The 71016-nt window shown below is 40.0% G+C and overlaps 6 protein-coding genes and 1 long non-coding RNA gene across 8 annotated transcripts; 3 read left to right on the forward strand and 4 right to left on the reverse strand.

Annotated features, from left to right (window-relative positions):
• Positions 1–14425: 14425 nt before the first annotated feature.
• efcab14 (EF-hand calcium binding domain 14) lies at positions 14426–21636 on the forward strand. The gene is made up of 9 exons (XM_084058721.1): positions 14426–15132; positions 16639–16787; positions 16919–17064; positions 17269–17367; positions 17650–17760; positions 19323–19487; positions 19607–19709; positions 19794–19925; positions 20057–21636. Exons 1-9 carry the CDS (start codon positions 14957–14959, stop codon positions 20074–20076), a joined length of 1101 nt encoding a protein of 366 aa, XP_083914847.1. The 5' UTR covers positions 14426–14956; the 3' UTR covers positions 20077–21636.
• znf830 (zinc finger protein 830) lies at positions 20759–24393 on the reverse strand. Of its 2 annotated transcripts, XR_014600879.1 has the most exons (4): positions 24259–24393; positions 23074–23223; positions 21777–22788; positions 20759–21739 (listed from the first exon to the last, which is right to left on the reverse strand). XR_014600879.1 is itself a non-coding variant. In XM_084058723.1 (3 exons), exons 1-3 carry the CDS (start codon positions 24274–24276, stop codon positions 21907–21909), a joined length of 1050 nt encoding a protein of 349 aa, XP_083914849.1. In that variant the 5' UTR covers positions 24277–24393; the 3' UTR covers positions 20759–21906. The 2 variants fall into 2 exon arrangements, 1 of the variants encoding a protein (XP_083914849.1); XM_084058723.1 differs by having other exon boundaries at positions 20759–22788.
• A 939-nt stretch (positions 24394–25332) lies between these two features.
• LOC311046424 (ankyrin repeat domain-containing protein 13C-like) lies at positions 25333–34974 on the forward strand. Its single transcript, XM_084058716.1, has 13 exons — positions 25333–26141; positions 26755–26796; positions 28005–28109; positions 30999–31084; positions 31663–31708; positions 31916–31982; positions 32147–32291; positions 32406–32537; positions 32713–32874; positions 33162–33241; positions 33341–33439; positions 33820–33920; positions 34038–34974. The coding sequence occupies exons 1-13, from the start codon at positions 25769–25771 to the stop codon at positions 34166–34168; spliced, it is 1569 nt and encodes a 522-aa protein (XP_083914842.1). The 5' UTR covers positions 25333–25768; the 3' UTR covers positions 34169–34974.
• Positions 34298–36178, reverse strand: LOC311046435. Its single transcript, XR_014600880.1, has 2 exons — positions 34969–36178; positions 34298–34934 (listed from the first exon to the last, which is right to left on the reverse strand). It is a non-coding gene; the product is annotated as an uncharacterized lncRNA (long non-coding RNA).
• A 1-nt stretch (position 36179) lies between these two features.
• On the reverse strand, positions 36180–45886 carry LOC311046425 (uncharacterized protein). The gene is made up of 12 exons (XM_084058717.1): positions 45591–45886; positions 43695–43828; positions 41177–41292; positions 40766–40852; positions 40606–40643; positions 39684–39817; positions 39160–39235; positions 37922–38038; positions 37469–37531; positions 37246–37332; positions 36969–37146; positions 36180–36838 (listed from the first exon to the last, which is right to left on the reverse strand). Exons 1-12 carry the CDS (start codon positions 45710–45712, stop codon positions 36641–36643), a joined length of 1350 nt encoding a protein of 449 aa, XP_083914843.1. The 5' UTR covers positions 45713–45886; the 3' UTR covers positions 36180–36640.
• Positions 45887–53464: 7578 nt separating this feature from the next.
• Positions 53465–58488, forward strand: LOC311045051 (retinoid isomerohydrolase-like; the record flags this gene model as incomplete). Its single annotated transcript, XM_084056863.1, has 14 exons — positions 53465–53475; positions 54098–54180; positions 54418–54568; positions 54711–54818; positions 55134–55275; positions 55593–55740; positions 56125–56206; positions 56427–56559; positions 56670–56809; positions 56947–57076; positions 57257–57371; positions 57752–57846; positions 57940–58051; positions 58343–58488. 14 exons carry the CDS (start codon positions 53465–53467, stop codon positions 58486–58488), a joined length of 1596 nt encoding a protein of 531 aa, XP_083912989.1.
• Positions 58489–59867: 1379 nt separating this feature from the next.
• Positions 59868–64309, reverse strand: LOC311046434 (RING finger protein 11-like). Its single transcript, XM_084058729.1, has 3 exons — positions 63597–64309; positions 62873–63042; positions 59868–61902 (listed from the first exon to the last, which is right to left on the reverse strand). Exons 1-3 carry the CDS (start codon positions 63708–63710, stop codon positions 61731–61733), a joined length of 456 nt encoding a protein of 151 aa, XP_083914855.1. The 5' UTR covers positions 63711–64309; the 3' UTR covers positions 59868–61730.
• Positions 64310–71016: the final 6707 nt, after the last annotated feature.

Raw genomic sequence — 71016 nt, forward strand, 5'->3', positions numbered from 1 at the left:
ACTCCGCCTTGCAAAAATTGCTACACATGACATGAGTCATGTGATGAAAATGTATTCAATTGTACAAAAAGTTGTGGGAGGGGCCTATTTACAAACAATGCCAAAACGGTGTTCAATCTACCCCAAACTTGAATCAGCCTAATAAGCAAAGGATTCTACCCCATATTGCAAAGTCACAGGGGGCACAGTCCAGTATTGATATCGGGGAGATTACAGCATCAAGTTGCTATAAGCACTGTTTTGTAGTTTCCCACGTTGAACATTAATAACGAATAACTATGCTAAAAGAATGCTCAAAAGATGATGGAATTTGGTCTCTGTTATGGTGATGAACCATACGGACTCCAACATAAGGAGTGGAGCAGCGATCATGAACCTCTGTCTTGTTTAAATATCAACATTATTTTTACGTATCTTACGTGCATGTGCTGTAACTCTGCTTATAAGTTTGAGGAATAGAAAGATTATAAGTCACTCAAAGCTCAAAAACAGTTAGTGGGCAGCCTACCCATATGGATATCTACAGCGGCCAGCGGTGGGAAAACAGTCGTTTGTTAATAGAATATATTGCTGTGAAATGCCACAGAAATGCTACAGAAATGCCATAGAAATGCCACAGTTTAACCTTCATCAGGTGAAGGTAACCCTCACCTGATGAAGGCCAAACTGTGGCCAAAACGTAAAATATTTGTTGGAGCAAAGCCGTGTGCGGATTCTTTTCATTCGTTCATTTTTTAAAAGATTTCTCTTGGGGCTTTTATGCCTTTATTTGACAGGACAGTAGGCTGACAGGAAATGGGGTGAGAGAAGGGGAGTGACATGCAGCAAAGACCATCGGGATCGGGAGTCGAACCCGCAACACTTTGCCAGGCTACATTGAGCCTAGGTGCCTATACTGCTACTCCAGCGGTCCAAGTCAATTATTTTCATTTTAAGCCTTTATTTAATGTTACACTATCGTTTACATTGCTACCACTGAATATAAACATAGTGTCATCACGCTGTTTGACTATTTGGTAGCGTATATTTTCTGTGAAATCCCAGAAGGATACTTTTACTTTAATGTTACACGTATCGTATCATTACTATACATACATTAGAATGTTGTGTTGCCAGTTCTGGTCCTTATTATTACTACAGTGACCTCAGTTAGGCTACTTCAGTTATAAAAGTAGAAGGATTGCACTAAGCAAAACAAGGAAACCTTCTGAATGTTTTTCTTATTTGAAACCATATCACAAACAAAGCACCATTAGCAAAGTACTATTCTTTCAGAACCGGGCTTGTCAAATGTGCATGGGACTGTATAGACAGGTGGTTACACCATCTAGCAGCACATTCCCAATGCGATGGGAGGCCAGAAGTGACGTGATTTACATGCCGTGATGATAATTGCACCAACACAATTGAGAGGCCTCTAAACTACTCTGAGCCGCAAATGCCAAAAGTTGCACGGCATGTCATAGAAATGTTATTTCCCCCCAGCTTCCTTAGGTCCCGATGGCTGCGACCCACAACTTAATGTCAGGGCAACCACACTTTGCAATTTCTTGAAATTGTTCAGTTATTACTTATTACATTTTCAATTTAGACAGGCATGGGAGCCACTGTCATTTACATTCCTCGCCTAATTTGAGTTCCCAGTCTGGCCCTGTACAAACATAATTGACAGAAGGCATAAACGATCCTAATCCTTTATCATAGATTTCCCCTACTGCCCTGTGCCTCTCCATAAACGCACACAACGGCAACACAATGTCATCACATGCATCACACATACAACAATGGAGAAAGGTAGGGTTGTGCATCCTGGCAGAGATTTGCGCTCCACTGAGAGCACCTTTCTAGTTATGTTTTATCATTGGCCGTGACATAAACAGGCAGGTATTTCGTTCTTTTGATTTCTGGAACCAATTATCTAATTAAGCATAATGTTGTCTTGTTGAAGAGTGCATTATACCAACATGTGCTATTTTGTGATTTTTCTGACAATGTTTTCTTACTGTTTGGATTTCCTGTGCTGGGGCTTAGCCCACACAGCAGGCTCCATCTCTGCAGCTTTATTTCCATATTGTCCTGGACAGCAGGATATGTTTTCTAGCCTCCTGCCTTTTAAAGTACAAAGTAACAAAAGTCTTTGTTACATTTTTGGGAATGCCCCTATCAACATACATTTTATACCATAAACTCTGAATGGCCATTATCTGAAACATATGGCTACATCATAGAGGGATGTAGACAGATTTTCAAATTATGTACTGGTTAAATGGCCAACACACTTGTCTTGACAAGAGGTCTGACACTGGTGTCAATCAATTGGATTCTATAGTGCCATCCCACTCCTGCACTTTGTAAGTCACTCTGGATAAGAATTACTAACTGTAAATAGCAATCCTCTCAATTGTGCTCCTGCTCAAGATTGCAGAGGCCAAACTTTACACCTGGGCTTGGACAATTTTTAAATAGTGTTGTGTACATCACTGTTGAGCCTGCCACCACAACATAACTACAGAACTGACAGCTGTATTTCTAAATGCCCATGCAGGCACTCTGGATGTTTTTCCACACACAGAATGGTAGGAAAGACGACACTGGGTCTGAAATGACAAATGTGTTGTGGCGTGATGAGCATGACATAGAACACAGTGCTGGCACAGTGCAGTGGGAATTATACAGCAGCAAGACGTTTAAGGATGCAAGCAGGGCAGGGACTAGGTCCCATACTGCCAGTGTGCCTGAAATACAAGATTAGTGTCAAAAAGAATTTCCTTCACAATTATATATTGTGTTTTTTACTACCATTGTTAAAATCCCAAGTGTCTTATTAAGCTGCAAACTGGGGAGACCTATGCAAATGATTGACAGACAGAATTCTTGACAAAAATTAGTGGATTGTCAAAATTATGGATAAGCAACTATCTGATGATGCTGGTTGGTAGAAGTTAGAAATGTATTGAGTTTAAACCAAAGAAAGATTAATGCTTTCACATCTGTGGCATCTGCCATCATTGAAATATATAGCTATACTACTACGCATTCATTTACTTAATATTACAACTAATGCTAACGCAGTGACTACACAATTCTACTCTAGAAATCTACAGTTAGACTTGTCTCTTGTCTCCAGCTAGATGTGGACCTCGTACAAATGCAGATGAAGAAAAAAGCCTGGAAATGAATGCTGCAAAAGTAGGCCAACGTTATTACCCTCATAGAGCGTTTTCATTTGGACTGAATGAAGATTTCTTAAGATCTTGGAGATGGAAGTCCTTGTATTAAAAAAATTGCAGCACAATATCTGATGAAAAAATGACAACTGTGACATAAAGGGAGCAAGAGAAGAATGCAAGAAATGTGAACCACCATGTCTTCTTCTACTTTCTCACCCAGGAGAGGCAAGCCTTTATCTATAGCTAAAAGGAGGTCATTGCTGGGAGCTACACTTGCTGCTTTTGTTCATAAATATATACCTGTGAGATCATAAGACAATGAGCAAAAAAGTAAACTGAATCAAAAGCATGCCATTCCTTCCATGTTCAAAAAAGTAACTGAATCAAACGCATGGCATTCCTTCCATTTTAGTGTGATCTACCTCGCCTTGCTTACTATAACTTGATTCATCTTTATGCGTACAGAAAAAGACGACTCCATTGTATGAGCTACCTGCAGAGCCTTGCTGCACATTAATCAAACCTTTTATCCTCATTTTGGGTAGCCCCTGTCACTGCCACCACTACTTATTGGTCTTGGGGAGGGCGTAGTGGTTCTCAAACATTTTCATGTCAAGGAACACATTTGAAAATATTTTGTGCCATTTAGCCCAAGAGAAGATTTGTTGTGTTGTGAGCTTGAAGATCGTCTATCTATTTTCAAGTAGGTGCAAAACAAAAATAGATCATTTTGCTGGGGACCCCCCTAGAACCCCCTCAAGGACCCCTAGGGATCCCAGGACCCAACTTTGAGGAGCAGGGGTGTAGAAAACAACATGTCTCCTCCGATACATATGGAGTCACCAGCTGCTTCTTCTCACCTGATCGTGAGGAGTTTCACCGGTGGCGGTGGGTAGCCTACCCACACACTATCAGCTCCCTAGTGAACAGGCACCCCAACAAACCTGTGGATAACACCCTCCCCAACTGGCTTACCACCTGCGAACACAGCCAATTATGTTTGTTGAAGCGCCTGGCCAAGGCAGAACAATCCAACCCCCGGAACTTTACTCCTGTGACACCTGGATGCCCCCCCCCTCACCTCTGAGAAGTTTCTCATATATATACCAACTATTCTAGTACTAATAGCTTGAATAATCAAAACTGCTCATTTCTAACCCATAGTACCCAAATGTCTCTTTATTGCTGATATTTAAGGTCAGACAAAATTGCATATGTGTATGCGAGTGTGTGTGTGTGTGTGTGTGTGTGTGTGTGTGTGTGTGTGTGTGTGTGTGTGTGTGTGTGTGTGTGTATATATATATATATATATATATATATATATATATATATATATATGTATGTATATAGATATATATATAGATATATATATATATATATGTGTATATATATATATATATATACACATATATATATATATATATATATACACACACACACACACACACACACACACACACACACACACACACACACACACACACACACACACACACACACACACACACACACACACACACACACACACACACACACACACACATATACACACATTTATTTATGCATTTATTGATTTATTCCTAGCTAATGTTAATGGAAAGTCATTGGGAGATTTGTAGCATTTACCAATTCCAACAAGAGCGTCAGACAAAACCAGTAGGATGTTGCCTGGGAGGAGATTTTCTATTTCTGCTGGTATTATGGACCAATTAGATACGCTGCAGGCACACTCTTCCCGCTTGGAAACGGCCCAAGAAGTGTAATGTAATCTGAAACATGCATTGGATGGCATAAATATTCCTTCTTCCTAGATAATCCCTCTCACTAAAATCTTTATATACCAGGGCTCAATCCTGTGTACACCCATGTGTTTTATTTGTAGTGCCGTGACAGTCTATTGAACATTTTAATCCTGGCATCCTTATTCTGGCCATGCATGTAATAATAGGCGAACATTTAAACAAATTGCTGATCTACACACTCACTCACAATGATGCATTGCATTGTGAACTTGAAGATAGGCTATATGTTTTATTTATTTTTAACTTTTTATTTTATTTTAAAAAAAGCTTTCAGGTGTTTTACTCAAATAGACTGCATTTGTGGAAGAAGGTTGTTACCTCTGTATTGTTTTTATCATTTGCATTAAAATCTAAGGTTACGTTTCAATTCAAAAGAGACACAACAACATGGTTCATATTTTTCAAACTCGTAAAGACTGCAACTTCCATTTCAAAGTGTATTTCATACTTCAACTCTACATTGAACTGGTGCGGGGAGGGGGCAGAAAAATAATGAACCTAACAGAGATCATGGTTCAGTCCCGTGGGGTTGTTTATGGGTAAAAGTAAAGTGAAGTCCTGATGAAAACCACAAAATATGACTTAAGAAGCCGCTCAATGGCGAAGGTTTATTTATTTATTTTACAAAATGTTCTGCTATTCTGCTAATAAACAACTGCCACACAAACATAATGGACTTTCTGTCATTTGATTTTAGTTTTCTCACTTGTTATTTATTTATTGAAAATAACTTTGATTGAAAACACAGTGCAATCTGTCAACGTAATTCATTAATTTGCCCTTCAATGATTTACCAAATGAAAATATGGTTGGAAAGCATATGAATTGAAATGGCTTCGCTATAACAGCATCCTTATCGATCAGGTCTGTACTCCATAAATATATAATTATAATATAAATAAAGGTAATTCCACTACATTCATCTACTGCAGGCTTTTAAAAGCAAGTTGATAAGCCTTCTATTAAGCTTCCTAATTGTTTCAATTATTAGTTGTTAGTTTGTTGTTAGTTATTAGTTTAACTTCCACGTTGTAATATTTTTTTTTCAGCAAGATGAATCTCAATATTTCAAAACAACACTACACTACAAGAAAAACCTCTTTTGAACGATAGAGATCAATCATTCACAAGGTTCAACTATATGATGTCCTCTTTAATAATCAAAAGTACTTACATTTTTTGATTGATTGAATACTTTATTAACGGTGGCACAGATTGATATGCCTTTTCAAACATACGTAACTATTCAATAAAATACAAGTTGTTTGTATATTTCTTCAGAATTCCAGGAGTCCATCTGCTGCAAAGTTGTCTTATGATGTTTTATGTGGTAATGTGAAAGTCAATAAAATGGCCTGGGTGTCTTTTTTCTTTTTGTAACTACTATTATGTCAAAAAAATGTCATAAACATTTAAGAGGCATCCACTGAAATTCAGCATAAAGTAGAGGTAGATTTTCAAGGTCACACTGAGTTAGTTTCATTCAGCATCAAAACCAACTGTCTCAGAAAGCAAAGTTTGCCACTACAAATACACACAAAGAGAACTCAGACAGCACATTTCTGCTTAGCAACAAACGGTGCTATCAAACAAACTGTCCATGACCTTAAACGTGGCTGGTTTTAACTTGTGCACTATTATCACAACTATCATCACTCTGCTGCCAACCTTATCATCACTGTCACTACCATCACACACATTACCCTCAACAGCCGAACTACTCCTGAAACTCTCATCTGTTGTCTTTTAGGCTGTCAATCACTTCAATTACAAGCAACCCTGATGCTAATCCTTTGCATTATACCTTGCTATCCACAGGGCACACCCCAGCAGGGCTCACGTGTCCTAGTTGGAGGCTGTAATCCCCCTAAAATGTGTCTTTCCTCTCGATCTCATTACGGCAAGCGGTATTTCTGTACTACATCTAGACTGGCAGCTGCTGCAAACTCGCACTTCATTTTGTGGGGAGTCGCTGAACCTCAAAGTCCAGAGAAACACAAATAATGCAGGCCAAAAATATAACATCTCTCTCTATATGCACTGTTTTTTTGTAGTTTAAGCTGTAGCATTAAAGATCCGAAGGTCTGAGAATGCTTTGAAGGTTTTACTCATAACCAAATGTGCTGGGTTTCTTCTCATGCACCTCATCAAGGTTCCTCCCTATGTGTGCCTGGCCTGTTGAGCTATGCATAGGAGAGGAGCTAGTACAAAGAGAATCCCAGATCAACCCCAGCACGACAGCGGATGAATACAGTCAATCACAAGAGGCCTAAACAGCACTCCCTGTACTTCAGCATTAGAAAGAATAAAATGTCAAGGAGTTTGCCATAGGAGAATCAAACTTGTACTTAGCAGCTTGCTGCAAATGTCCCCTTACTTTTACCCCTTGCTTTATCCTTACCTTTACCCTTTACTTTACCCTTAATTTTTAACAGTTATTTCTCCAAAAATGTATATAGTTTCTGTTAACAAAGGAATTATGAATCCTCGAGATTCATAATATTGGGAAACACTCATGAAGTATACATTACAGTGATTTTATTTTCTTCATGAAAATGGATCGCTTCCACAGACATTGTGTTAGATCGTCATCGTCATGGCTGTGGTTTACAATAAAGTAGACCCTGGAAAGGCAGAGAGGAATTCAGCTATTTAGTGACTGAATGTCAGAATACTCAAAATGGGTGAGTTAAGTGACTTTGAGTGTGCTATGATCCTCAATGCCAGGCATGATGGTTTCACTATCTTTAAACCAGCCATCCTTTGGCCTATTCATACACAAGACTGTTGCTGACTGGACCCCAAAACATGCAATCAGCAGCAGTCCAGTAGGCAAAACTGCTCATTGATGACAACAATTTAACCAAAATGTCCAGATGTAAGCTAATAGCCAGGCCACAAACAAGCAAATAACAGGAGAGCACAGCAGTCAAGTGGTGCTTAAAGATTTTGGGCACTAGCTTCAAAGCCTTCAATTTCTGTATAATTTTTGTTCTCCCAACACTGTCGTGCCCTGCTCTGCTGATTTGACAGGAATTCTGAAGCCATTATCATCTATATTGGTGGATATAAATACATTCCTCCCACACAGACGGGAAAGGAATATAGATTGTTCAGATCCTTTTCTTAATTACTATTGAGAAAGTTGTCATTAGTGTAGCTGAAATGTTACTATCCAGCAAAAAAAAGAGCTTGTGAAAGTCAGTCAATGTCGTCCCTAACATGCACAGTAAGGTGTATTGTTGCTGGATAATTAAACACAGTGTGCTGAGTGTTAAATAAACTTGAATAAATAATAATAAAAATAATTATGTCATACACACCCACTTTTATCTCCCTCTCAAATACACATTGGGGACAGTATATTTGTAATTTGATCTCTTTGAATATCTGGAGTTCAAGAATAATAATAGTGATAAAGCTAAGACTCTTTAATTTCTGCAATGAAAAAGTCTAAACATTCAATTACATGCAACTGATTTCGGAAGAGCAGGTCACCTTTCATCAGTTATCATTAATAAAATATATTTTAAAAATGTTAAAGTCAAATTAAAACTCTAACTCATATGTCTTCTTCTTTTGAGGCTGCATCACAGTAAAACTGCTGAAAACGGGTAAATTAACTGCAACAGGCAGTCATAAATTATGCAATTATTAGAGTGCTTTAATTCTTTTTTGCCTTTATCCACACTACAAATGAAACAAAACTGAAGCTAATACTAGCTTTATCAGGTTCATTAATGGGATAAAGTTGGACCAATTTTATACAAATGGACAAAGCAAACCACTGGCTTAATACTACAGTGGGGGGATAGAGAAAAACTTGGATATACTTAATTCCTGGCTGCAAAAGCAGTCCCTTCCAGTCCAGTCTTTTTGAATTCAAATGAATGGATATTCCTTTGTGTAAAGTGTTTGAAGTTTCCTCACACTCAGCTGTATTACACAGTCTGGGCGATTAAAGTTTAGTTTAAATAAAAGATTTTCTAACAACACATAATTTGTATGTTTAGGCTTACATGTGGCTTGGGATATTGATTCTTCCAGATTTGAAGAAGCAAAAGTTTTATCTTGAAAGGAGTAAAGTGCAAAAGCTAGGCATTTTACAGTGCTTAATTTCCAACAAAATTAAATCAAAGAGAACTCGCAGCAATTTTTTTCCCTCCCTTGCCCCTTTCATTTGCTTAATATATTAATCTATTCTCTTTTATCTGTTTGAGATTATATCAGATCTTTGCTGTATCAGTGCAATCGCAGTCTCTGCCGCTAGTGTCACCATGCTGTCATTTCAAGCACCTCTTTTAGGACCAGTGTGTCACCATGCTGTCATTTCAAGCACCTCTTTTAGGACTGACTGGAGGATTTGCAAAATTGTGTTGATTTAAAATGTACTGAAATAAGATCTATCTATAAGATGTAACTATTTGATTTTTTTCATTAAGAACTACATACATAAAGCATAATCACTGATGTATGTTTTCATTATTTATGTTAGGATGATCTGAAGTACATTCAGTTCCTTCTCCCGTCCTGACATGTCATCGGAAAGGTGTACCTACTCTATATAGGACAGAAGGCTCAGGTTCTTTGCATTCCTAAGTCTGACAAATATTAGATAGCCTATTTGGGCTTATTTGGCCATTTATCATTTGTGGCCTACATGTCTTTGTTGCCAATATCCAAAATGGACCAAACATAATATTATAAATGATCACCCTATTGACCTATGATCAACTATCGACACTGCTGCAATATGATCAAACCTGGTCGATGACTCTGAGCTATACAGTATGTCCTTCATTCAAATGTTGGCACTACATTCATGGTGGTGTCACATCATTCTCTGATGTGAGAACATTGCCCCCTACTGATTTCTTATTGCAGTGATTCTCAAGCTATTTCATGTCAAGGACCCCCTATGTATTTGACCACTGACCCCCATCTGAAAATATTTTGTGCCAGGGACCCACCTACAAGATGAAAAATTCCAAAATCTTCAAAGTTTTGGAAATATGTTTTGAAAACAGCTTATGTACAGTATATAGGGTGAAAATGGCTACAGTACACTGATTTTATGCTATATTAACTGATTTTGCTGGGGATCCCCCGGATCCCCCTCAAGGATCCCGGACCCCACTTTGAGAACCTCTCTCTTATTGCATACTTTGGAAGGTTGGAAGTGAGGATTCATTTATATTTTGTTGTATGACCGTGTCGCTTGCTGAAAATAACAGATTGCCAAAAGAAAAATGTGACACACGCGTCCATTTAACGTCAATACTTAAGTAGACATGGGGGAAAATACAATTTGCACAACTTTACATGTTTTTACTATGGTATTATATCAGAAAGCAGTTGACATACCATCATCCCTATCCATCATGTTCATAAGACTAAATATATCCTTGCTCGACATACGCGAGGCCCATCCAAAGCAGTGAAGCACATTTCTCATTATTATCTATGTCTAGCTGAGCCATTCAACAGACTGGTTAGCAGATTTACAATGAACGGCAATGTCCCTCATGAGAAATATTTGGTATTCCAGCAACAGCCCTCCAACCGATGTTAATCTGTATTCAAACAGTCTGTCATGTCAGATGAAAGCATCCAATTAGAAGTCAATTCTACTCGCTATTTCCCATCATGCCAGCAACATTTATATTCTCTCTCAGCTCGCAAAGATAGCTCTGTGCCAGATAGTTGCAGGGAATTCACTCCCGGTGAGTATATGAGCACCCCTGCTGTGAACAAAGTATGAAAACAAGTGTTTTATTGTAATCAGAGTCCGGTCTGGTAAACGTCTCGTTCCTTCCTTGTGGCTGTAATGTGAGAAGACACAAAGTAAACTGCCATCCTTTTCTGTCTTAACCCTGGTTGAAAAACGGAGAGCGCAGAGAGCCGATGAGACATTAGAGATGCTTTGAATTGAAGCCTCATGCTGTGAGGTTACCACAGGCCCTCAGCATGACGCTTGTCCCCTCACCAGGTGTTCTTAGTAGAGATGAGCTGCTGATTGAATTTCACTCTACCGCCCACATGATAATACTGGATTTACAGTATGTGCTGCTCTCACATAATATCCCCCGCCCTGTTGATTGCTCAGGCTAGCTTTGAGAATATCGGCTTAGTGATTATATGGGTGGCATTATGCCATTTTCATGACAACCACAGCCTTAGTCCATTTTGGAATAAAATAAAGCATCTGCAGTAGGCATAATTTCAAATGCACTTGCCAACAATTGAATGACCTCATTCATAGATGTTTAGGTGGTTCCCCATCCATTTGTTATTATGCTCCAGTTTGAAGAATGAATGAATGAATTTCATTCATCATCATTAGCAAAAGGGTGGAAGTCAAAGACAGTGTGAGTCTATTTTAACAGAGAAAGAAAATAGATATATCACTTACCGTTTCTTTTCAGCCTTGCGCTTGTGCAGCGTCAGCCCATTATTGGATTAGTCGTATTTTGGGGATACTCCCATGCCAGGAGAGGCATAATTCTTCTATCTGGAAAACAGAATTACATTTATATTTTAGATGGCCTATAATATGGCTCATAAATCATAATTTGCTTCTGTGAAAATGTTACAGCATATAATTTCCACCAAGTTTCATTAAATAAATTCTGCCATCCATTCTCATGCCATTTTGCTAGCAGACATACCTTAACCATGACCTTAATTAGACCCAAAATGTATTCATCCCTTTCATTGCAGTCTACTGACCATTCCCACCAGATTTCATGATATCCCACCATCCAAGTCATCACTGTAGGGGAAGCTACTTGAAAACATAGCTTTGCAAGCTACCAATTACTTCACAATTTAATTGTTATTTAATTTGGTTAAATAAAGCCACCTGGAAAACGTAGTCTGAACTTCTACTATCTATAAAATTGACAATGTTACATGTGTAATGTCATATTAAACTTAAAATTACTAAATTGGCAAGCAAAGTCTGTGTTACTACTACTACTACTACTACTATTATCATTATTATTGTTGTTGTTGTTGTTGTTATTATTATTATTATTTTATGTGTTCTTAGATTTGTATTTATTTACCTTTGAAGGAGAGAGTGTATAAACTCTCAGCTTGCACAGCTCACAAGTAAAAACGTAGGTTTTGACAGTGGAGCTAGTCAGTGTCATGCATGGTCATGATGATTCTTTCTCAGTCTGAGAGATTCGGGAGATTCCATGATGACGCTGTCTGTCGCTATGTGAGCACTGAGCAACGCCCACCCCCTTTTTCACATGCAGTACTTGGTAAAGGTTAAGTGTGTGGTGGTGGTTGCCTAATGAATGCATTGCTTGGAGGCATGCCTTCACAGCAGTCAGGATTAAATAAATGCAGGGCTGGTCAAAGGGGGTTCAATAGTAAAGAAAGCAATGGTAAATATCTGTCTGTCTGTCTGTCTGTCTGTCTGTCTGTCCTTTGCATATCTCAAACTGTTCATCTGCTCAACTTCAAATTTGGCAAGTGTATTGCTGTGGACCATAGAGTGTAAAACTAAAATGATGGATATGGTGACAGTGACTTCACTCATTGGTTTGTTGAGCCCTGTTATGAAGCAAGCCTGGACTTTTGCATTTTGTCCATGCACATATTGAATTTAGCAGAGAAGATCGCCCAACACCGAACCAGCTGGAAGAAATTCATGAATGACCTATGCTCCCCAAAGAGCAAAAGGGTTTAAGTAAGTAATATTGAATTTGACTGTTGCCATTATGAATTTTTACAGACAGAAGTGACCATATTGGAGCCTACCGACCGAGAAGGTGGAGCTGGTGATTACATAATAAATAAAGAGAATCACTTACACCATCCTTAAGGCTCCAAATTCTTTGTAGTTTCAGTAGTTTACAACATGAAATTACAAGTAACCTATTTTTAGTACTTTATTAATGCAAATATTAAAGAAGTTGAACTGCAGCAAGCTACTGGAAAATGTGGCTAAACTACTAGTTTAATTGCAGTTCACATCTGGGTACACCGACTGGGTTGGTACAATATAAGCCTAGTGTGTGTGTGTGTGTGTGTGTGTGTGTGTGTGTGTGTGTGTGTGTGTGTGTGTGTGTGTGTGTGTGTGTGTCTGTGTTGTGTAATGTGTCTAATGTGGAAGTGGGCTCACAGATCAACAAAGTGTCAACAGGGAATATAATAGACATGTCACTACAAATCTATCAATAATAGGCTACACTGACTCATCTGTAGATCAGCAATAGTCAGCAGTGCAAATACATAATCCTAATTAGGCACATTTAGAATAAATAATGAATAAAAACGATAATTCCGTCTGCATGGTACTTAAGTCAATACAACAATTAACTAGGCTGTCACAAATTAGGCTTAACACGATAACTAATTACATATTTCCATGTAATTTTGTCACATCTTACAGTAGTCACACATCAGGGGTGGTGATTGACAGCTCCTTATTATTGTACTTTGATCTGATTTTCATGGAGGTAAGAAATATGCTCATTAACTCTGAGTTCTGCAGACTTGCAGAGCTGTCAGGAGATCATAGAGAGAGAGCTCCGTGCATGACTTATTATTAACACCTTAGAAGTATACCTGGCAGGCTTTTTTTGTACACCATATATTTACAGTAACACCACCTCTATGCCAATAACAAATCTGTTTGAGAATTAAATAAATATAGATGAATCAATTCATATAGAAAAAAAACATGTGAATCAATAGATAACCAGAACTGTGGGTCCCTAGGAACCTTGGCCAGTGTGGCGCCATCTTTTAACAAGTTAAAATCATGTATATAGGCAGTGGTGGGAAACTACACACAAATATTCCAGTAAAGTAAAAAATACCTCAAAATTGTACATAAATACAGTAGCCTACTTGAGTTAATGTACTTCTCTGAGAACCACTGCCAGGAGGGTTGGATAAGGATTCTTCTCATCGTAGTGTTCCTTTTGGGCCAAGAACAGATGTATTGGCTCAAAGCGCAGTCAGTTAAATATTGTGTTTCGTTGCGTCCAATCAGTGATGGCGTCTCAGGTCCCAACAGGGAAACGTGGGGTCGTAACTAATGTTGCCATGTCTGCTTATTATAAGCGACTTTGGGCTTATTTTTCAGGTAAATTGCTTGTAAAATATTTGTAATGTAGTTGCATATTTGGGCTTGTTTAATGTTGTTTAAACCAGTGTTTCTCAAACAAGGATCCCCAAATTAATATGTATTTGCATGCAGACCCCCATCTGAAAAGATTTTAGGCCAGGGACAATATTATTCCACATTTTTCAACGTTTTTGTATTCTTGTTTCTTAAAATATTTAAGAAAACATACAATGGCTTTTCAAATAGCCAATTTATGTTTAAAGGCGAAGGGCTCGCTTCTTTTCTGCTTCTTTTCATAGACCCGGTTGCTTGTTACTCTCGCGAAACCTGGCAACGCTGGTCGTAAATCCACAAGACGTAAGGTTACAGGACGTTCTGTCAAAACAACCAGGCACGTACAGTAGCTTCTCTCAAGTCTCCGCTAGACGATATACATTTATTCTTAGATGCGGCCCTTCATTTATTTATTTATTTATTTGACAAAGTGTCCATCGTCGTCACCTCTTCGGCACGTTGACTTTCCATTGAGTGGCAGTTATATAACGTATAACGCGCTTAGTTAGCCGCGTTAGCACAGTGCTGCTGCTGGGCCCTGGTTGTCAGATGAGGTAGCTAATGCTAACGTTTAATATTATCATCTTGGCTCGAATGTCACACAATACGACCTGTCGACTGTAGTTCAGACTGGTTATAGGTCTGAAAAAGCCTTGTAACACGCCACTGGTTGGGGTTGGGAAGTGATAAGACAGACACACGCGTTAGATGAGTTGCTCTGCAGCACGACGAGGTTAGATCTGCAACAACACTGTCTATCAGTATCAACCAAACTGGACAGGACGTTGGATCTGGTCGGGTTTAAGACGGGTTCAGCGGGATCGCTGACCCCTCAGAAGAAGATGAAGAAGAGGAAGGAGCTGAACGCCCTGATCGGACTCGGGGACAGCAAGAGGAAGAAGACCAAGAAGGGGTCCGGCCACCGGCTTCTTCGAACCGAACCTCCGGACTCCGAGTCCGAGTCCAGCTCTGATGATGATGAGTTCAGCAACATGGGCACCGTGGCAGCCTTTGGGAAGTGAGTGATTGACCACAGAGAATAATCAGTGAGTCAAGGGTTTCCTATGGCAGTGGTTGGTTCTCAAACTTTTTCATGTCAAGACAATTAATATTGTCAAATTAATTTGTGGCCGGGGCCCGGGCTGCTGACCCCTTCTTACAATGTTTCTGATTTTTGTCCTTAAAATCTTTTTTTTTTTTTTATCTAGAAAATAGCAGATCTACAAGCTTCACACGTATCGTAATATTGTAATAATAATAATAACAAAAAAAAGTGCTCCTCGGAGCACAACTCTCCGCTGTTGGGAATGTTCTATCTGTATAAGTGTCCTATCCGTCCTGTCTGTATAAGTGTCCTATCCCTCCTGTCTGTATAAGTGTCCTATCCGTCCTGTCTATGTAAGTGTCCTATCCGTCCTGTCTGTGTAAGTGTCCTATCCGTCCTGTCTGTGTAAGTGTCCTATCCAATTGTTACAGTATCCGCCATTTCTCAACCATTTCGTGACTGTTCCTGTCTTACCTCACTCTTACCAGACTTGTGTTGGGAATGTTGGGAATGTTCTAATTCTTACGTTCTAACTGTCCTATCCATCCTGTCTGTATAAGTGTCCGATCCGTCCTGTCTGTATAAGTGTCCTATCCGTCTGTATAAGTGTCCTATCCGTCTTGTCTGTATAAGTGTCCTATCCGTCCTGTCTATGTAAGTGTCCTATCCCTCCTGTCTGTGTAAGTGTCCTATCCCTCCTGTCTGTATAAGTGTCCTATCCGTCCTGTCTGTATACTGTAAGTGTCCTATCCGTCCTGTCTGTGTAAGTGTCATATCCCTCCTGTCTATGTAAGTGTCCTATCCGTCCTGTCTGTGTAAGTGTTCTATCCGTCCTGTCTGTATAAGTGTCCTATCCGTCCTGTCTGTATAAGTGTCCTATCCGTCCTGTCTGTATAAGTGTCCTATCCGTCCTGTCTGTGTACTGTAAGTGTCCTATCCGTCTGTGTAAGTGTCATATCCCTCCTGTCTATATAAGTGTCCTATCTGTCCTATCTGCCAATTATGTATCAGCCATGCAGCCATTTCGTGATGATGTTCCTGTCTTACCTCACTTTGACAGTGGCAAGACACTGTCAAAGTGACGCCATGTATTTATACAGTATTTCACCGTATTGTCACGTGTCACGTGAGGCTTGACCAATCGGTGTGTCATATTTAGAAAGTGAAAACAATACTCTCCTGCGGAGAGTAATAATAATAATAGCTTGAATGTATATAGCGCCTTTCATGAACCCAACTAAGGATGCTTATGTTGTAGATCTTCAAATAGCCAATATAAGGGTTAAAGTGGATGCATTGATTTTGATGCTGTTATTAACTAATTTTGCTGGGGGTCCTTAGGGGGCTCCAGGGGATCCCTGGACCCCACTTTGAGAACCACCGGCCTATGGCACCCAAGAAGTCTCCTGAAAATATATCCATCAATGTTGCATGAGTCTGTGAAATATTAATGTCTTCTGTGTTTGGCATTCTTTTCAGGAGAAGTTACACAAAGTGTTGCAGTGTGTGCTACCCCTTGTTCCTGTTCATCATACTAGCTGCCTGTGTCATGGCCTGTGCTGGTCTCATATGGATGCAGATTGCACTGAAAGAAGATCTAGACTCTATGAAAGAAAAAATGCGCACGAGTAAGGCAAAGTTCACACAGATTGCCTATCTGAAATGACTGTCATAAACAACAGACTGATTTGGAATTTATTATGTCCGGCTCGGTTATCCACTTTCCTGTTGTTAACATCTCAATGTTGTATCCTAACAGTGGAATCCAGCCAAAAAGCATCGGCACACGAAATACCAAAACTAAGTGAGGACCTGAAAACAAAGCAAAGAAAGCTTGAGGATATTGAAAACGGGGACAAGGGTTTGAGCAAACTGTGGTCTAACCTGACGGAGATGAACAGAAAGGTAAGTTGTCATTGCAGCCTTGAATTGACAGACACTAGCTTCTATGGCATTTTTCATAAATGGAGAATATGGCAGGTTCGTGTATTTCTGCATAGCATCAGCTAACGCATACATTTAAAGAGCAATTCTATAATTGGAGACCAGTGTGGGTTGTTGTTGTGCTGCAGGTGTTGTGAAATATAATTGTTTGTTTTACTCTTCTAGATCAGTTTACTAGAATCAGCAGTCAACCATCTAAAGGCCAACATCAAATCTGCCTCAGACTTGATCAACCTTCCAACTACAGTTGAAGAACTCCAAAAGGTAAAGCCAAAGGAAAAAAAGTCATGGAAAAAAAAAGTGTCCTAAACTTTTTGCTTTATTTTCCCCTTCCAATGACATGGAAGAGACTATAAAAGCTGTGCATAATTATAATATACTGTTGATGATAATTGTTTTGCTAAGAAGAAACAACATTTGAGAATTGAAAACTATCCTGATTGAAAGAATCCTATAATAATAAATACAAATGTGGGGCTCATATCTGTTCATATTCTGAGATGACCTACAGTAAAGATGACTCGATTTATAAATGATCTTTTCCAGAGCGTGGCCACAATTGGCAGCACACTAACAAGCGTGCAGCATGATGTTAAGACTATGCAGTCTGCTCTTGAAAATCAGAAGACAAATACTGATGATTTGAAAAAGACTGTGGTAAATATATCCGCTTCCTACTTTGCTCAATGATTATTTTTTGATAGTCTTACAAGACTGTTTGTATATGGACAGTTTTATAAGATGTGACATGCTCTTCCTAAATCATTGGGATGCTGCTATAATTTGTTATTTTCACCTCTATGAACAAAACTGCTTCATAAGACCAATGTTTGCATAACTAAGAGATTTGCTGAAATCCGAACATTTGATGGTACTAAATAGTAATAGCTAATACTTTATCTTTATGACTTTTACTCTTGCTTCCTTGACACAAGACCTCATTGCAGTAGTTAGTATAACTAAGAGATTCACAGAACAATATATATATATTTTTAAATGCAACTACAATGCAACTTTCATGAGTTGGCATTTCCAGTGATATGCACGCTGACAGTTGGCTCAGTTGACATTTTCAAAGTGGAAAAACTAAATCTCCTGAAGATTTCTTGTTTGTCCCAAATACATATTTTATTGTCCACGGGACGACAGGACTTGTAAACTTGTGACTTGTATCACAAGTTTACAGGTGTGAAAGAAATACATTTCCGTACAACCTCATAAAGTGCTGTAGTTACAAAAAGGGGGGGAAGGATGGTGTTGGTCTTAAGCCTTGAGCCAAAGCGTTTCATTATTTAGTATGTATAGCGTACATACACACATTCACACACCGACGTGGAGGCAACCATGCAAGGCACCAACCTGCTTATCGGAAGCAGTTAGGGGTTCAATGTCTGGCTCGAGGACACTTCGACACAAAGCCAGGAGGAGCTGGGGATCAAACCGGGAACCTTCCTGTTCCCAGGTGGCTGCTCTACCTCCTAAACCACTGTCGCGCTGTTGTTTTGGATTTTCATTCATAATACATGAAACAAGTACCGATCTCTATTTTGGGAGCTCATACATTTTACTTTGCTGAGCAAAACTGGGTCAGATATCCATGACAACTTCTGTCTTCTGACATTTCTCTCTACTTTATTCTTTGTAGGTAAAATCGGAAGGCAGATGGGAATAAAGATTCAGTAGCTATTTCTGAGATAAAAGTCTCATCCATTATTAAACAAGCACCGGTTATATATCTTTTTTCATACGTCTACATTGAAGTAACTGTTTTTCTCAATTGCCTCAATGTTTTTCCTGAAACTAACTTCATCCTCCAAACTCAAGTGCAATCCCCAAAAGGTTAAAATATATAACACTATACCCGTGCAAAATTAACTATAACAATCAAAATGATAACCACAAGCATCAAAGACACTAAAATCAATCGCTAAACAATGTCACTCAATGTGAACCTTCTGATCATTGTGTAAAATACATGAATGGTGTAGTATTTGCATCAAAACTGGACAAATTGTGTGTTCGTAATATTCCGTTTCATGTCACCCATAAATGTAGTAAATCTAGTTTTGCTTGTTTGTTTACTTTACAACATGGTTGAGCAAACTACTTTAAGTGCAACCTATGTGACTCAATGACAGGACTGTTTGCTGTCTGCCACCCTTACAGAACATTATTTCACTTGTCCATATATTTATTTTTCTTTTGTCTTGCTGTTGTAGGACATAACTGACCTGAAAGAAGCTGTAAGTGAGGCTAACAAGACCCAGGAACTGTATGAGTCCCAAGTTGGTCACCAGATCCACTCTCTCATCTCTACAGTCTCCAACCTTTCTCAGAGGCTGTACTCTTTAGAGCATGGGCCTGAACGAGAAACAAACATAAATGTGAGTGAGATGAAGCTCCATATTCAGTTCCTCACAAGAATATAAGCAGCTAACTTGTTTAGTTTCATATGCCACATGATTGGTGATACACCTTCTTTTCTATTACATCGTAACTAAAGGACTCGATGGGTGAGACTGCACGTGAGCCCAGCATTGGCAGCCAAGCAGCCGAAGTTGTTAATGAGGCTACTACAGCAGAAGCATCACCTAATACTTCAAATGGTACTGTATAGAATGTATTATTACATTGGTGTATTCTTTGTTTGCCTCAAACCTAGTCTGAATGTTTTATTTTATTCTTTGCAGAGCAATTCACACCAGTATCAGAATCTAAACAAAAGAGACGACGGAGATTCTTGACTCCAAAACACTCCAAGAGGAATGTTGGGCCAGGAGCCCTAAAGCCGTTGTCCTCGCCCAGTGTCAGTTCTCAGAAAGGTCAACACTGCTGTTTAGTAGTACAAAGCAATTCACATCTACAGCTCCAGAAGCACAGCTTTGATGTAATAACCATGAGGCCATGAGCATATATATATATTTTTAACAATTTCGAAAATGTGTTTATACAGATCCAGAGGACCTCTTCTAGCAGATCATTTTTGGCTTATTCTGTCAGAATGTCCCGCCAAGGCCTGAGGAACCTATTGGGAGCTTCATTTCCTGACATACTTATCATGGCGGTCTATGACAAAGATGGGGACCAATTGGTACTCAGACAGAACTGAAAGCTGCAACAGGTTTGTGAGCACAGCATTATTGACGGCAATGAACAGTATTGAGAACACAGAAGGGTCCCCGGTACATGGGGTGCGTGCACACCCTTCCTGTGACTGCTGCACTTTTCTGAACTGAATATTTATCATGCTGATTGTGGAACAATGGCACTGGCACGCCCCCTACTTCCTCACCTGGTTCGGCACACTGCAACTTTGTCCACACCGGACCGAACTTTAGAATTTAGAGATGATTGTGCACACACAATTTCTTAGTGTTCTTGTTTTAGCAAACCTTGTAATAAAGTGTCATGAACCATTTGGTTTATTATTTTACAGGTGAAATATGTAGACTTGCAGGTTTGGTTTGTTTACCTCCCATCTTTCTCATCTTCATGGAATTTTTCTAATGTGCAATTAGCTGTGCAAAACTGGAAACTGTTATACGCTACATGGCAGATGTCCCTCACATCACTACATAATAACTCACCTGGTTTCACACACTTGAACCTTACCTTCACAACCCAAGTTAAAATCTAAAGAATGTTTACAGACTACTAGAAGCTGAATGTTGTTTATTGTTTTTTAGCCAAACTTTAATGAAGTATGAATTACATTATTGGACCTAAACATATTCAAAGCTCATTTAACATGTTAGACTTGTTTTTCCACATTTTGTGATTGTGTGTATCCCTTGTCCCAACAAAAGTATTTAATTCCTGCATTTTAATTTGGGTTATGAGTTTGTTAATCATTTGTAGTGAGATTTTGATTTCTCTTTATTTTAGCAGTTTTAAAGTGTACATTATTTGAAGGGCTATAAACTCTTATTGAATATTTCAAAAACACTTTTGAAGTGGATAATCTCACAATCACAAGGGGATATGTAGCAATAACACAGGGAAAAAAAGACTTGCAGATATTATATAGTGCTTGCGTTAAATTTGTTTAAACTAGTAATTTTAGAACAAGGTAGGAGGCTGCACGTGCACCCCGCTCACATTGTGCAACAGGTAGTATGAGAGCACTGACATCACTCAATTGTTTTTATTTCATTTGTGTAGGCCTTGGAGCCATTTACTAAACACATTTTGTCAGGTTACTCAATATTGTTGCATTTGGTAAAAAAATAAAAAATTGTAATGTGGCATCCACGAAAATATATCTTGTATAGGGAGTGGTTTGTCAGGTTTGCTTTCTGAGGTCTTACTTTGTGTTGTACATCTTAAATTCTATTAATTTGTGCTTTGCATGTTGCTCATAATGTAACATGGGCAAATATTTAATTTATCTTTAACTGTTTGCAGGACAATGAATAGGCCTAATTAAGCTATATACATTCGACAGCTTCTGATATTACATGAAATATTTCCATGCTAAGTTTTTTTGTGTGTGTATGTGTGAGAACTTATGAATAAATATAGTATTCAAATCAACTTTTTGTGGTATTTGTATAAGATTATCAGACTTATCTTTTAATTCACAAAATTATCTTTGATAACTAATTTACAAGCCAATGCTTTACTAGGGTAATACAAGCTCTTAACACTTACAAATCCAACAAAATGGTACAAACCTTGATGATACAATAAATGTATTTGCACAGGTTTATAGCATACAAATAAGCTTATTTTCCAAACTCCTGTTTCTTAACAATTAAGCCAACATTTCATTCACCAATGTTTGTAAATCACAATTGTAGGGATTTAGGCAAGCGCCCCTTTAGCTCTCCAGTCGCGGGACAACAGGTGAAGTAGCTCCTCTTCATCCTCCTCCTCAATGCCTTGGTCGGACAGTTCGTGAGTCGTCACTTGCACAGACATGCTCTTTACCACATCCCTTTTGTCCCTCAGGACTTCGACCCTCCTGTAGCATTCAATCTGCTCATCGATTTCATCAATCTGGCGTTCAAGACGACCCTCCTCGTCGTCCTCGGCCACAATAGCCTCTGACTTTGTGTTCACCTGGCGCATTTCTTTCTGAAACTCATCCCATTCCTTGTCCATCAGGTCTTTGGGTGCCTCGACATTTCGCACTTTTGCGTCTCTAACTGGATCATCAAAGAATCCCTCTGGAAGCGCTTCGGCTGTATTTTCTTTCTTCGACGTGCTTTTCTCTGGCTCGTCTGCTTTAAGAATGGACCCAGAATGAGAGACGGAGGGGACGGATGGTATTGAATTGTCAAAGAAATCAGCGGGGAGTCCCTCTGGGGCAGATTCACCCGACACACCTGGGGTACTTTTGTGGTCAGTGTCATCTCCCTCATCATCATCATCATCCTCGTCGTATGTTCCAGCCAAAAGGCTGAGCCCAGCAGATTTCGTAGTAGAATGTGCCTGTGGTGCCCTTTCCATTGGCTTCTTGAACTCAAAGAAATCTCCGGGTAGCCCCGATGTTGACTGGCCTGCACTTTTCGCCCTTTTCCCATCGCCGTCTTCGGACTCCGATGCTTTCCTCTTCAGTGGTTGTTGTTCCTGGGGTGTCTGACTGGCACCCGAACTGTTCGGTTTAGATCCTTTGAGTTCGGACACCTTCTCCTTGTGCTGTTTACCCAGAACATGAGCTTGCCACAGTATCTCCGTCTTCACCTGTACCAGTGGTGGAAGAAGTATTCAAATATTTTACTTAAGTAAAAGTAGCAATACCACAATATAAAAATACTCTGTTACAAGTAAAAGGCCTGTGTTCAAAATGTTACTTGAGTAAAAGTATCAAAGTATTGGCATCAAAATATACTTAAGCACCAAAAGTAAAAGTACTAAAATGTTTGAAAATAGCAGATATACAAGCTTGTATAAAATACGGTAAAAAAAGAAACTCAATTGTACTTGAGTACATGTACTTAGTTACTTTCAGTTTCCACCACCACTGACCTGCACGTTGCACAGCATGCAGCTCAGGTGGCCCAGGCTGTTGTACTTGGCGAAAGGAGACTCCACGCGTTTCTTCTTCTCGGTGGTTTGTTGCCTCTGTTTCTCTCGCATTAAGCGCCTCAGCTCATCTTGATTTATGACCTTCTTGCCCTTTTTCAGAAATAAAGACAAGAAGTCTCCAGTTGCCAGGCACTATAATACTGTAAAACATGACATTTGCCGACTGAGATTTCAAGGTTTTGAACTAGAAGTAGTCAACCCACTAAGAAGAGGTGGGGACAGAGACCGGAAACTATTACAAAGGCTTACTGGATCCATTTCCTACCTACAGAGTTCCCAAAGGGATTGAATTTAGAGTTATTATTGAATTGTTTTTGTGTAAATCGAATTATTTGGTTGTGATGTTTGTGGAAACTGTAAAAAAAATGTAAAATGCAAGTACTATTTATTATGATGCATTTCATGTGAACATTGACAGTATTATGAACTGTGAGTGAATTGATTGATTGAAGCACTTTATTTAGAAAGACATGGAAACAGTACAGGGAAGTACAATTCACAATCATATGTCCTCTAAACTGGATCGCTCATAAAAGCACAATGGCTTAAGATTAGATTAGATTAGATTAAAATGAGATCCCCACGCACTCAAATCATGATGACATTCAAGAAAACAGACAGATATACACTACTCAGCAGAACGTCATACTATCAGCTTACAGGTAAGCTAGCCTCGATCTACAGGCTTTTATTTTTTAGCGAGACTAAAAACTAAAAGCCTGGAGATCGAGGCTAGGTTACTGGTATGAAAAACAAGAAATATATACAATAAACAGTTGGGGTGGGGGGGCTTATGTTAAGACTTTGACAGGGGCCAGTTTGGAATTGCAGCCTCCTGAAAGTGTTTTTTTAGGGCTGTTTTGAAAGTGAGTAGGGTTTTACACTCCTTTACTCCTTTTGGTAGGGCATTCCACACAGTATTCACTAATGAGACCCAGCTATTTAATACTATCGCATAGCTTTATATGACACTTCCTTTCGATTTATTTTAGTTTGAAACGCTGAGGAAGAAGGCCGACGTACTGAAACGCGTCCGTTTCTCTAAATAGACTGCTGCTGCTGTGAACCTTTTAAAAAGAACATGAAAAACTACTAAAGAGAGTGCGGATAATTATTTTATTGTACCTTTTTCATGGCTGCCATTCTTTCTCACAAGAACAAGTTCGCTTGTTTTGTTTTCAGCGATCTTCGACCGCCTGCTACTCCGCTTGTTTGCAAGGAAGAGAGAAAACAACACACGTCTCATAAAAATGACGTACATCCCCCCATGCTTCGTCGCACTATGGTGTCGCGCGCGCGCGCGCTGTAAAGACGGCAGATCTACAAGTTCACAACATGACGCGGGTGCGAGGCGTTCTGTGAGCTTGTAGATCTGTTATCATCGGTTTAAAGCGTTAACTCCAGTATATAAAGTGTTAATATTGTGGACATAAACGTGTCCAAAGCCAGTGGTGGAAAAAGTGCTCACATTATTTTAAGTAAAACTATCAATACTGCAACGTAGAAATACTCTGTTACAAGTAAAAGTCTGGAATTCAAAATATACTTGAGTAAAAGTACAAAAATATTGATATCAAAAGTACTTAAAGTACCAAAAGTAGAAGGTACTCATTATGCAGAATGTGTTATTTCACAAGTTTTCAAATGTATTATGTATACAATGTATTACATTATTTTGAAAATAGCAGATGTACAAGCTCACAATGCGTTGTGAGCTTGTACATGTTATGTAGTTCAAGTTCAAGTTTATTATGTCCAAAACTGGGCCTTTTAATGTTACAGCAGATAATAATAATAATAAACTCCAAAACACAGTAAACATACACAAGACATAAACATAGACGACATGATCACAAGATACAGATAATAATAGCTACCTTCTCCTGGAAGAATGAGAATGTGTACCTATTGTTTTTAGTTGCAGGGATCTTTAATAAGAATTCATATTCAGGATTTAGGGGATGATCTGTCCGCTCTAATGTAGTGGAGTAGAAGTACAAGTACTGAACATTGGAAATACTCCAGTAAAGTAAAAGAAATACCTAAACATTTTACTTATTTACAGTTACTTGAGTAATTACTTTACACCACTGTCCAAAGCACAGTAAAATCAGCTCTGAGTAAATGTTTATTTTCTATGGAAACGGAAGTGAGATTTCTCGGATTTTGTCGTCATCGTGTAATCTCGCGAGACTAGACTAGCAACATAACTAGCATGTTAGCTAGCCTTCACCGTCCTGCTGTGTGTTCTGTGTTGCCCCGCTAAGAAAAGGAAATGGGAATAATTTTAAAAAACGATAAAGAGGATAAGGGTGGCGCCAACAATGTAGTCGTGGGCTGTTTGTCTTCATTTTTAGTTGAATGTTATTTAGTTCGTGATTTGGTGGTTGTTTAGTGTGTGTATTGTGTGTTTTTTGTCTCTGTTGTCAACACCGCGCCCACCGACCACATTCATTTTGTATTCATGGCTGCTAGCAGCTAACAGCAGGTGTATTTACCAGGTTATTAGATCATCACACACTAGAGCATCTGCAAATAGATCTGCTGCTTTGTTCGCTTGATCTCGTTTTTTTTATGTTGTATTTGTTTGCCTGCTTATCGTAGTCAGGCTACCCGATTTGCTTGTTTATTAGACATGACGGGGGAAAAGATTCGCACCCTGCGCAAGGACCACCACAACAAGACAAACAAAAACGATGATAATGGTGATGAGATAATGGACACTTATGATGAATCCTCAACCATCCAGAACGGTACCAGTCATGCCTTCAGGTCGAACAAGGCATTTCACAAAGCAACGAACCCCTCGGCATTGCAGCAGCAGCTGTCAAACATAAACGCAAATAACATTAATGCCAATAATGTCGTCGACGATAACAACAAGAACCCAATCATTCTGACCAATGAGGACCTGGAATTCCCTGTTCACGAATGTGTGTTCAAGGCAGACGTGCGTCGGCTGTCCTCTCTCATCAGGACCCATAGCATCTCTCTCAAGGATGTACACGGTGAGTTATTATCAGGGGCAGTGGTGGAAAAAGTACTCAAATGTTTTTTTGCTTAAGTAAAAGTATCAATACTGCAATGTAGAAATACTCTTCTACTTTTTACTCAAGTAAATGATTAATTCCGGACTTTTACTTGTATTGGTATCAAAATATACTTAAAGTGAGCTTGTACATCGGCTATTTTCAAATGGCTGAAATGTATATAGGGCTGAAGTAGTTGATGTATGTTTTGTAATAATAATCAAAATCTACAAAGTAACTAGTAACTAGTAACTAGTTTTGAAATCATTTTAGTGGAGTAAAAGTACAATATTTGGCTCTGATATGTAATGGAGTAGAAGTAAAAGTACGGTACAGAAAAATGGAAATACTCCAGTAAGTAAAACATACGTCAACATTGTACTTAAGTACAGTACTTGAGTACATGTACTTAGTTACTTTACACCATTGATCAGGGATTTCCTTACTGAATAAAATAAATAATAATAATTGCACTAATCCGTCATACTGTATGTGTTCAGTAGTTCTGCCCTCTATTTGAAATTGCCGCTATATTTGTTATATCCATGTTCTTAATTTCCACTGAAATTTCCTATCTTGTCTCCCTTTTCAGGAAATACTCCACTTCACTTAGCTGTGATGATGGGCCACAAAGGTAAAATCAATCAATAGGTATAATGTTTGAACATGTGTGGAGCTCTTGCCACATTTTAAAATTAAACAAATAGATAACTTTGATAACGGAAAAAGGCGTAACCGTTCGTTTATTGGTGTGTGCCAATAAAAAAGTGGAAATGTGAGTACTTTGTCCTCCATTGATTTGAAATTGAAGGTGTGCTACCTGTTTTGGGATATTTTCAATTCCTATTTTTGATATGTATACTGGATTTTGGGTCTAGCACTCTAACTCTTCTGTTGTACTACTCTACCCATTGTTGTGCGCAACCTCTTTTTCTTATTTAGATAACTTAAAGTGTCACAGGATGCAAGACTTATCAGACTAACTAATGGTTGCAATGCAAAGCTCTTTGGCAGAATGTGCACTCAGATAAAAAAAAGAAAGAAAATAAGCTAATCTGTCATTATAAAAACTAACCATGTCATCACATCTGTCACAATGTCACTGTATCCCAAAATATTTTGACATCCACAGGAGCTGCATGTTTTTACCGTTTTATTTGTCTGTTTATTTTTATGTGTACTCAACCCTGCTGTACTCAGTTAATCTGATCTGACATCTGTCGTTTTATTTATATATATGTTTTACTATGATGCTGTAGTTTTATTTATATTTTTGTATACTATGATGCAAGATGTCAGCAGTTTGGCTTATGGGAAAAGTTAACCTAATCTGACCAGAATGGACAAACAATTAGGCTGGTTCATGATAATGTTGCTGATGCTGAGCTCAATGAATAACTCAAGCCTATGTAAAATACAATCATATAAATCACTTCACATTAAACTTCACTCCATAGTAGCACTCTCTTTGCATCTGTACCTGCTGCCTATTTAGATAAATGCTAGTTCAACTTCAGATTATGTTGTTGTTTGTATGTTGTTTACACTTTGTTAATTGCTCAGAATGATAGCATTTGCTCAATGCATACATTGTCAATTGTAATTGCACTAGTGCCAACTGCCAATAGCCTAGATATATTTATAAACTAATAATACATACAGAAATACAAATGTAATAAGCCAAAATGACTGTTAATACACAAAAAGACTGGAATGTCTCAGCAAACTCCTCAGGGTCATATTGTAGACTGTTAGTACATAATTCCTCTTTTAAATTATGAGAAACCTCTTATGCCTCTTTTATATGAAACCTTTCTTAAATGTGTATTTTTGTATTTCCAGAGTGTGCCCTTTTACTTCTGGCCCATAATGCCCCAGTAAAGATAAAAAATGCTCAAGGATGGAGCCCTCTAGCAGAAGCCATCAGCTACGGAGACAGGCAAATGAGTAAGTTATTTTTATTTGAGTATTGCAAATCAGGGTCTCTTGGGCATGGCTAATATTGTTCAGTCCTCTTGGGTGACTTGGGGTGACTTCCATTTGATCAATATAAGTCGCCTGGCGGCTGCCAAAAGGCTTGTAAGACAAAACCTACTATATTTTTTAGCATTTTGGGTTTGTCTTGTGTAGAGCAACCCCAAATATTTTTAGGACATCAGAGATTACAGCCAGAACAAACATGTGAGAGTGTCTCTAATGCTTGCTTACACTGATCACACATTTAAATGCTGTAAGTAGTATTTATTTGGTTATACAAAAACACTTTGTTAAAAAAAAGAATAAAGCTCTACAATATATTGTCATCATTAGGGTCATCATTACACACCGGCGAATATACGCAAAATTCGGACTCGCTCTGAATAATTAAAAGACGCTTTTTCGCTTCGCTTTTTCGCTCCATGGAAGCTTGCATTGACTTTATAAGGTTTTAAAAGAAAACGTATTATTCGCATGAAAAAATCGCCCCCGGTGTGTAAGGAGCTTTACAGTTATCATTGCCATTGAGTGTTAGTTCAATAACAGGGGTCCCCCTATCTCTCCAGCTCGTGAGTCGTGAGTAAACAGAAAATACATTTTCAGCTGGGTTACAAATATCATCCAATCAGGAGAGGGAACCCTGCAAAGATCATCTATGTATGAGCTTGTGTTCCAGTTTGAATTTTGTCTGCCTCATTTATTTGTTTCATCACTTCCAATTTCACATGTTTATCCTGTATCAGTTCTCATTCCTCATTCCTGATTGGATGTGATTGGCATCTTGACCTGAAAATGTTTTTTTTTGTTTAGATGAGTTGCAGGGAGACCCCTGTTATTGAACAAATACTAAATGGTAATGATTACTATCAGATTATTGAGGTATTTAACCCTCATCTTAACAAACATATCACTTACAGCACATTTAACCACTTAATCTGCTGTTTTTGCTATTTTTTAAATTTCTTTGGAATTCTTTGCCTATAATAACATGCTCTCATATAAGGACACCAGGTTGAAAGTTAACCAACTACACAATAGAAAAGTGTAGGTAATTAATCATTTTGAATTGAATAATTACTTATCTTAAACAAATGGAATTGAATCTATAGCACTCTGCCATATTTAATCAGCAATTTGCATATTCGGATTGATTCTTTTAAATAATATCAAACGTTCCAAATTATTTATATTGAGGAAGGAATATATTTATCTCATTACCACTTTAGAACTTGGATTAAGCTCTAGGATAGTCTGATACTGCAGATTGTTGGGAATAAGTGGAGCATGAAGAAGAAAAAAAGGACCTATCTGCAGGAATCTGTAGAAGTGAGAAAGAGGGATCATGCTGACGATTTGTTTTTAATTTGTGTTAAGTCATACATTCAGGCATGCCCTGCCCTAAACTGTTTGAAGGACTTTCTAACACGTAACTGAACTGTGTGGACCACTTGTGATCATTCTCGATGGCAAGGTTGAACCAGTTAAAAAGAGACATGGGGATTTTCTCAAAGCTCTCTGGATCCAGATGGGCTGGAACATAGCCTGAAGCGTGGCTTACTGTCGGGAAGCCCTGAGCTCACCACTCTCTCTGCTCTGATTAATGATGCTACTGCTTTTAGATCTATTTGACAGCTAATGATACATGTCAAATTGCCTGTGAAGGGCAGTGGCTAATGGCTATAAGCTTGACTCATTGGAATTCCATGTTTTTAATTTTGAATATGATGTCCGGTGCAGATTCACTTTGTATTATTAGATTGAATACTGTCTTTTGTTCTCTTTGCCTCAATCAACAAAGGGCCTTAGTTGTTTTTCATGTTTGGTAGGTAAAGATAAAGAATATCGTAATTGTTTAGGTGCTATGGTAAATAAAGAGTGACTCTCTGCGTAAATGTTTGTGAGTGGGTTGAGCTGACTTTGTTGGTTTTATTGGTATAGTGAGTTAGATGAACCTGCCTGGTCCACTCCATGAATTATCAGTGTCCTCCCTTACTTCCATGGCGTCTGTTCTAATATCTAGCATCTGCTAAATGCCAAAATTGTTAAAAGTATCCAACAGTAAAAGAAATGACCCCCAACCTTGTTAGAATGCGTTTCACTCTCCTCTCCTGCTGTGGCAGGCTGGCAGGCTGGGGACTGGGAGCAGGAGTTAAGCTGGGGGAAGGTCATGTCACAGTGAGAGGTACCGGGGAGACAGAAAGGGAGGGAGGGGTGCTGGACACATTTCATGCTGCACAGCAAGGACACACAAAGACAAGGCAAAACTCCAGCGACAAAGGATGGCTTTGGGTCACAATATGGCATGCAGCATCCAGTTTAAAGGAAGCCTAAAGTGCACTGAGCTACATGTGTTTATCATAGCAGAATAGAGTGCAGTAATCTGAAGCTTGTTTCTTTTATCATCATGACTTATCAGTCATGATCCCCCGGACACACTCACACATTAACACACATGCTCTCTATCACACATGTGCAGTCTGTGCACACTGCGACAGCAGCTCACTCGAGGTGTCCATATGTGCAGTGCTGCACCACTACTGCAGCAAATGCTTTGTCAGCACTTCTCCTACTCCCTTCTCAGTCCAATATTCCCTGTGGTCAACATAAATGAATTGCGTTTTGTAGATAGATTGTACAAGCCTCAATTGTCAGTCATGATGGTGATCACGTAGCCATCCACCTGGTAGCATTAATGCATTGAGTGGCTAATTCTTGTTCAGCTTGTGGAAGAGAGTTGTACGGCATAAAACATCAATTTCTTTCAAGTGGTGCTTGCGATGTGTACTATAAGCTCCCTTGAGTACTGACCCATGCTGTAGCTGGTTGATGGCCTTTTAAATTCCACTCTTCTCTTCTCAGTTACAGCTATACTGCGTAAGCTAAAGCAGCAGTCCAGAGATAGTGTGGAGGACAAGAGGCCAAAACTACTGAAAGCTCTCAGAGAGGTGAGACACATTTACTGTCACTCACATGGTACTCATATACTGCTGACTTTTCTGGCTCTGATTTGCATAAATAACCATAACCCATAGAATACAGTAGTCTGTTCAGACTACTGTATTTTGAACAGAAAAAAAAATAACTAATCCTCCTACCTTTTGCAAAGTATTCATAATAAAATATAATAGTTGGTTCAATGTGTTTTTATATATAAAGTTGTAATGCAGCACTCATCAAAGTCATACTATACCTATGTCACCAAGATACATAATAGACTTAGACTATGTTCTCATATAAATCCCATACTACACTAACACCAAAAATATTTAATATTTTGTCAAAAAACGTCATACTATACGATACTGTCAATAGAAACATACTCTGCAAACCACTAAATCACACTACACCGTTTTCAAAAATGTCATACTATGCCATGTCAAAAAACATAGTACTATATACCATGTAATAAAAAGTCATACTATATCATGTCTTAAAAACCCCAATACCATGCTATGCTTTGTTATAGAAATATATATATATATATATTAATTCAACAGCAATAACACAACCCTTTTCTCCATAGCTTGGTGACTTCTATTTGGAGCTGCATTGGGATTTTCAGAGTTGGGGTGAGTGTTGTTATTTCAGAGCAGTGAGTGAAAAGAATTACTGCATTTGATGTTATAAGCTGATTGCGTGGACCACCATGTTGAGTTATTCTTTGTGTATTTGTTTTCAACTTGCCTGAGGATTGCTAACGACAATTCAGCTCCTTCAGACAATTGTATGTGCATAACATTTCCAAGTCCTTAATCCAGTGTCCCTCTTTATTGCAGTGCCTCTGTTGTCCCGGATGTTGCCGTCTGATGCTTGTAAGATCTACAAGCAGGGAATAAATATAAGGTAAGACTTTAGTTTATGTACTTGACAAAGCTGCCCCCCCCCCTCCCCATGCTGCTGTATTTCTTTAGAGACCTGGTTTAATCTGGCACTGAGATTGACAACTCTGTCATTTCTAAGTCTGTGCTATGTGCAGTTTTTACATCCTCCCCTCTCTTCTGAATCAGACTAGACACCACCCTCATTGACTTCACTGATATGAAGTGTCAACGTGGAGACCTAAGCTTCATCTTCAACGGAGACGCTGCACCACCCAAGTCCTTCGTGGTCCTGGATAATGAGGCTAAAGTGTACCAAAGAATACACCATGAGGTGAGTGAACAGAATAGCACTTAGTACCTAGTTGTGTTGCTCTTGTGTATCATGCTTTGGCATTGATGAGTATTTACACATGAGCAATAATGACTGACTGTTAATGCCCTGAAGGAGTCTGAGATGGAAACCGAGGAGGAGGTGGACATTCTGATGAGCAGCGACGTCTATTCGGCCACTCTGTCTACCAAGTCTATCTCTTTCTCCCGCAGTCAGATTGGCTGGCTCTTCAGAGAGGACAAGACGGTAAGCCCAACGCCTCTCTCGCACACTCTCCTCAAGACATGTAAATGTTGGATAGATAACCCTGCATGTCCAATTCTTCCAATGAAGGCCATATCACATACTAGAAAGTGTACATACAGTATGCTGCATCACTCGCATACAGTGATATTTACAGTACCGGTTGTGTGTATAATAGGAGAGGGTCGGGAACTTCCTGGCTGACTTCTATTCAGTGAACGGCCTGATGCTGGAGTCTAGGAAGCGGCGAGAGCACCTCAGTGAGGAGGACATCCTGAGGAACAAAGCCATCATGGAGAGCCTGAGTAAAGGAGGCAGCATCAGTGAGCAGAATTTTGAGGTGAGTGGAAGATGCAGAAGACTGAATGGGGTTCCCAGATCATTAAAAAAAATGTTTTTGAATAGCTGAAGTATAACATACGGTTAAACTGATTTTGATGCTATAGTAACTCATTTGGCTGGGGTCCTCTGGAACACCCTGAAGGATCCCTGGGGCTCCTCAGACCCCACAGAACCACTTTACTAAACAAACAACTGATTTATTGGCACGATTCCATTTAAAAGGTAACTGTTTGATGACACTCTCATGATGATGATAACAGTGACACTGCTATTTCCTCTCCTCAGCCTGTAAGAAGGCAGTCCCTCGTAGCCCCAGCACCCAACACAATTTCCTGGGAAGAGTACATCACTGCAGAACATGGAAAGTAGGTCTTCTTTCACCCCTCCTTTTGTGTCCACACAAATATCAAGAATGTGAAGAAAAAAACCCAAAACTGTTTGTCTGCCTTTGCTCACTCCTCCAGGCCACCTCATCTTGGGAGAGAGCTTGTGTGCAAGGAGAGCAAGAAAAACTTCAAAGCTACTGTAGCCATGAGCCAAGATTTCCCTCTAGGCATTGAATCGTAAGCATATACCAGTTTCCTTTAGATCTTTTTACTAACTTTTATGCAGAAGATACTGATCTTAGGTGACGACGTTGGGAGGCACTTTGGGTCTGGAGCGAAAAAATCTACCTTCCTACCATGAGCATTTGTTTGTTCTAATCACACTCTTCTATCCTCTGCCCTATTCCTGTTGACTTGAGTTTAAATTGAACTGATCTGTCACTGAAAATCAGACCCACACATTAGTTTTGTACAGTATCAGATCACAATGATTGCTAATAGGCATTCTTACTTGGTAGAGAGGGATGGGCTATAGTGGACGGAACTTGAATATAATTAAAGATGCTGTATGATTATGAAAATTGATCAACAGACACTGTTTCTTCTTGTGCTTCCAGGTTATTGAATGTGTTGGAGGTTATAGCTCCTTTCAAGCATTTTAACAAGCTCAGGGAGTTTGTCCAGATGAAACTTCCTCCGGGGTTTCCAGTCAAACTAGGTATGTCTGGATTTTGGGCCTACTTATGTTATCCGTGTGAGTTAGTTCATCAAGCATAATGTACTATAGATACAGTATAATACGTTTTTATAAGCAAGTGTACTTTCTACTTTTCAGATATCCCTGTCTTTCCCACCATCACAGCAACTGTCACCTTTCAGGAATTCCGCTATGATGAGTTTGAAGAGTCAATTTTTGCCATCCCCGCTGAATACAAAGAGGACCCCAGTCGTTTCCCAGATCTCTGATTGAGCTGGCTTACTGCAAGCAGTCAATTGTGCCAGCTGCATAAAACTGAAAGAGATGAACTTTTCACAAAATTAAATGAACAACAGCTAATGGAAGCTGAGGGAAAAAAGAGGAATACAGTGTTGCCGTTTTGTTTTTATTTGTGTTCTACTAAAAGGGAATTGATCTGTTGGAACTTTTTCTTTACTTCATTTTATAGATATATCCCCAGCAATCCAATGCAAACAGAAGTCATAGTGCCATAACATTTAAAACTATAACAGCAGCACATGTTCTGAAACGGTAGTTTTTATTTCAGTTTACTAGAGCCCGACCGATGCCAGATTATGTTTTCAGAGCGCTATGCTCACTGCTCCTACTAGGATGGGACACATTTCACGTATGTGCCAATATACAGTGACAAAAAACCAACCCAATGGAGTGGGAACCAAATTATTATTACATCCATCTATAAACTCCACAAATCTGTCTATCGTTTGCATAACTCCGGAACCACTCATCCGATCGACTTCATACTTGGCAGGTGTATTGCCGAGGGCCCAGTGTGGAAGTCCATTGGATCAGCAGTTCTCCAGAACAGGCCCAGTCTGCTCCGAACGGGCATGTGTATCTAGTGAATCACTCATCCGATCGATTTCACACATGGCAGGTGTATTGTTGAGGACCCAAGGAAGTGCAGTGTTGAGTGTGAAGTCGGATCAGATGGATACAGGCACTGCACTGGTATTGCAAATAGCAGATAATTTTTTTTTGCCATAGTTATAACTAGTTAATTATAACTTCAGTTATAATAAACTACAGCAGTTCTGAGATAGATTCAATCCAAGGAACATACAATTTGTGCAAGAGATTTGTAAAAAAAAAAAGCTCAGTTGGTGAGCATGTATTTACAAAGACAGTAGTTTGGTCATATACTGGTCAAAACACTATCAGTCGGGCTCTATTGATAACCGAGTAGTTAATCTATCGCACTCAGCTGGTGTCCTCTCCTGTGACAGTTGTCAGAGAAGACCCAGTTTGGAAGCGTTGGTATAGTTTTATGTGAATAACATGTAGTCAATTTTATTCTATTTTATGCTCTTTGAATACAGATCAATGCTTTCTCGTGGCATTTTAGTTCTCTCGAAAGTGCACTGACATCTGTAAATAATTCACTATAAATTACTTAAGAATTAATAATTAATAAGTACTAGAAATATAGATGTAATTAAACTGAGCTTAACTTTTTCATGTATAAAGTATGTATAATATATACAGTATATACTCAAAGGAACAACACTGTGTAGCAATACATTTCCAATATTTAAGAATGTTTTTAACCAGCTGGGAGAAAGTTTGGCATAAAACTGCATTCTTGCAGTTAAATACCCAAGCCTTTTTCTTCAGTGCAGGATACAATCTCCTGTATTTTCAGGTTAGCTCATTACCTCCTGGCTGTCTCCATTTGTTTCAAGTGATTGTATGAATTCTGTTCTGTGAGTGAATACTTGTAGTCATGGGTTGTTTGTATTATGTGTGTGCAAACTCCAATGGGATATCAGGAAACCTGTTCTAGTTTAATACTGCACTGAATATATTTAATGCATGCTATGGCTGTTATCCTATTGGACCACTAATACACCTTTGAGCTGTTTCCTACACGTTTGTTACATTATACCTGCAGAAATCTTGCTATGTAGACTAAAAGAACAATCTAACAAGCATTTTAAACACAATGGTCCTTTGAGACTTCTGATTTCAGCCCACTTCCGTGTGTCAAATTGTATTCATTTTGGAGAAGTTAACTGTGAAATCTATATTGCAGGATATCCAAAAATTGTCAACATGGGAGATACTAATTCTCTGGCTTTAGCTACTGTACCATGATTTGCAGCTTTACCTACTTGACATCCCTTTAAATAAAGCACCAGCACCACGTTTCAACAAATATTCTCCATATTGGGCCTTCCATTCCACTGATCCATCTGTAAGACACTCACCCATGCAGTATAATAAAGTCAAAGGCAAAAGTGTAATTTCTAGGTTTTATTGTACAAAAGGAAATCACAGAACATTCCAAGTTCAGATAGCATATCTAGCATCTATGTTGTAAGTAGGGAAAGTGGTTGCAGTACCACAATACTCAGACGTAACAAGCTCAAGTAATAAAAGCAAAGCAAATGGCAAACTTACATCCAGTTGTACAGTAGTAGATTAAATTTACAAAGCAGTAAAAATGACTACTGCTTTAAAGCAATGTACAGAACTATACGATTAAGTGTCAATATCCGGTGAACTGAAGATTCGGCCTTACACAAATACAAAAGGACAGCCAAGGCTACGTGGAAAAAGCAATAAGTTTCAAACACTTCACATTTGAGAGTTTTTATCAAATGATAAAAGAAAAAACCCAATAACGTAATGTTCACAATCAAAATGGAGGGATCTGTGTGGAGGCTATACAGTGTGGCAGAGATAGAACAGATATGTACTCAGTCGCTGACATCCATGTCGTCCTGATCATCCTGATGGTCATCAGCTCCATTGACCTTTGCCTGCCGTTCTGTGCCATTACTGTCACCCTCTACCGAATGAGGAGACGCGGCCGAGTCATCAGAATCCTTCCTGTCCACCAACCGTTCCTTGTCGCTATCGTAGCCTTGCTCCTCCTCATCGTAATCTCTCGTGACCTGTTAAGACACCAATACAGAATGTACGTTTCCCCAGGTACATAATGTAGTGGTGTGGTTTACAGCTAGCTTTGTGGTGCACTATGGGGAGAATATACTGAAAAAACAGGTATCATTGCTAGGAGCCTACCTTTACATCTCCTTTCTCTCCATCAGATGTCCTGTCCTGCTCCTGCTCCTGCTCGTGGTCTTTGTCTTTGCTTCTCTTCTTTTTGCTAACGGAGCGTTCACGCTCCTCGCGGATGCGGCCTTTGTCACTCCGGCGGTCCTTGTCCCTTTCCTTGTCCCTCTTCTTGTCTTTCTTATGTCTGGATGTGTGATGAGGAGAAACAGTCATAAATTAAATTCCCTTCACTTTAACTATGTTGTGATGTCAACGTGGAGACAGTGAATAATATGAAACCAACCTCCGTGGAGAAGGAGACCTGGAGATTTTCCTTTTGGGGGACTTCTTAGGGGACCTGCTGGGGCTGCGACTTTTTCTGCGTCTTCCTCTATTGAATAGCAGCATTTTTTTTAAAAGAGTATAAACCATAGCAGTACTATCAGTGAAGTTCCAGGACAAATAAAGCTGCATTTCATGAACTGTATTGTTTCAGACTGCACAATAAGCTTAGTACTTGTACTCACCGACTCACACTCCGGGACCTCCTGGTTGTGCTGTAGCTTTTAGGTGGCGTTTTAGATTTCTTTCTGTGAATAACAACATAACAATCATTAATGTAATTTTTCATGAAAATGTCTGCACGTAGACTAGCCCATGCTTTTTTTCCCCAGTAAAGGTAGCAACACAAATAAATGACCTTCCCTTTATTTTCATGTGTTGGTAGCTGTCATAAATTATAATGGCCTCACGTTGATTACGGTCGTGGAACAGCCAAAATCATATGTTGTCACCTCAACCACATGTCCACACCCTATTGTCCCTTTTCTGGGCTGGGATTTGTTTTTTGGCGTATACATAAGGTCTGCAATGATGCACAATGTGTCACAATACGTTGTGAGCTTGCCTATTTTCAGCAAACAACTAAGTATAGGGTGTAAGTAGTAAAAGCAATACATTGAAATAACGCTGTTACAAACCTGGACCTGCTTTGAGATTTCCAGCCTCTGTCAGGGGACCTCCTTCCTCTGCGTGGGCTGGTGGTGCGACGCCTGCTCCTGGAGACCGAACGACGCTTCGACCGGCTCCTGGATCGCCTGAAATTCACAAACAAAAGATAATCCTCTCGCTCTGTCTTCGGTCTCGCTGCATACAAAGCTTCACGTGAATCACGTCACAACTGCAACCACTTTCATCCTGCCGTCCCTATTCAAGGATGTCGAAAATAGCAGATCTACATGTGATGCCTTGTGAGGTTATAGAGTGCGCTATTCGTCGTATGACAAAGTATAGCTTAAAGACTAGCTAACATGATATTACATGTACAACAAGAGTTGTGTGGGTCATAGTGGGGAAAGCATCGAACACACAGAACCTCTAATCTCCACATGCCCTGCAGGTGTGTGTCTTTTACCCAGCTTTGAGCTCTGGTTTTGTGCATTGATGAGTATCATGACTCACCTGGATGTCATGTCGGTCAACAAAAGTAAAAGAAAAAACAGGGCAGTGCTGAATCAAGTTCATTGAATTTGATATTATATTTCAAATGGAACAATTGAACATTATCAGTTCCTAATCGCACTAATTACCGTTCATTATTGCAAACAAAAGCTACGTATTTGCAACGACGTATGCAGCTACGTGTCAACACAACAGAGAGCGTGTGCATCCGTTTATATACAAGCTTTAGTGTAGTTTGCTTGTTTGATGTTAACAGTCTCTGTAGTGCTTTCACCACAAATGCAGTTACTTCTCTGTGGTACTCTTCAGTTTTCCATTTGGTCAGTTTTCCCTTTATTACTAACAAGACTAGGGTGTCGTGCTAGCCGTCACTGGCTCTAGATGCTAACGTTGCTAGCACTGGCTGATGTCTTGTGCTCTTGAAGACAGCAAGACATCAAACTGTACACATTTTCGGTGTAATAAGCGCTAAAATAACAGTCCCCCATCCTGATGAAAATGTATATGGTGCGTGTACATGTGCGCAAATGTAACACCCAAGATTCAAACCCAAGTCTCCCGCCTAGGCAGGGACACTAAAGCCAAACATCTTAGCCACGAGCCCAAGAGGGAATCCCCCTAGGCCAGCCTGGGAGAGGTATTAGGCACTGAACACCTCTGCTACACTCAAGATTGGACTTTTGATATAAAAACACACAATTGTAAAGCTTTTTTCCCCCAGCTTGTCTTGTAAGTGGTTAACAGTAGAGATGGTTACCTGTGTTTTGAATGGGACCTCCTCTTTCTGGACCTTGACCTGGATCGGGAGTGCTTCTTTTTGGTCTCCTTATCTTCTGGAATCGCCAACAAAAAATGTACATTTGTTAGCACAAATATTTTTAATTGTGGAATTTACATTACATCCTAAATTAAAATTGAATTAAGGGAGGGCCGGCCGACGGACCTCATGTCACATGACTCAGCCATAACCATATAAGGTGTTCCCAACGCAGCTATGCCCAAATATGGCATGTGTTGTCTAATCTCAATATGTCATCATGGCATCAGGCGCAATCAAATTAGTCAGCTCCATATATGGGCACAAAAGGGGGCATGCCCATATATGGGCATATACTGATGACATCAGGGATCTCCATATATGGGCATACAAAGGACAAGGACTGACAGATACAGAGATCTCCATATATGGACATATCAGGGGTGCGACGTAGGTGAACCTCTAGTATATAAAAAAAGCCTTTTACATTGCATCACATTATGGGAAAAACACTGGCCACTCACTTCCTGGTGGGTCGATGGCAGCTGAGATCAGCGACTGGGCCTCCCTGACTCTTTTCATGGCCTCTTCAATCTCTCTATTGGAGTCAGGCTTCATGCCTTGGTTCATGCTCATGCCCATAGCCATCTGATTCAGTCTGAAGGAGAAAACATGAATCACTAATCCAATCATGGAAGGATAGTCCAGTCACCAGTGTTAACTTTACAATTACCACTGGTATGTCAATGTAGAACGGTAGGACTTCCACATTTTCTATCTAGGACAAACTTCTTATCTCTATATTAATACAATCGCCTTGTGGTTCGACTTCCTGTAAAGAGGCGGTTCTCAGTGCAAATAATATTTTCGCTCAGTAGCGCACCACTCTCCACCTGAAACGGACATCACTGCCCTTTTGCACACACAGTGATGCGCTTAAGCACAGCTTTGTTCTTTCAAGGCTGTGCGCGTGCGTGTGTGTTTGCCTTTCTAATTTCTTTGCAAAGACATAATCATGTGTGTGTCTGCGTGCCCCTCTCTATTCCACCAGACAATAGTACACAGTACTATCGTGTGTCTGTGTGTTTGTTAATCTGCTTCTCATTTCTTTGCAAACGCATCATTACAACGGCGTGTGTGTGTGTGTGTGTGTGTGTGTGTGTGTGTGTGTGTTGTTACTTTTTCCGTTGCAAAGCGGTAATTAAGGCTACTACCTTTATTATAAACTCCCTTCCTCTCTGTTTGGAATAGTACTGCCCACCCTCAGTCCCCTACGCAGTGACTGGGTGTGTGTGTGTGTGTCTCGCTTAATAGTACACAGCCTATATTGCAGGCTACTAGATGTGAAACCTCTAGTACAGACATAATCTCAAAGGGTAAATCAGTGCAAAAGATGGCACATAAACCATTGAAGATGTATTCAACCATTCCTTTACAGCTACTTACTTTGGATCTGTCATGAACTTAAAAAACTGATCAGCCGCCTGCAAGGAGATGTGAAGAGAAGGTCAGATGGTACTTTTGCTTTTAATAAATTAATTTAGTTCAAGAATGCATTGAACTGTGGAGGTTTTGGAATACTAATACGCCAAACAATATCTCCTACCTGCTGATTCATATTGGGTCCCATTCCTGGGAATCCAAATGCAGCCATAGCATCCATACCGGGAACTCCAAAAGGATTTCCTCCCATCTGGGGGAGAAGGGGGGGGACAAAAGAACCCAGATTCTTAAGAGTTTGAGCACATGGAATGAGTATCTATCCATGAGCTGAAATGTGTCACAGTGTGGTGTCAACACTGCCTAGTAGCACAGTTTTAGTTTTACATTTCCATAGTAAGTGTGAGTGTCAATTTCATGCTCACCACCACATTCAATATTTGTTCTGTTAAAACAAATTATAACTAATAAAGTTTCTCAAACATGGCATACTTCATTAGCACATGGACACCACGCAACATTAATTTATGCCAAGTAGAAATCCAAACATTTGCAGAGAGGAAAGCTGAACTCATACCTGTGCATTTTGCATTGGATTGGGTGTTGGAAGTAGTCCCCCTCCTGGCATAGCTCCTGCAACAGCATTTGCTGGCGCCAACAGTGACAAAGCTTTAGCCTCATCTGGAATAGAGCCTATGGGAAAACAAACGGCTATATTAGGTCAAGAAGACAATGTTCACTTAAACATCAACTACAGAGGAGAGACATTGTAAAAGAAAAGAAGAAAAAAGAAAAACTTCACATGGCACCATTTTTTTTTTATTAATGTATCATCTCAACATGGTTATTACCTTCTAGATCTGAGAATTCCCTTAATTCATTTAATCATTGCAGTGGCATAACTATTGCTGGAAAATATCACACTACTCCAATGAACACTGCCAAGAATATATCACCTGAACATGTTTTTTAAGTCATGAACCAAACGTTAGCAAGCACAGCGGCTTCTCCAGTTGGGTGTGCCCTCAATTTTCATATAGATGTTTACTGAAACAAGCGACTCACGTTGGCGGCTTCGCTACTAAAAGCACACAGAGAAAAATCGAGATACACAACACAAGAGAGAATTTCAGGGATTTGGCAAGAATACTTTACAGGCTGTCAATTTACTAACCCATAACACAAATAGCATAGGATATAGCGATAATTAGACCAAACGATAAATAGAAAAATCTGGGTTAATAATCTTGTGTTCTGTGCAATAACCTATTATTCTTACCTGTGACTGCGTCAATTTACCTATCCTATGCATGAACTAACCAATTTGATAAATTGTCCAATTACCTTAATTTGCACTGTATTTTATATACAAAAACAGTCCCAAATGCAATAGAAATATTAACGTTAACAGGAACTGACCAATTTCATAAATTGTCCAATTACCTTAATTTGCACTGTATTTCATATACAAAAACAGTCCCAAATGCAATAGAAATATTAACACCTCAACATAAATAATTCTTAAAAAACAAAACAATTATCCTTCATAATAAGACACATACAGCCTAAATACAGACACATTCACAACAATGACATGTTAAACTTTTTTTTTTTTAAAGGGCACACTGGAGAGAGAATTTGGCTGCAGGAGACAAAACTGTTGGGTGGCATTTTCAGCAGGGCTGGTATACAGGAGTGGCTGAGCCATGAAAAAGAACTGTAAAACACAACAACAAAAAAAGACCACTGTTAAAGAGAGAGTATTGCACCAATATTGTGTCATGTCGGGTGGGCATGTAACACAACTGACGACAAGATGCAGAAAAATCAACGCCGAAGAATGTACGACAAGCAGAAGGGAGTAAGTAATTACTTTTAGCAGGGTTGAAATAAATTCTAGATTGTCACGCGTGCTAACCCTCAGCCCCACTCCCACACACTACCTTTCTTTTTTTTGTGAGCAGTATACGACAGCTGAGCACTCACTGTATACTTCTCTTACCAGTTAAGTTGAACCTGAGCAATAGAACATGCCTACAGTTACAGCTCAGTATATCAGCACCCTTACCAGTTAAGTTTAACCTGAGCAATATTACATGCCTACAGTTACAGCTCAGTATATCAGCACCCAGTTTGCTGAAGTGCTTTTTACATTAATGCTGTGGCCCATAATTTACATTGTTTGTTCTCAGGGAACAACATTTGGCCATCAATAAAGCAACTAAGGATGGTGCAAATGCTGCAGACTGACCCCTAATTAGACTATGCCTTTGATGCTCAAGCTATTTCATACAATCAACTACAGTACCTAGAAAGGGAAAATGAGAGAGAAAGGAAGACAAGGCAGAGAAAGAATAGATGACAAAAGAGAGAGGGATGGGGCTTGAATGCTTGCTGGCCTTTGCAAATGTCTACAATCCCCTGTTGGCAGGCAGAGGACCACTTTCAGCCATCAACGAGGGGGCTGCTTTTTGCCTTCTCCACTACAAAAGTCACACACACACGCGCACACACAAACACACAAATAACAGAGAGAAGTTTAACAGAGAACAGTGTGATACGGGGGAGAAAATAAAAAGCATGGTTAAAGTGTTTACACAACTTTATTCCTTCTTTTTGAAGTGTCTCTGCAGTGCCCACAGCGTCCTACACCTCTGAAGCAGATGTTGGTATACTGTGCCTCTTAAATGCCTCACAAACAGAGGTGGCATCTAACAGCTTGATTTTTATATTCCTGCTGGAGTTACTACTTTATGGGTGGTGCCACCCAACCACAGTATACCAAGAATCTGAGTTGGAAGATCTGCTTTGAATGCCTCGTCCATGGTTTTGGATTCATAATAATGGCTATACTATGGACAAAAAAATATACAGAAGAAAAAGGGGGTTTCTTTGGTGGCATTCATAAGATTATCTAAATAACCTCATGCTGCAAGTTCAAAAGTGAATCCAGTCATCCATTCAAACCAAAGGTGAACTATTCCAATTTCTTTTAAAAACGTGTTTAGTTGTTCAATGATGCCTCACTATCCCAGAATGGCGGCGTTTTCGATCTGAAATGGACACTCATATATGAGGATAATTAGAACACAAACCTTCGGCAAACGGGACAACAATCAGTGCTCTGTCCACAAAGACGGTGTTGGTCAAATGTTGAGACACACCCACGGACTCTGGCTCCTGGAACTTCACGAAGCAGACCCGTGATGTCACTGGCATCTGTGAATCACTATTAGGGAAAAGAGAACATTACACCAAGCTTAATATACAAATAGCCATCATAACCATAGACGTGTGTTTTATTACAGGGCTGGGCGATATGTACAAATCAAATATCACTGTATATATTGTAGCGACCCCACAAAAGACCGGGCCGTAACTTGCTACTCCAAGGGAGCTAGCTCTCTTGGCGTTGCATGTTACCTGCCGGTCTGCCGAGATGGAGGCCAGGGTTGGACTCCAGCTCAGGTCACAAAACGTTACAATATTTTTTGTTGTTGTTGTTGTTGTTGTAGAGCAGCTAGTTTTGCCATTATAAATACGTATAAAATAGGGCTTAAGTGTTTTAAAACAGGAAATTACGATATCAAAAATGAAATGCCATATGATGCCATTAATTATTATGCAGAAAATAAGCTCTTATGATTAGCATAAACTTAAGACCTAAGTTCTATGGGAAGCATCAATTACACCCCTTAATTAAAGCCATTATGCACCTATATAATTTCCTTGTATTGTTATATCATAAGCCTTTGTTTGCTACATAGAGATGGCCAGGGTAGGTTCAGTCTTTTATACAGGTTGTTGAAAATAAAAAACTAACAAAAAGTTTGTTGCATGTTAAAGCTGCATTCCGGAACTTATTTTAATGAATCGAACGTTTTTCTAACCAATCTAGTGTGCTGATGATTACAATATAATGACAAGCATAACTGCAGTGGTCTGGAGGTGGTCTCTCTACTCTTCTACTGAGAAATGTAGGCACTGGTGGGTAGGAGTCAGACACCTCTGACTTTTACTTTCGTATTGAATGTATCGAATAAATATATATATATATATATATATATATATATATATATATATATATATATATATATATATATATATATATATATATACACACACACACATACACACACACACACACACACACACACACACACACACACACATACATATATATATACTTGACTCTTGATCCAAGGCTACTTCAGGTAGTTCTGCCTGAAGCCCATAGGGCAATATCTTCCCGATACAAGCGTGGATTCCGTCCTGGCGGAGCGGTAGAAGTTTAGTCTCCTATGCGGGAGAACCGAGTTCTTCAGGTCAGACATGGAACTTCACACAAAGTGGAGTAAAGTTCAACGGGGCCGCCAGGCGGGCCTTGGCTGACAGTAACGTTAGCTGTTTAGCTGCCATTCTGGCTAGCCTGCTGCAGGGTTAGTCTAGATCAGGCCAAGGAGTCAGGACCCCTTATCAGAGAGACAGATGAAACAGGGACCCCCACTACTGTGTTGCAGATTCAGGGACCCCCACTACTGTGTTGCAGATTCAACTTTTTCATAGGTTTCATGGATAGCTTCATAGACTCGTTAGACATGATCTTTTCTATTGATATTTTGGATTCATGTTAATGTGTATTTTCAGACAGTTAATCTTTAAATTACAGCCTCACTATTTTGTCAACTTGGCCGTTGGCTCTGTACTTGGTCGGCTCTTTTCCCCTCTACACCAACTCTCCAAAAAAGTAGCCGATCTCAAGCTCACAACGCCTCGCGCTATTTTTCGGCTAATGTTCCCCATCATCACACAAAGATTTGACGGGGCCCCTGTAGTTACTCTGAGGACCCCCTAGGGGTCCCGGACCCACTGTTAAAGACCCCTCAGGTCTAGAGACTGTCCATGCATTGAGAGAGACGGACCAAATACATTATAATCACACCGTAGAGATGAAAAGGCAACGAGACACCATTAAAGCATCCACTACTTACTCTGGAGGAAACAACTTGAGCTCGTCGATCGTTCCCAGGAATCCGAACAGCGTCCTCATCTGCTCCGATGTGGTGCTGGGGGACACGTTGGTTACCTGAACTACCTTGGTGGAGTAACTCATTTTCGCGACTAGAATATAACCAAAACAATACGACTAACAACTCACAATAACGGCTAACACCAAGCCAGATGGATTACAGCAACTTGACTCGAGTAAAGAGTCAATAGTTCGCTGCTTTTCGCCTACAGGATGTTGAGTTCCGCCGCCATGTTGTAACTGTCTGTCTCTGTCAACCAAGCGCATGCCAGTGTTGCCAGATTTTGGGAGGAAAAACAAGCCCAAAAGAAGAAGCGACTGGGTCACACTTCTTTAACCTGTTAGACGTCAGCTATTTTGAAAATTGCAATCTACGTCAGCTATTTGAAAATAGCAGATATACAAGCTCACAACGCGTCGCAATGCGAAGCGTTGTGCGCTGTTAGATCTGCTATTTAAACAAAAAAAAAGTATTTGAAAAAAGTGCAAAATGTGGAATATTTTTGAAACGTGATTCCTTTTTTTGTAATGATTGTTATTCAGCATAGGTAGTCGTTGGGCAGTTATAGTAAATACAGTACGCATGCCCTTTTATTTTTCCTACATACAGAAATAAACAATATAATAAAAAAAACAATTCAGGTTCAGTTCCAACTTCCTTCCCTCATGAAACGTGATTCCAACACAAATCTCGAATGAGGGTGCCTGGAACAAAATATTTTCAGATCGGGGTCCGCGGACAAATTCATATTACTTTGGGAGTCCTTGACATGAAAAAAAACCGCAACCCGCAACTACCAACATCTACAAGCGAATACAAGTCGCATATGCAGACATGGCAACACTGGCGGATGCACTTTCAACTTTGCAGAGGAGGTAGAGAGCCTAGACCCCATAGTACGCAGGGACGGTCACACTGTGATTGGTTGGCAACGTCCAACTAGCCTATCACAGCCATCACAGCACGATCCATCCCGTCGAGCTATGGAATCACACAGGACATGACCAGGAGGGGTCACTGCTGAGCGACAGGCACAACAACACGACGCAAGTCTCAATCCACAATTCATCCAAACCTGGTTAAAATAGGTGATTGGTGGTCATTTACCAACTCTATATCTGTAATCTCACGATTTTTTCTCTCTCTCTCTCTCTCTGTGTGCGTGTGCGTGTGCGTGTGTGTGTGTGTGTGTGTGTGTGTCTGGCCTGGCCATCTGCACTTTTGACTGGCCACTGGCCAGGGTTGCATAGCCATTAGTAGATAATGTGGTAAAGTGCATTAATCTGTGGGACTATTTGCCCTTGTTTAAGGAGAATTAAAGAGTCCAGGCATTCCTTCTCCTCAGTTGATTTTATTAAGGAGAGAAGAGAATTACTTACATGGTTACATAGGACAGGACATGGCAGCTTTCAGCAGGAAAGAAAGAGAAAGAACTCAACTCAGGGTGGATATTTATACCCAGTGTGTATGCACATGCATGCTGTTTTCTATAGGTTTGTGCACGAGGTGTATGTGTTCTGATCCAGATGCCTTAACTGTGTGTGTCCTGTGGGTATGGGCATGTATGGATGTACTTCAGTGTGCACGTAGGTGTGTGTGTGTGTGTGTGTGTGTGTGTGTGTGTGTGTGTGTGTGTGTGTGTGTGTGTGTGTGTGTGTTACAAATGCTGAGACTATGTGTGTAAATGTGTATGTGCTAAATTAGGTAGTTTGGTGTGTGTGTGTGTGTGTGTGTGTGTGTGTGTGTGTGTGTGTGTGTGTGTGTGTGTGTGTGTGTGTGTGTGTAAGTCCATTGTGTGAGTTGGTTAAAACAATATAGTGGTCAGCTAAGGTAAGATGTCCCCTTAATACTGGACATCTGGACCTCCTAAGAGAATGGGCCCTTATCTCCTATGAAAGGGTTTAAGGTTTCTGTAACTAATCGGGAATGTCTAGGCCAACTAGTATCAGTTTTAAGGTTGACCAGAGTAATCAATGGACTATGTTTATTAGGCCTTCATTAATAATACTGTATGCATGGTTATATTGTAATGTGAATGCATCACAATATGGGTACTGGTATATTAGTGTATAATGATATATGATATTATGTATGGATACATGTATGTAAGTTCAAGGACCATGTGCTGTTTAAATGACTGTTACTCATTAACCATCAGAGATTTCTGTGTGTGACATCCTGCGGGGGATGAGTGTCTCTAGGTCTGTTCTTTGTGTGGTTCAAATCAGGCCATGTGAGTCCTTATGTGTGTTCATCTCAAGTATTTCTAGACTATATGCTTATTCTAAGATACTACAATGATAAAGGCATAAGTGCCATGTACAATCGGCAATATGGGCATATACAACAGAATTAAGTTCACTTGTTGGACTGTTGCTGGAATTGTTTCCTATGTCTGCTCTCCTTTCCTTTTAACACAATCACAAGGGAGCAACGTTCTGCCTGCATAACTTTCACGTCATTATTACACGCCTGCATAACTTTCACGTCATTATTACGTGTTATAATAGATCTATTTTGGTTTGGCTCAGAAGCTGGCTTCACCAGAGAAAGTGGGTAAGTGATGGATTTATTCCAATCCCTGTGTTGAATAGTATTTCATCTCTTTAGTTCTTAGTCCAACGGATTGCAAGATTCAGAATACTGATTTGGGAGTCACGTGGATCCCAAGAATGTATTCATTCTTGGGGGGGGGGGTCGGGGGGCGCTGTAAACACTATTGCCACATTAGATGAAGGATGGTTGTAACACAGTCCATTAGATTTTTACTTTTGTCAACTTGTGGAGTCAAAAGGTTTCTCTTGAGGCCTAAGCCAGAGGTTCTAAAGCTAGGTTGAAAGAAGTGCATGCACACATTCCAATGCAAACGACAGCTCAACAGTAAAACAAATACAATCCGCATCTAAGTTTGCATTCCTGATGAGGATCGTCTACATCAAAATGTTGAAAGCAGCAATAAAAAAGGAGCTGAGAACCAGTGGGTGGATTTTATTTGTTTTACTTCTAATGATATGTTGTTCATCTTCAGAATACTTTTTATGGTTTCTGTATATCTGCATAATCAATGGAAGCTTAATATCTTACGGAAGGATATCTGAAGCAATTATTGTTCCTCTAAGATGCACTAGTATGCAGCAAAACATGTCTGATGTGTTTAAGAGTATTATCATTAATTGGATGAGGTATGTTTTTAGGACTGGCTAGCCCATCACAGACCTCCATACTAATGATTCTTTTTCCCAAGAGACTAAAAACAACAACATGGCCTTTGTTCAGCCCATGCTGAGTATTATCCCTGTACCTGGATTATAGTTGCTTTGAGAGGAGCCACTGCAGGCAGTCTAGGTTTCAGACCATAGAAAAACAGACACATTTCACCCAATTACTACCATCCAAAACAGCTACGAGGCAACAAACTGTGATGTTGGTCAAAAGACAATGAAAATATATTTGACCCTTTATTTCACACTTTTTGTCTGCTTTTTGGCAGACAAAAATAATAATAAATATAGCTGCAAGCAGCAATGAGCGGTTTCGAGAAAACTGGCAGAGTGGCAGACTGGCAGAGTGGCAGACTGGCAGACTGTGACAGACTGGCAGACTGGCAGACTGTGACAGAGTGGCAGACTGGCAGACTGTGACAGACTGGCAGACTGGCAGACTGTGACAGACTGTGGCAGACTGGCAGACAGACAGACTGTGGCAGACTGGCAGACTGGCAGACAGACAGACAGTGACAGAGTGGCAGACTGGCAGACTGGCAGACTGTGACAGACTGGCAGACTGGCAGACTGTGACAGAGTGGCAGACTGGCAGACTGTGACAGAGTGGCAGACTGGCAGACAAACAGACTGTGACAGAGTGGCAGACTGGCAGACTGGCAGACAGACAGACAGTGACAGAGTGGCAGACTGGCAGACTGGCAGACTGTGACAGAGTGGCAGACTGGCAGACAGACAGACTGTGGCAGACTGGCAGACTGGCAGACAGACAGACAGTGACAGAGTGGCAGACTGGCAGACTGGCAGACTGTGACAGAGTGGCAGACTGGCAGACTGTGACAGAGTGGCAGACAGACAGACAGACAGACAGACAGACTGTGACAAAGTGGCAGACAGACAGACAGTGACAGAGTGGCAGACTGGCAGACAGACAGACAGTGACAGAGTGGCAGACAGACAGACTGTGACAGAGTGGCAGACAGACAGACAGTGACAGAGTGGCAGACTGGCAGACAGACAGACAGACAGACAGACAGTGACAGAGTGGCAGACTGGCAGACAGACAGACAGACAGACAGTGACAGAGTGGCCGACTGGCAGACAGTGACAGAGTGGCAGATTGGCAGACAGACAGTGACAGAGTGAGAGAGAGGCAGACAGACAGACAGACAGACAGACAGACAGACAGACAGGCTACCAGGAGTATGTTTGTAACAAAGTAAGAATTCCAAATAATGATCACCTCAATGCATTGTTGGGGACAGGGATCAAACCAGCGACCTATGGATTCACAGGCTGCCTCTCTTCTTATTGAACTAGAAATATAGCCTCCCTGATGGTGTCTGTTGATATCTATAGGTTTTTCAGTCCGTTATGAACCAAGCCTCTGTTTTGCTAACTACTCTAGATTACTGGTTGACAAATATTTAGCAATAAAGTTTTGTTTTGTGTTCTTGGAATGGAAAGTAGTGAAAATAGTTGATCTACAAGCTGACAATGTGTCGCTATCTGAAAAGTTGTGAGATTGTAGATTGGCTATTTTCACAAGAAAGTATGTTGTACATAAAAAAACAACTAATCTCAAACAAGCATTTCATGTTATTGTTTAAAAGTTGCACATGTCTGAATTAACAGGGTCATGTTTTGTACAATGCAATTTAAATGTAAACTGTAATCAGTGGGATTTGAACCAGGGACCTTCGGCACATGAGCCTCACACTCTACTGGTGGAGCTATTGAATCCACAGGATCAGACAGTGAGAAAGGAGAATCTAACAAAACAAAACAAAAGGGCGAATGAAGTACGTCATGCATTAAAAATAACTACTTTCAAGTATACATTTCTCGTTATTTTTAACAATTGCACATGCATTTATTGATACAGTCATGTTGTGTGCAATGCAATTATAAGTCTACATGAGGTGGGATTCGAACCGGCGACCCTCTGGTTTCAAGGCAGATGATTAAGCGATCAAGCTATTGAACCAACACACCTGAACCTGTGAAAAAGGGCCTCAAACATTTATTTGACACAGTTTCACGCAAATTGCTCAGAAATCCTTGGTTTAAATGTTTTTCAAACTGCTCAATACATTTCGGAATGGAAACTAGTGAAAATAGTCGATCTACAAGCTCACAACGCGTTGCTATCTAAAAAGGTGTGAGATTGTAGATCAGCTATTTTCACAAGAAAGTATGTCATACATAAAAAACAACTACTCTCAAAAGCAATTCATGGTATTGTTTAAAAATTGCACATGTCTGAATTAACAGGGTCATGTTTTGTATAATGCAATTTAAATGTAAACTGTGACGAGTGGGGTTTGAACCGTGGACCTTTGGCACATGAGACTAACACTGTATTGATCAAGCTATTCAATCCACAGCCTTGGTCAGTGAGAAGGGAGAATCCAACAAAACAAAAGAGGGAATGAAGTACATCATACATTGAAAACAACTACTCTCAATAAGCGTTTCATTTAACAATTGCATGTTTATTCATTGATACAGTCATGTTGTGTGCAATGCAATTGAGTTGAGGTCTGCATGAGGTGAGATTTGAACCGGCGACCCTGTGGTATCAAGGCAGATGATTAAGCCATTGGGCCAACAGACCCGAACTGATGAAAAGGGAGTTCACACACATGACACACTTTCACGCAAATTGCTCAGAAATGCTGGATTTCAATGTTTTTCAAACTGCTCAAAATTGCAGACAATCTAAGGGCGGAGCTTACTGGTCAAAGTGATAGATATGTTCCTCATTGATACAGTCATGTTGTGTGCAATGCAATTATAATGAAGTCTACCTGAGGTGGGATTCGAACCAGCAACCCTGTGGTTTCAAGGCAGAGGATTAAGCTATCAAGCTATTGAACCTACACACCTGAACTAGTGAAAAGGGAGTTCAGACACATGACACACTTTCACGCAAATTGCTCAGAAATCCTGGATTTAAATGTTTTTCAAACTGCTCAAAATTGCAGACAATCTAAGGGCAGAGCTTACTGGTCAAAGTGATACATGTGTTCCTCATGAGTCAAGGCACATGTGTAAGCAGGTTTAACGGCTGTCGGCCAAACGAGGCATGACTTTTGCCTGTTTAAAGTTTGCATTTTCAAAAAATTGCTATAGCGCCCCCCTTTGACCAATTGGAGTAAGATTGGTTTCAGTGATACTTGGAATGACCTTCTACAATATTGCAAAGTGTCAAACAAATGCGAGTCTGCATGTATGTTTTAGGGCCAAATGAATAATTGTCATAAAACTGCAATTTTCATTGGCTTATAAAAGCTTAACGTTTTCACTTATGGAAAATCCGCTTGCTCACGTCTGTCGGCATTGGTCCAAAGTTCATGTGTATACAGTTTCGTACAGATTGCTCAATCTGTACGAAGGAAGAGTCTTTTTTACTGCTTTTCATAGAATTCGAAATGGTGGGAGATCTAAAGGTCAGAGGTCAAAAGTCAGAGTGTGAAAGTTGTTAGGCATGAGGAGACGCATGTGTGCATCGAAGTTTCATGGCTGTGGGTCAAACAGGGCATGAGTTGTACCTGTTCAAAGTTGGCATATTTCAATTGAGTGCTACAGCGCCACCCTTTGGCCAATGTTTGTGAGTTTCGGGTTTTCGCCGTTTGGCATAGCCCTCTACCATATTGCCGAATTTCATAAAAAGTGACCACGCGGTTAGGCCAGAACTGGCAAAACCGGCGGAAGAATAATGAACTCTTACAGATGTAATAAGGCTTCGAGCCTATTGGCCTCGAAACCTTAATAATTATAATAATTTTGGGATTCAGCAAGTTTTAAGTCATTCTGCACATTGGAACAGAAAGCATAAAAAGGGCCTTAGAACATGAAGCATAGTAGCCAGTGCTTTCCCGCAAAATAACAACATAATTATTTCCGGGTTTCTAATAGACAGAATGTAAGCATTTTACATATACAGTATACAAACTGTTAATCTATACTTGCCACACAAATGGATGGTACATCTCGGGGATAACATGCAGTTTAACCACTTAAACCCAATACTTGGTTGACTGGATCGGAGTCCATCAGGGCTCTGTACTATAGTGACTTTTCTGTTTTTGCTCTATACTAAATAATGAGTTGCGACGCGTTGTGAGCTTATAAATCGGCTATTTTCAGCTAAATATTTCTCCAGAATACAGATGCTGGGGTTTAAGTGGTTAATGTAAGCCCAGACATCGTGTAAGTGCTATTCGGTACCTCTGCACATGTAAGGCACGTTAAGTATAGCTTGCTGGGCTAAATGCAAACAATTGAAGCTATTGAAAAATCACATGTACTATTGCAACACACTGTAACGCTACCAGACGTAGTTCTAATTGTGTGAAATATTCACTGCCACAAATCCGGTTTCAAAAGGGAAGCCAATGAGTCAGCTGGCAAATGGTGTGGTAATGGGATTTCTTGTCACTGTGCAACATGATTGGCTGGGAATGGTGTAGGGCACTGAGTGTAGTTACTGGGAGAGGGGCAGCATGTATAAAAACCCTAAATCCACCGGGAGAGCCAAGACTTCCATTTCAGAAGTGACCAGAGGATACTTGTTAGAGTGTTTGTCTGTTTTCACAGCAAGAAGGAACCATGGTCAGCCGGTGAGTTAACAATTAATATCACCTATTCCTGATGGAATTACATACTGCATCTCCCTTTGCATATATTCATATATTAGATATTCTCAATTTATTTGAGTGCATAAACAATGTACAGTTGCTCTTTTTCGAATACACTTTTTTTGCACGTATGCATCATGCCTGCTATCGCTAAGACATTGACTCAACTCATCTTCAACTTTATTGTTACATCACAGGTTAACAGGTGTAAAACGTGGCTGAAATTCGTAAAATCATCCTACCATCATTTTATATTTTCAGATTAAACAGCACATAATAAAGTAGACATGGACTGACATCTTCATAATTTAGTATTTAGATATTTGTTGAGATGAAGTGACTTTTTCCTGCTGCTTCCAGACTGACAGGAATACCCAATGTACAGCAGCTGAATATTTAAGGAATACTTTGAGGATTGAAAGTCATATTGAACTTTTTAGACCCACTAGTTGTGCTGAGAGACTTTGAACTTACAGTAAAATCCTCTGTGTTCATTTTACTCTAACGTAATGTTCCATTTGTACACTCTGATGAACACTGAGGATATTACTGTGTAGCGATATCTGGCGGTTTGATTGATAAATCTCTTTTTTGTCTTTTACAGATTTGAACACCCAGCTGGTAATTACAAAAAGATCTTTGAGACATGTGAGGAGCTGTCTGAGCCAATACCAGCAGTAATCACAGGTTTGTAAGCATCTCTCAGCCTTCAATGCCACTTCAGGCCGTTTCATATTGTTGTTTCCACATTCATATTTTAACCAACTTAACCCCCATCCAAATAACTGGGCCTATGCTTTACCATAATCTAAGTGAGCATTCCAAGCGACAATCTTTTTTTTTTTTTGACAAATCTGTGTTTTTGTTGTTGTTTTTAAACCGTTGTATCTGTTGATACTATGTAATTATATTGGTGTTCTACAGGCAAGATCCCTTCCTTTCTGAAAGGAAGTCTTCTCCGCTTAGGACCTGGCCTCTTTGAGGTTGGAGATGAACCTTTCTACCACCTCTTTGATGGCCAAGCCCTGATGCACAAATTTGATTTTGTGGATGGGAAGGTCACCTACTTCCGAAAGTAAGAATACATGCTTGTTCAGTGCATTAGCGAGTGAGACATATTTCTTTTCATGATTCTGTCGATTAGATGGAGTAGATGGAATGTAAATTGTGAATTGAAATGTAAATCCTCAATTTGACTCCTTTTCTGCTACGTTTAGGTTTGTCAAAACAGATGCTTACGTGAGAGCCATCACAGAGAAGCGTGTTGTCATCACTGAGTTTGGCACTTTTGCCTACCCTGATCCCTGCAAAAACATTTTCTCCAGGTTTGTTGCTAATGAACTATGTGCTAAGAAATGGTGGCCTCCTGTTTTACCCACCCGGTAATACAATTGAACTCCCATAATGAATTCTGCCAGTGGTGGAAAGTAACAAAGTGCATTTACTCAAGTACTGTACTTAAGTACAATTTGAGGTACTTTACTTAAGTATTTCCATTAATTGATACTTTATACTTCTACTCCACTACATCTCAGAGGCTTTACTCTCTGCATGCTAAATATGTCTTTGTTTTAACTACCCCAGATTTCATTCATGATGTTAGTCGTGATTACCTGTGACATATTTTTCTCCATGTGCAGGTTTTTCTCTTACTTCAAGGGTGTTGAAGTGACAGACAATTGCCTGGTGAATGTGTATCCAATTGGTGAGGATTATTATGCCGTAACAGAAACCAACTTTATCACCAAAGTCAACACTGATACATTGGCAACACTGAAAAAGGTACATCAATATAAATACCTCATACAGGCAGATACTGGTGTCAACTAGTAAAAATGTCCACAATTTATGACACTCACCCTGCATATTAAACAAACTGCTTGTCCAAGTGAAATGTACGTAGATTGTTACACCATTATGTGCAAATCCTGAGTTTCAATGCCATAACAAGCCAACACTGGGCCCCAAAGCAGGGTGGTCATGGTAGATACGCTCCTGCTGAGTTTTAATTAATCTCTGAGATTGTAAATATGCATCAGATACTCAAGATTTTACAGGGTGAAATGAAAAAACATATACTCCCTTTAATTTCTGTGCAGGTTGATTTGATGAACTATGTCAACGTCAATGGAGTGACTGCTCACCCCCACATTGAGAAAGATGGGACTGTGTACAACATTGGAAACTGCATGGGGAAAGGAGCAACACTGGCCTACAATGTGGTCAGGACCCCAGGCACCCAGAAAGGTGGAGATTGAGATACTATGCTATCAAGGGAAATTATTCAAAGGTGTCTTAACAGGCCAATGGTGTAAGTGGAGAGCTGTGATAAAGAGCTGTAAAATAACCTCTTCACACATCATGTAGGAAGCTGATTAAAATATATGAACCACTTAAGACCTATTTTGCTTCATCTGCCAGTGACGGTGTTGCGTGGAAATAGCCCATGCCCAAAATAGAGGTGTCAGGTTGAAAGTGATTAAATATTTCTACAAGCTTTTCTTGTCTGATGATGCATCTTGCTGGTTGTTTTCTTTCTTTTCTAGATCCTTTTATTGGATTTGAACAAATATTCCCAGTCAAATAGTTGCTAGTTGTTTTGAATAGCTCTCCTGTCCTTTGTGTCCTCAGACAAGTCTGACTGTGTCCCGAAGACCAAGGTGGTGGTGCAGTTCCCCAGTCATGAGAGGTTTAAGCCTTCCTATGTGCACAGGTACACGATTTACTTAATGAACACTGCATGTTGCATCAACATTGCATCAACAGTTTGATTTTTAACTTACTGAACATTGTATGCATACATTATTGCATCAACATTGCATCAACAGTTTGATTTGTAACTTACTGCACATTGTATGCATACATTATTATTGTGTTTGATGAGCTAATTGTGGGGGTGGTGGATGTTTTTATATTCTCTTTATCAATCCCAGCTTTGGCATGTCAGAGAATTACTTTGTCTTTGTGGAGACCCCAGTCAAAATCAACCTGCTGAAGTTCCTGAGTGCCTGGAGTATCCGAGGCTCCAACTACATGGATTGCTTTGAGTCCAATGAGGCCCAGGGGGTAAATACTTGTATATGCAGTATGTAAAGTTCAGAGTTGGCTTCTTTTGCATCATTCTTAATGTATTATATCATATTATCTCTGTATCTGCTTTACCCTGCATTTTACAGACACTTTTCCACATAGCCAGAAAGGACCCTGGAGAGTACATTGATCACAGGTTCAAGGGAGCACCCATAGGCATGTTCCATCACATCAACACTTATGAGGACAACGGCTTCATTGTTGTTGACCTCTGCGGATGGAAAGGGTAGTTATCTAACCACCTTTTTACTTGAGGGACATGTCATTGTTTAGACTTTCCTAGCCATGGCAGGTTCCCTTGAGAAAGCTGCTGATATGTGGGAAGAATGTCTTTTGTTCATCTTTTCTTTTCTTTTCTTTTAGTTTTGAGTTTGTATACAACTACCTCTGGCTGGCCAACCTGAGAGCCAACTGGGATGAAGTAAAGAAGGCAGCCATGATGGCACCCCAGCCAGAGGTGCGCAGATACGTTATTCCCCTGGACATCCACAAGGTGAGTCGCCTTTTCAAATCATCTGTGTGACCTCCAATTTCCCACCTTTCTATTACATTTTAGTTGTTATGGCAATACCCCCCCCCCCTGCCCGCCAATGTGGTTGGTTGGCAATCTTGATAATGTTTTGATCAATGTTATAATTGTTCTTTTCCTTTGCTATGCATTGATGTCATGCAGGAGGAGCAGGGGAAGAACTTGGTCAGCCTGCCGTACACTACAGCCACAGCGGTGATGCATTCTGATGGACACATCTTCCTGGAACCAGAGGTGCTTTTCTCTGGGCCTCGACAAGGTAACATTGTTTGCAAATCATATGTCCTCAATATTGTAAAGCACCTGGAGATGCCTTTTTCATTTGTAAGTTGTTATGTAAAAACATTATTATTATTATTTATTAATAATTGATGATCCTAAATAGGATTCCTATTTAACAATGGCTATGCATGCCTGTATATCCTAATGGTGGACTTGGTGGTGACTTGAGTGGTTTGTTATAGATAGTATATTCATATTGTGTGTGTGTGTGTGTGTGTGTGTGTGTGTGTGTGTGTGTGTGTGTGTGTGTGTGTGTGTGTGTGTGTGTGTGTCTGTGTCTGTGTGTGTGTGTGTGTGTGTGTGTGTGTGTGTGTGTGCGTGCGCGCGCGCGTGCGCGTGTGTGTGTGTGTCTTTCAGCCTTTGAGTTCCCTCAGATCAACTATCCGATGTGTGCAGGGAAAAACTACACGTATGCCTACGGCCTGGGTCTCAACCATTTCATCCCTGACAGGGTCAGTGTATTAAAAGAAAGTTGTCAATCAGTGGTCAGTGGGACAGCCTGAGCTCATAAAACAAACATCAACCTTTAACTCACCTGTGTGCAGATCGTCAAGCTGAATGTGAAGACCAAGGAGACGTTGGTATGGCAGGAGCCAGACTCATACCCCTCAGAACCCCTGTTTGTGCAGAATCCTGGGACTACCGGCGAGGATGACGGTATGTCAATCACAACAGAGATCAAACAGAATGATTGATAAACATACAATACATAACCACCTGAACCTTAGCATTGCTATTCTAGGCATATCATGCTAGATGAACATTCTGGGAAAATAGCTGATTTGCAATTTTCACCAAAGAAATGATGTGCAGAAAAGGGGAGGGTACAGACCCCTGGGCAATTTCGGTCAAGGAAGAGTATAGAGTTTAAGTGGATAAGTAGAGACTGTTAAGAGGGGAAAATTACAATATGTGTCTATTCTAAGATTGTTGGTACTGTACCTACAGGTGTGCTGCTGACCTGTGTTGTGGCCCCTGGCGCCCAGAGACCAGGATATATGCTTATCCTCAATGCCAAGGATCTGACCGAAATTGCCAGGGCAGAGGTGGACTCCACCATGCCTGTGACCTTCCATGGGATGTACAAACCATAAACATGGCATTTCTCAGGTCCACACAAACAAGTCAACCATTCCATGGTATCAACTAACTCTGCATTAAAACAAGAATAAACAATATCATGATCAATAAAAAGTATTTCATTTCCCCTAGTAATATTGATTCAGGAAGGTTGAACATCTGTTAAAAACCTGACATTGTTGGGTGATGGCTTTTTGTAGGCCTTTTTATGATCACTGTATGAGATATTTATATAAGTTTATAAAATCTCAAACAAGAGTCAATGCAACCATAATGTTGTGCCAATAATGGAAATCAGTGGATTTGTTTTTTCCTTGTCACTTGAATACCTCCTTGTTTGAGTAAAATAAAACTGCTGGTTATTTTCTTAGCTAAAACTGGGATGTGTTTGTAATAATAATTTAAGCCACAAGTTCCTATTGTTCCAATTGAAATAGCATAAAGGTTCAACCAGTACAAAGTGCTCTATTCTTCAGGTAGAACTCAGTTCTTGAGATTGAATGTGTTTGTGCCAAACAAAATCGGATTAGGGATTCATTTGAAACAGTCACGCTTACAGCGACACATTGCTATACACATTACTATAGGCCGATATACATTGCCTGGTATTTTTCAATGTAATCTTTCCACAAAAAACCTTTTGTTTCTGTCAGTGTTGTTCACCAAAACCATGCAGATCTTGGCTGAATGAGCCATTGCAGCCCAGTAAAGCTGATTAACTGTGTCACAAGTTAATCTCATGAGCAAAGAGGTATGTAGTAACTAATCACTCTAGTGAGAACATACAAATAGAACATTTTTGCAGCTAATGCAGACATGAAATGAAACATGAATTATTATGACCCCAACTAGGCTACATCAACTAAAAACAAAACGTTTACTGCATGGTGACAACAATCCCCATTCCCCACACCTTCTGTTTAACTAGTGTGAGAACACGTGTTGCCACCTACTGGGAATTTGAGGTTACTGCAGCATGAAACCAGTCCTCAATAGTTATAGCATGTTTGGTTTTTGGAGTCAAGACCTGCATTTGCAGCTCAATCTTCAGTGGGTGAAATGATAAGAACAGAAATGCATCAAAGTAACTCACTGATCTTCAACTGTTGTAATCCTAGATGCATATATATTTGTGCATGACAAGAATATCATGGCTAATTTTATATTGAATGAACCATTACTACATTAGTCATATGTTCATGCCCCCTTCTTGGTGTTAGCATTGCATAAATGTATAGTGATGGAACAGTTTTAGAAATTCTGTAATCATGCTTCCATAAATATGACCATTGTCCTGCATTGAGCCTCCCTTGTAGGCAGCTAGCACATGCAGAGCATGATCCTTGACAATTTATTTCTAACTTGTAATAAGGCAATACCAAAGTGTGTGCTTTCTGATTTATTTTGCTTTACAAGAGGGCTGACTAGCCTTCCAAAAAAAACAAGAGAACATATTTTTTTCAGAGACAGTTTAAATACAAACACTGCAAAAGAAAGCTTAACAGAAAAGTGTTATCTCAAATGTAACTGTCACACCACAAGAGACATCTCTCTATTCCACTCTTGAATTCAGTTGGGACAGAGGTTTGCATAGTCAGACATGAACCAGTGTAATAGTTAAATATTGAAGGTGGTTAACCTCCTAAAATACAAATTAGTCTATACAAGTATAACAAAAAATGTTAAGGTAGAAGGTAAACAAAAGAGCAAGAAAATGATACCTCTAGTCTACAATATCATGTAACTATGCCACAAATCAAATGGAAACCATTCACTGCAGCCAAATTTGCTATATTGCAAAATCAAGAAAAAGACAACCACAAGTCATACAGTGTATTACAATAGCAATAAAGAATGTGACATTGCATGGACTTTAGAAGATGTAAAAAGTAAACATGTACAGTAGCATGATTCTTTTCTAAAGCTAGCCCATTTTCAAGCGAACCTCTGTCCCATTATTTGCACGCAAAACACACAAAGGATTGAGACGAGGCAGAACGAACCAGAGGCTCTCACTACTGAATCACAATCACAGAACTCATGAAATACATCTTCAGGATTACTTCACCGCGACGAGTTGATAATAGCTTTATCAATTGTAACTTCTGCATTGCAGGGAAAAAAAGAGGAAAGAAATAATGATAGTGCAAGGTTACAGGTATATATATTAATATATATATATATTGTTTCCGTTATTATCCTATAATTAAAGTGCAAATCTCTGGATCAGATTATGTGTGTGTGCAAGCATTTCTAATTTTAAACTGATCCGCCTGCCCATGCAGAAATGAGCCCTTTACATTGGCTGACAGCTATTTCTCCACCTCTTATGGTAAAACACATTAACCTTACACAATGATAGTTCAAACCGTGTTTCCTTGTTTACTGAACTCTCTTTTTCTGGCCGTTTGGACTGGCAGTGGGGCCATTGTGGTCTAATGGACAATCTGAATGCGGAGGGGGGGAAGCCCACATTCATTCTTTAGACCAAGTTGAGGGTGGACTTGGATGATCTCTGCATTGTTTACATACCAATACAAGCTGAACTAGGAAGAATAATAAGCTTTTCTTCTTTAACACTGTAACAGGGTAAACTTCAGTCATTACTGTATACACAACAAGGACATTTTACCATGCTACTGTGACAGCATCTTTAGGGGACATGACCCAGTTGGTGTGAAGGTGCTTCTCTTATGGTTACCTACAGAGGCCTCAAATGGAAACTATTAACACTTCTTAATGGGAAAATATTTGTCAATTGCTTATATGCCCTGTCCTGCAATGAATCAGCTATTACGGGTGAACAATGTCAGTTGGGATGGGACACCACAGAGACCTGCTCAGGTGGACTTGTCATCCATGCTGTGCTCGGGATGAAAAGTCATCCCAACAACTATCCCTCACCTCAAATATTCACATGATCAAGAATGCAATCCATCAGCTGTGTCATAGAAACACACTTCAGCGTGACCGACATATAAACAGTCATGTCCGCTTGTCTGATAAGAGACAGTTGTCTTACTGCCATGTCCAATTATATCAACATAGGCCGGCTAATTCAGTGTAAGACCAAGGGGACAGAGGGCCAACATTCTTTGTGTGATTTTGTTGATCATAATCACTAGTTTTAAAATAGTCTCTCAGTTAGTTAGCACCCAACACAACTTGCTGCTCCCCTCAGCGTAGAAGAGGGCAGTGGTTTGGTTTGTGTTTGGGGGATCGTTCCTAATATGGGGAGGAGTCAGACAGAGGCTATTCAGTTGGTCTCATAGGTGGAGAGCAGGGCGGCATCCACAGGCTCCATGCAGGAGGGGCAGGTGAAGGATCTCATTAGCCAGTCGTCTATACAGTCCATGTGGTAGATGTGCATACAGGGCAGGAACCGGATGGGGTCTCCATACACAAAGTCCATCATACAGATGACACACCTGCAAAGGGTGTACAACAATAATTACAAAAGTTAAGGCTGGGTAATATGTCAATATTATATTGATATTGTGATATGACACTATACATATATATATTGTCTGGGACTTTAAGACACTAGAGGTTCACATGTAGAATTTGGACTGCTATGTGGTCCTCAGACCTACGTCGCACCGTCGATATGCCCATATGGAGATCTCTGTATCTATCAGTCCTTGTCCCTTTTATGCCCATATAAGGATATCTCTTTATCTGTCAGTCCGTGTCCATTTAAAGCCCATATATGGAGATCCTTGATGTCATCAGTATATGCCCATATATGGGCATGCCCCCTTTTGTGCCCATATATGGAGCTGAGGGATTTATTTGCACCTGATGCCATGATGACACGATGAGGTTAAGAGTCTAACCTCATTGTGTCGTCATGGCATCAGTGTCATGTTATTGGGAACTTGTTATATGGTAATGGCTGAGTCATGGTGACATGAACGAGACAAAGGTCCGCCCACCGGCTGGCCTTAAGACAGTTTTATTATAGGATATTGTAATATGGCATAAGTGCTGTCTTTTCCTTATTTTAAAGGCTGCATTACAGTGATGTAACTTTCTTAACTTACTGTTCTAACTTTTTAATGATTTGCCTTTACCCACTTAGTTATGAAATAGGCATTACTGATGATTAGTCATCAAAAATAATAAATAAATATTTTGTTAAAGTATCAATAGTCGTCCCCACAATATGATGACAATATAGATATTGAGGTATTTGGTTGATATTTTGATCTACATCACCCAGCCCTTGTTCCCATTAGGCTCTGTAACCTTACTCTTCAGAGTGTACAAATGAAACCAAATGGACCCGTAAAGGTCCATTTGGTTCCATTTGTACACTCAAAGAGTTAACTGAACATTGAGGATCTTTACAGTGTATAAAAGGTGTGCTGTTAGGGTGCATCACTTCCAAACACTCACTCTCTGATCTTTTTCTCTGAGCCATCTTGGCCTCCGTCGTAAACCCCCCTGGGAAGGTGCTGGATGAGGCCAATGCGCTGAGCGATGCGGACCTGCTCCTCCTCGGTCAACTGGGTGGCCAGGCGGGACTGACTAGGGGTGGGATGGTACATGGGCATGTGAGCCTGCTCCTGAAAGACAGATACAGTTGGACAGTTTAGAAATCAATAGAGAACATCAAAATGTGCATCTGTGCTTTCTTAAAATGAAATTCGATTATATTTTCATCTATAAATAATTTATATAAAACATGATTTTGGGGGGGGTCCCCAGATGACAGTGAAATGACAATTTAATGACTTTTAAGACCTTTTTAATAGCTGGAAGAAAGAAAAAAAGACCCTTACTGCATCAAAAGTAATCAACAAACTATACTATAAAAACTGGTCAAACATTGGCTAAATTGTTAAATAATATAAGAAAGAGTCTGGGGCAATAATTGTGTAAACAGCCAATCTACAAGCTCACAAAAGCTTGTAGATCTGCTATTTCTTTTTACAATATTTATCTGTGGAACCGAAAATGTAATGCATCAACTCCTACATTTCACGTGCTTGTCATAATTTATATAAAAACAATGGTATGTCTGCTGGTGCTGTAGCTCATAGCAAGGCAGACTTGTTGTCACAAGTAAAAGTTCATTTCTGTTGCAACCGTGGACGGTTAAAAAGCCAGCTCCGCTCACCTGGTAAGGTGGTGGGGGCTCCAGGTCTGGATCGCCATAACTTGCTCTGTCTGACTGGGAATCGTGAAGCAGAGAAATGTCGTCCGATGTCGGAGATTTCAGACAGTTGCCCATATCCTTCTTTTCTCAGTCCTAGTTCTTGGGTCTTTGCTCTTGCTAGCAAATCAACCAGCCTAACGTTAGCGTTGTAGTTGATTCGGCTCAACTGGAGGCTCTTGACTGAGGGCCAGTGCAGCTTACAACAACAACAACAACAAGCCAATGTTGTCAGTACCACTTCGACACTATTATATTCAAAACGCAACAATTCAATGTTCGATGGTCAAGGGCGCCCTGTGCATCTTCTTAAAACGGTGTGTGATAAGCAGCAATCAGTCAGTCGTGGCATCAGTGACCATGTTAACACGGACAACCTGAAAGCATCTCAAAACAAAGAGAACTGCCCTGCTAAAGGCTAGCACACTGAACTATAGCTAGCTATGGCTAGCTACCTCTTCGCTAGCCAGCTGAGCGACCACCACAACTACAACAATATCTCTCATCCCTCGGTTGTAAAACTATATTCCGGGAAAATATTCACTTTGACGGCATCGGCGAGTCTAATATTGAGAAACGCAATGTTTGTTTGGAGTTGACATGTAGCCCTGACTCCTGTAACTTCGTGACTACCATGAAAACAGTTGAGTCTGTCAGCTATAGCAGCTCTTTCTTCTACCCGAGCAGACAGACGGGCCATTGCATATGACGTCAGTGTTGCCAGCGTTTGAGAGAGAAACAATCAACCGGGGGTCTATGAAAACAAGCCCAATAGAAGCGAGCCCTTCGCCCTTTAAACATAGTACATTGGCTATTTGAAAATAGCAGATCTACGAGCTCACAACGCGTCACGTGAGCTTGTAGATCTGCTATTTACAAAAAACATCTTGGATGATTTTTTTTCATTTGGAATATTTTTGAAACATTTATACAAATCTTGTATGGGGGTCCCTGGCATAAAATGTTTTCAGATGGGGGTCCGCAGACAAATCTATATTAATTTGGGGGTCCTTGACTTGAAAATGAAACACTGGTTTAAAAAAGATTAGGAAACTAGCCCAGGCAACTACACGTTTAGAAACAAGCCCCCAAGAACTGACAATATTTACAAGCGACTTTACAAAAAACAAGCCCAAAGTCGCTTATAATAAACGGACATGGCAACACTGTATGACGTAGCGCATTTCATTTGTTGTGCTTTTTTGGGTAGTCTACGTCCCATCGCCTGGAAGGACAATCGCGTTGTGATTGGCTAATGCAGGGTGTTGTTGACAGGCAACCCCTGACGAACACACAGACACACACACACACACACACACACACCGACGAGACTACTCAGCCAGATAGTTACGCACCTAGTGTCGCGTGCCAAAATAGCTCAGATCTACAAGCTCACAGCACGTCCAGATGCGACGCGTTGTGTGAGCTTGTAGATCGGTTCTTTTCACGCGCAACCAGGCTTAAGCTTAACATCTGTGCTGGGTCAACACATATTCTTTTGCCTAGACACATACGTCATGTCCTGTATGAGCGAATAGGGGAAGGGAATCAAAGTCACATGATTCCCTTGTTTGACCCTATGAAGTTGCAAACAAAGGTGCTTATAGACCCCTTAACAGACGACGTCACACTGATAAGAACCAGTATGCGCGCAATGAAACCCATTCTATCAGGTCTCGCTAGGACGCGCCTCACTAGCCACTCACTAGAAAGAACTCTTTCTCATGCTATTCATCTAAAATGTGGAATGCCCTACCAAAAGGAGTAAAGGAGTGTAAAACCCTACTTACTTTCAAAAATGCCCTAAAGATACACCTTCAGGAGGCTGCAATTCAAAAATGGCCCCTGTCCAAGTCCTAACCTACCCCATGTCCTAACCTAACCTACCCCCCCCCCCCTCTCTTTCTTTTTTGTACATATTCTTCACCCTTCATACTTCATACCAGTAACCTGTAAACTGATTGTATGACATTCTGTATAGTAGTGTGTATATCTGTCTGTCTCTTATATGTCAACATGATTTGTGTGCATGGGGATCTCATCTTAAACAAGCTACGTGCTTAACTGAGCTATCCAGTTTAGTAGACCTTGTATTGCGAATTTGTACTTCCATGTACTGTTATGTACTGCCATGTACTGTTCTCATGTCTTACTAAATAAAGTACATCAATCAATCAATCAAGCCAACACACAAGAGGTTGGGAATTGATTGCGTGAAACAATCACCTGTGCGTCCAGTCTCAATGTTGGTAAACAAACAATTGGTCTATTCCATTAGGACCGGGAAAGCGTCTGTGTCATTTACTCATTTTACATTTCTTTGGCTATTTTTGAAAAATCGTGAAAACATGGCCTGGCAGACAGCACAGCAAGTGTGGGGAGCTTGAGCAGACTGCCGACCACATATTCACCACCTGTCCCGTAGTATAGACCACCATCAGAGGCCGGGGCCTCTTTGATGTGGAACCTGAGCCGCATGGCTGGGCGACATTGAGTTGGAGTTGGACATTTGATGATGATACAAAAAAAGAAGAAGGTACAAGAGCCAAGGTGATGGCATCCTGGCAGGGGTGTTGCAGGGGGACACCCTCGCTTGCATGGAGCGCTCTGAAAGTCTGAATGGCATTGGCATGGCCAGTTTGTGGAAGTCCAACCCCCCACCATATCAAGCTACACTTCCCAGTCCTGTAGAGTCCGTTCTCCTATACAGCTGTGAATGCTCGACCCTTAAGCCTGCTCTACAGCATTATGGGGGCTACCAAGGGTGAGGGAGAAGATGGCAGCCGGGAGAATGGGGCTGGTCGGTCAATGCCATTGACATCGAGAGCTCTCAGTAGGGGAGGATGCTGGCTAGCTAGCCAGATGTATGGAGGATTGACGTGACTGGAGACACTGCTGGAGGGCTCATCCGGGGATGAACTATAGAGAGAGGGTGGATCTCTCTATCCATGGGTTCCAAAGTTTGACCCTGCCTATCACCTGCACAACTGATGAAGTCAAGTAGAAAACAGCTAAAAGTAGGAACCTTTTTTTCTTCTTTTCTTTTGCTGCTGCTGCTGCTTGTGTTGTGTGCTGTGTGTATACTAATGTGATTCAAGCTGCTGTACTATTGCTGTCATTTTTGTGACTGTTTCTGGCTCTGGAATTGAAAGCAGATGTGAATCTACAGTTTGTATGTTGTGTTTTGTCTGCCATTGGAAGGTAGTGAGTTGCAACAGGGAACAGTATGACTCTTGGTCACTTTATTAGCGGCGCTAGCCGCTCTATACCTTTAGGTATAGAGCGGATATTAGCCCTCTATGCCTGGCTTTTGCGTCAACGTTCTGATTGGTCAGGTGCGCCAACGTTCTGATTGGTCAGGTGCGTCAACGTTCTGATTGGTCAGGTGCGTCAACGTTCTGATTGGTCAATGTTGGTAAACAAACAATTGGTCTATTCCATTAGGACCGGGAAAGCGTCTGTGTCATTTACTCATTTTACATTTCTTTGGCTATTTTTGAAAAATCGTGAAAACATGGCCTGGCAGACAGCACAGCAAGTGTGGGGAGCTTGAGCAGACTGCCGACCACATATTCACCACCTGTCCCGTAGTATAGACCACCATCAAAATAAAGTTGTGATTGGTCACTATTCATGACATCACTATGATGTCATGAATATAGAATTCGATGTCTATATAAACGATGACAATGACTTCATCTTATTATTCATTTGGCTAAAGTCTCCGTCTAGGTAAGTTATTTAAAGTTAATATGACGAATAGAAAGAGAAAGATACAAGAACAGATGAAGGGTGAATGTATAGAAAGTCTGAGTTCGGGACCCAGTCATCCGTTATGACAGAATGGTTTGATAGAGACGATCGAGAATCCAAGAGTCCGTTAAGGTTCTGATTGGTCAGGCCCGTCAAGGTTCTGATTGGTCAGGCCCGTCAAGGTTCTGATTGGTCAGGCCCGTCAAGGTTGTGATTTGTCAGGCAAGGGGACTATTCATGACATCACTATGATGTCAAGGTTTATTTTTTATTTCCTCATGTTTTTTTTTGTATATATTTTTATTTGGCTAAAGTCTCCTTCTAGGTAAGTTATTTAAAGTTAGATCCTCAATTTAACTTTATCTGTCGTCGACGCTCTGATTGGTCAGACCCGTCAACAAAGTGATTGGTCAAGCTTCACATGACACATGGCTATAAACACATTATAAACACATATCGATGACATAATGTATTCAAAGGCGCCGCTACCTTCACACAGGGTGTGATTTTTTATCCTATGTGTGAGTTTGCTATTTCCTTTTAAGTTCAAGCTAGAGGTTTTGGGCTTTGACATAACATATCTACAGTATGTCTGCTGTGTTGTGGCTGATGTTGAAGGTTGTGATCTGTGACAGGGTCACTGATTTTGGTTCATGATTGGCTTGGTGGTTTGGTGGTTATGGACTGTGTTGTTGGGTTGTTTGCAGACAGTGTCAGTGCGGGGTATGTCTGTGTCTTCCGAATCCGTATTGACGGTGACATTACGAGGAAATCCTTGGCTGTGTTTGTGTTAATGTCACATTCCAAAACAGTACAGTACAGTATAGGTACATTATAATTTTGCCATTGCTTTGAAAGATCCCACGGCTAAAAATGCAGGGTAACAGTCATGTGGTTAATAAGCTATTAAGATATTTTTTGTTTTTATTATTGTTTTATCTATGTTCTGATCATGCAGTATTTTGTGAAAATATTGTAACACAGGCTAGTAGTATTGTGTTTTCCCAAAATTTGTATCTTCAAATTTTATATATTTTATGATAATACTGTTGGCAGTCACAGTCATATCTTAAATAAATCCAATACCTGTATTAGCCTAATTGAATTGGTTTAAAGATTTTTTTATTTTTTGTCCACTTTTCCAATACCACTACTGAGTTTCCGTCGACTATAACTAGACTAAAATGATCAAGGATAGAAAATGCGACTGAAACTAATAAGCATTTTTGTCTAAATCTAAATTAACTGCCACAATTAACACTGGTGTCATGGTCCAACTCCAAGGAATCCAGGGAAACCTTTTTTCCCTTCTTTTGTCTTTCGTACGAGAGTATGAAGGGTATGAAGGGGCCAATTTGAAAAATGGGGATGGAGGTCTTTCCTTAGTCTACTGGGAGTGTGTGTGTGCAAAGTTTCACACTGATCGGTCAAGCGGTGCCTGAGATTAGTCTGACACACGCATAGACGGGCAGGGGCGAAAAACATGATCTCCGCCCCCCGGCCGTCCGTGGATTCATTTTAAACATGTTGCGCAAAATCATAGCAAAGTCCCACATGTAACATAATTCACAATGCGTCATGATGTGACTCATTGTGAGCTTGTAGATCTGCTATTTTTGCTATTTGTCAGACGAGTATAGGGCTTAATAGTTTGTCTGAAAAACTAAAGTGTGTGTGTGTGTGTGTGTGTGTGTGTGTGTGTGTGTGTGTGTGTGTGTGTGTGTGAGCATGCGTGTGTGCGTGTCCATGTGCACAAGTGTGGGGGTCTCAGCTTTGTAAGATGGAGGAGGGTGTGCTCCAAAGACAAAAGGCTGGAAACCAATGTACTTAAGTGTGTCAGTCTGACTCACTGGGGAGCATAGGTCATGTGAAGGCTGGTGAAATATCTGTGTTAGACCAAAACATTGTGACAAAGAGCTCGTCATTCATTCTGATCAACTCTTTAAATGCACCCTTAATCATGACAGGCTTTACAATGTAATGTTATAGCCTACCCTACTACGATACCTAACTATATATTATCGCCAAATTAAAAACTTCAAAAGCTAAGAGATGATAAGCAGTTTAGCTTTGTGGAGTATGGAGAAAGGCACAACTATAAGAGTGCAACTGAGGACACTTTTATTTGTATATACAACTATTGTACACATAAAAACCAAACAATTATTTGCATTCCAGGAACTTATAATACAAGTCTCAATGTTTTTGGTTATGTGAGTTTCACAGACTTGGCCTTCTTCAGGCAAATAAAAATAAATACAAAATACCTTAAAAATGAACATTCCAGAGATCCCTCTACCTTTTTATAGCTCAGTGGCTTCTAAGGTTAATTTCTCTCTCAAATCACAGCATAATTGTCATGTACATTATTAGTAAGTAATGGAGTAATGATGTCATGGTGTGTCATGTAGTCTATAGTTCTACAGTTGTCTGCAGTGGTTCATAGAATATTAAGAAAGAACAAAGGTGGAAACATTGTTTTCGTAGTGTTAGCATGTCCATGGCTTGTGTAGTCAGTCACATGAAATATAGCAGGTTCAAAGATTTTCAGAGACGAACAATAAATGTAACAACGTGTAGATGTTCCCCTCTTATAACAGCCACAGAGTCTGATATTTTTTCCATTATGGTTAAAGCTAAGTGATGGATTGAAGCTGCTGTGAGTGTAATTGTCCTCCTTTGGTCCTCTGCAGTCAAACCACTAGAAACCATATCACAGTTATCTACATCACTTGCATTACTTGAACTGGTAAAAATGCAAAAATGGGAATGCAGTTTGTGAAGAAAGATGATAAATGAAAGTTATAGGTTGTAATGCAATTGCTTCATGTTCATTCTGCCCTTATTTATTTTTGTACTTTGCAAGAACATAATATAAGGATGGATGGAAGCTTGGTATGACTTTATGATAATAAAGTCGAACCAACAAAAAAGCCTCTTTTGTATGTGTGAATGAATTCACTTATGGTATTCACATCTCAAACTTATTATGGTTGTTCAATCCCTATCTCTCTCTCTCTTGCCAAATAACCATCAATCCTAACAGGGTTACCAAAAAAAGGGTTGTCCACCATACAATTTTGGGCTCAGAAATTGCCCCGGCACATTCATTCAAACTGAATAAAATCCAGCATTATTGAGTGTTAATTATTACTATCTACATTGACTTGTAAGGGATCGGATCAAATCTGTATCGACGTCTGCACTCTGCATCAATCAGGTAAAAGGAATACGCTAGCTGCAAAACATGTGACAGCAGAGAGACAATCACATTGTGTATTTACAAAACCATGGATTCAAAAGATAGTTTATAAAGTTTCTCCTTTTGCACATAGTTACATATTCACACATCCCACAGACATACACTGTTAAAAGCAACACTGAATCATTGTTTGAAATACCTTCAAGAAATGACAATATCTATACACAAAGGACATACTCTATTCATTCCTTTCACTTATTTTGATTTATACCATATCCCATGGCTTTTTGAGATTCATTATTAGTATTACTATAATTTACTATAAATAAATGTGAGGACATATAAATTCTGCATCAGCATTGTTGTTGTCGTTTTTGTAGGTAGATTTTATTCATATTTTAACAAACCCCCAGAAATGAAGCAATGACG

The sequence above is a fragment of the Gymnoscopelus microlampas genome, assembly GCF_963454915.1.
Source record: "Gymnoscopelus microlampas genome assembly, chromosome: 5".
NCBI classification, from domain to species: domain Eukaryota; kingdom Metazoa; phylum Chordata; class Actinopteri; order Myctophiformes; family Myctophidae; genus Gymnoscopelus; species Gymnoscopelus microlampas.

Excerpts from the sequence above, each read along its gene's own strand:
- efcab14 (XM_084058721.1), top strand. The coding sequence starts at position 14,957 with ATGAAGAAGAGGAAGGAGCTGAACGCCCTGATCGGACTCGGGGACAGC. Across the intron at positions 15,133-16,638 it reads ACCGTGGCAGCCTTTGGGAA|GAGAAGTTACACAAAGTGTT; the intron begins GTGAGTGATTGA and ends CATTCTTTTCAG. Across the intron at positions 17,065-17,268 it reads TGACGGAGATGAACAGAAAG|ATCAGTTTACTAGAATCAGC; the intron begins GTAAGTTGTCAT and ends TTACTCTTCTAG.
- znf830 (XM_084058723.1), bottom strand. Across the intron at positions 22,789-23,073 it reads GCATGCTGTGCAACGTGCAG|GTGAAGACGGAGATACTGTG; the intron begins GTCAGTGGTGGT and ends CCACTGGTACAG.
- LOC311046424 (XM_084058716.1), top strand. The coding sequence starts at position 25,769 with ATGACGGGGGAAAAGATTCGCACCCTGCGCAAGGACCACCACAACAAG. Across the intron at positions 26,142-26,754 it reads CTCTCTCAAGGATGTACACG|GAAATACTCCACTTCACTTA; the intron begins GTGAGTTATTAT and ends CTCCCTTTTCAG. Across the intron at positions 33,440-33,819 it reads TTCCCTCTAGGCATTGAATC|GTTATTGAATGTGTTGGAGG; the intron begins GTAAGCATATAC and ends TTGTGCTTCCAG.
- LOC311046425 (XM_084058717.1), bottom strand. The coding sequence starts at position 45,712 with ATGAGTTACTCCACCAAGGTAGTTCAGGTAACCAACGTGTCCCCCAGC. Across the intron at positions 41,293-43,694 it reads TGTTGTCCCGTTTGCCGAAG|GCTCTATTCCAGATGAGGCT; the intron begins GTTTGTGTTCTA and ends GTTTTCCCATAG. Across the intron at positions 39,818-40,605 it reads AAGTTCATGACAGATCCAAA|ACTGAATCAGATGGCTATGG; the intron begins GTAAGTAGCTGT and ends TTTCTCCTTCAG.
- LOC311046434 (XM_084058729.1), bottom strand. The coding sequence starts at position 63,710 with ATGGGCAACTGTCTGAAATCTCCGACATCGGACGACATTTCTCTGCTT. Across the intron at positions 63,043-63,596 it reads AGCCCCCACCACCTTACCAG|GAGCAGGCTCACATGCCCAT; the intron begins GTGAGCGGAGCT and ends TCTGTCTTTCAG. Across the intron at positions 61,903-62,872 it reads TCAGAGAAAAAGATCAGAGA|GTGTGTCATCTGTATGATGG; the intron begins GTGAGTGTTTGG and ends CACCCTTTGCAG.